Source organism: Sinohyriopsis cumingii, chromosome 9 (assembly GCF_028554795.1).
Source record: "Sinohyriopsis cumingii isolate HCF-2022 chromosome 9, ASM2855479v2, whole genome shotgun sequence".
NCBI lineage: Eukaryota > Metazoa > Mollusca > Bivalvia > Unionida > Unionidae > Sinohyriopsis > Sinohyriopsis cumingii.
In genome coordinates, this window is record NC_142969.1 from 112,503,690 (window position 1) to 112,564,637 (window position 60,948).

At 37.1% G+C, this 60,948-nt stretch overlaps 1 protein-coding gene across 1 annotated transcript; it reads left to right on the plus strand.

Annotated features, from left to right (window-relative positions):
* Nucleotides 1-18,612: 18,612 nt before the first annotated feature.
* On the plus strand, nucleotides 18,613-48,216 carry LOC149792490 (uncharacterized). Its single transcript, XM_089969580.1, has 4 exons — nucleotides 18,613-19,008; nucleotides 35,861-35,961; nucleotides 42,958-43,204; nucleotides 48,104-48,216. The coding sequence occupies exons 1-4, from the start codon at nucleotides 18,642-18,644 to the stop codon at nucleotides 48,214-48,216; spliced, it is 828 nt and encodes a 275-aa protein (XP_089825706.1). The 5' UTR covers nucleotides 18,613-18,641.
* The last annotated feature ends 12,732 nt before the right edge of the window (nucleotides 48,217-60,948 follow it).

Here is a 60,948-nt window from a genome sequence, read left to right on the forward strand (position 1 = left end):
TACCTGTTAACAACAACATCTGAAGACGCAAGGTTCACAGCATAAATGTGCTTGTCAACTCCTGAGATTGTGCCCTACGTGTGGACAAGGCATATGTACCAATGCTGCCAAGGCACACGTATGTCGAGGAAAGAAAAAATGTCACATTTGTCACCACATCGTGGACTTGGAACACCAATGCTACGTGCAAAAATACCAACCCCCACCAGAGAAAGAGGACGGTCACAAGAAGAAAGGCAATTTCATCTTTTTCGATTTCGAATGCATGCAAGAGACTGGCATTCACATTCCTAATTTCTGCGTGGCTCATCGAGCGTGCGAGAAGTGCATTCAAGAACCTATCTTCAGTCATTGCCCTCACTGCAGCAAGATTCCCGGAGGGCGTGAAAAAATCTTTCGAGGACCGAACACGTTAGCCGATTTTGCCCAATGGGTCTTAGACCCCATCGATAAGACGTGGAGCCAAGAGGACATCGAACGTTACGGAGATTGTTATCGTCATGCCACAGTGATGGCTCACAATTTCTCCGGATACGATGGACAGTTTCTTCTCAGATACTATACGGAACATGGCACCGAGCGTCCTAAAGTGACTTTGAACGGAGCCAAAATCATTTTCATGCAAGTGGGACAAGTACAGTTTAAAGATTCGATGAGTTACTTGGCCATGCCTTTGAGTCGAATGCCTAAAACGTTTGGAATGACAGAAATGGCTAAAGGGTACTTTCCACACTTTTTCAATACGGAAGCCAATCAACACGCCGTTCTACCCCATTTACCTGAGGCTCACTATTACGACCCCGACAACATGCGTACCGAACAACGAGAAGCTTTCTACGCTTGGTACCAGGCTTACGCCTCGGACCCTTTCGACTTTCAGGAAGAAATGCTAAAGTATTGTCGTTCCGACGTGGACATTTTACGGCGTTGCTGTGGAAAATTTCGAGAACTGTTCATGGAACACGGAGGGGTCGATCCTTTGAAAGAAGCTTGCACCATTGCCAAAGCGTGTTCCTTAGTGTACCGGCAACGATTCCTGCCTGAAAACACCGTGGCTGTCATCAGCCCTCAAACGACCCACTATGTCAAACGTCAATACTCGGTCAAAGCCCTACGTTGGTTACATTACTTGTGCGACAAGGAAGACAAGTGGATTCAGCATGCCCGCAACGGAGGGGGTGAAAAGACCATCGGAACGTATTCGGTCGATGGCTGGGACTTAGAAAACCCCAAGATCGTGTACGAGTTTAACGGTTGCTTATTTCACGGATGTCCCGTCTGTTACCCTGATCGTAGCACTAAAAATCAGTTTTTGCAACGAACCATAGAAGACTTGTACCAGGACACTTGTCAGCGACGCCTAAAGTTAGAACAGGAAGGATACCAAGTGGTGGAAATGTGGGAACACGAGTACAATCACCGTATGAAAACCGATCCCGAATTTAAACGCCTCGTGGAAAGTTACCAGTTCATGGACCCGCTGAACCCGAGGGATAGTTTGTACGGAGGAAGGACCAATGCCACCTGTTTGCTGTACCAAGCCGACGAAGAGAAAGGAGAAGAAATCAAATACTTGGACGTGTGTTCGCTGTATCCCTACGTGTGCAAATATTGTCGCTTTCCTGTAGGGCACCCGCAATTGTTAACGGAACACATCGACCTGAAAAACATTCGACAATACGAAGGCTTGATCAAGTGTAAAGTTTTGCCGCCCACGAACCTATACCATCCCGTCTTACCTCACCATTGTCAAGGCAAACTGATGTTTCCATTGTGCCGTACTTGTGCCGAAACGTGCAACCAAGACCAACCTTGTCAGCACACCCAGGAAGAACGGGCCTTGACGGGAACCTGGGTCAGCGTAGAATTGTTCAAAGCTCTGGACATGGGATACCAACTGTGAGAAGTGTACGAAATTTGCCACTTTCCCAAGATACAACAATACCACAAGTGTGATCCCAGTCAGAAAGGCATTTTCGCTGACTACGTGGATGCCTTTTTGAAACTGAAACAAGAAGCCAGCGGCTATCCTTCCTGGTGTCACACTCCCGAAGACCAAATACAATTCAAAGAGATATACTATGAACAAGAAGGCATCTCTTTAGACCACATCGAGAAAAACGAAGGCAGGCGATCGTTTGCCAAAGTGATGTTAAATTGCTTGTGGGGTAAAATGGCACAACGACAGTGTTTACCCAAGACGGAATATTTGACAGAACCTTCCCGCTACTTCCAGATGATTCACGACAAAACCAAATACATGAAACACGTGGACGTCGTTCGAGAGAATTTGATCTTGGTCAATTACGAAGAAGATCTGGACTTTGTACAAGACGACCCTTTTGGAAATGTCATCATTGCGGCTTACGTGACAGCTCATGCTCGCTTAAAATTGTACGAAGCTTTAGAACTGTTAGGGGAACGCGTCCTGTACTTTGACACGGACAGTTGCATTTACATCCATCACCCGAGTCAACAGCACCCTGACATCGAAGGAGACCGTTTAGGAGCCTGGACAGACGAGCATCCCGACGACAAGATTCTAAGTTTCGTCAGTGGCGGTCCCAAAAATTACGGCTACGAATACCGTGACAAACAAGGAGAAGTGCACACGACGTGCAAAGTGAAAGGACTGACTCTGAATTATCGTACCAGTCGTGTGGTCAACTTTGGGGTATTGAAAGAAGCCTTGCAATCGGGAGAGGATGAGCACTTTAAAGTGACCACCTATCAACCGAACAAGATTGTACGTTTACCCACTCACCACATCGTCAGTCGGCCCTTGGAAAAAGTCTATCAAATCGTGTACCAGAAGCGAGTGCGACTTCCCAATCATTTCACCTTACCCTATGGACACGTCGGTATTGGTCTGTATATAAAAAGGAACCCTAGGCAAGATCGATAGTTCATTGGGACTACCAAGACCGAGCGAACAAGATGAATACTTTCAGAGAAACACAAAACAAGTTGTTTAGAAAGGCACAATTCAAGTGTGGGGCTTCTGAAGTGGAATGCGATTGTGAGCCTTGCGATGGGTACGATGCTGTACGTTGTGACCTTAGCGATGCCGTAAAGCATCATGGGAACTTTAGTGTCACTACCCTATCATGGAAAGGGATGCTGTTCGTGTCAAACCTGAGGGATGCGAAAGTGATGCCGCTCGTCCTCTTGGACATTTTACTGGGTTTCGTTTTAAAGGGGAATGTTCACCTTCACGTCTACCCCCCCTACGGATGTCATCCAGCCCTGAGCAAACTCCTGTTCATGTCACCCAACCCTCATCGAAACGAACCAGTGAACGACGAATATTCGTTTCCTGTGCGTTTGTCGGAATACTGCGACTTTGAAAATCGTCTTCAATCGTTCAAAGGAAAATGGCCTAAGTATCTGGGAGGACCGACCCCCGAAGAATTAGCCAGAGTCGGATTTTTCTACTTGAGCGAAGGAGATAAAGTCAAGTGCTTCAGTTGCAGTGTGTCACTTCATTACTGGGAACCGCAAGATTCGGCCTACGTAGAACATGCTCGATGGTCACCGAATTGTCATTACTTACCCTTAGTGGGACCGAAACATTGAAGTAACTTACCATGTCGTTGACGAAGAAGAAACCAGTTTGGCTAGGAGTCAAATGTTGGACATCACCGAGACCAGTATTTAAACTTCATTTCAAAAACGATATTGAATCATTACCTAAAGAACTGCAAGAGAAGATTTACAAGGAGGTTTGGCAGGGACTTGCCAGAGTGAAATCTCAATGGGTGACTGTAGAACTTTTGTGCCGAGAAATTCACAAGAGGAAAGTGAAAAAAGTCAACCAGTGTGTTAGATTTCTTTGGGTCAAGTGTGCATTCGTCCTATTGTATTACTCTAGACCGTTTACATCAAAAGAGTTCAGTGACATTCTTGGACGTTATCCTGCATGGCAGTGGTCAGAAATTACTCACTATGTGGATTACTTTTGCTCTAGGAGAAGATTGTGAATTGTACGGACTGACCTATTCATGGATACTTTGCTAGAGAACATTCGTGCCTTGCCTGTTTAGTTGAGAGAACGCATTTACCGAGAACTGATCAAAATACAAGTGAAACGCAAACGCAAAGTTATTCAACCGTTTTTAAATTATGCTCTGTTCCAAAGTATAAGAAGACTGATTATGAGTGGATATTACATCAGGCACAAAGGTAAACGAGGCTATTGGCCACCACCCAAGGATTCCAAAAACAGTGTATATACTTATGGATACTTTACAAGAGAACATTTTGGGCTTGCCTGACGAGTTGAGAGAAAGGATTTACCGAGAGCTGGTCAAAATACAAGTCAAACGTAAGAACAACTGCATCCGTTACGTCACCAGATCTTTAACCACTGGTACCTGAATGGTATAAGAGGACTGATTCGTCAGAAATTGTTTCAGTGGTCAGACCTTGTTAGTGAGTTAGTGAATGAACGAAATGTTCATCATTTTGGTTACTTCGAGATTCACCTAGAGCAACGCATTGAGGAAGACGAGTTAAAGGATTACCAACATGTTACATGGAATCTACTTAGTGGAAGAGAAAACTTCTAATCGAAGTTTGAACTGTAGGTTACAGTATTCTACATTTCCTTCTGGAGAACGAAGATGTCTGGGTAGAATGTACGTGTATTGCTTCCGAAAAAAAGAGAGTACAAAAACAGGAATCCATGCCACGGCTTATGTCACAAGTGATTGAACAGATTCCGTGGAAGGAACTCAATGACCATATTCAAACCGTGGATCATTACCATCGATTATTACAAGAACTGTATCCATTCAATTTGGGTCGACAAGTGGTGTGTGTCTTAGTGACTTGTTCTCTGGGATTTCGTTTACCAGACGATTCTTTGTGGACTCTTTACGATCAGTACTTACCACCTCAATGGCCTTAAATGGTCACGAAAAACTCCTTTTGCTCAAAGCCTTGCGTTTTCATCTGGATACTTCTCGATCTCAACAGGAAAAAAAGATTCGTCAACTTTTAGCTACCCAAGACGTGTATGACGATGTGTGTGTAGCTTGTGACTTACATCCCCATTGGACAGATGTCCGTGCCTGGAAAGAATGGGATTTTGAGGCTTGGACCCAAGAAGTGGCCCAGTATGCACGAGAGTTGTTCAAGGAAAAAAGTTACTTTTCAACCCGTGTTAGTGACGGTGCTAGAAGAACCCGTCACCCAGGACGGGACTGTCGTGGACAGGCCTGAAAGACCCTTTCGGGAGGACACTTGTGTGACCTTACCCCCTACTATAGAACTGGTCAGAACTTTACCCAAAACATGTTGTACAGACACTTGTGTTTATTCCACGTTAATGGTTATCATGTGCCTTTTATCCTTGTACTTAAGCCTTTGGCTTTTATGTATTTTTGTCTTTCGTATTCATGTTTGAAACATTCAATAAACGTGTTCTGAAAAAAGTATATAAACTCTTGTCTTGTTTGTTTTCGTGTCACAAGTGACATTTCTCACACTATGGCTGCCTCTGCTGTCTCTGCTCCCTCTTCCTCTACTGTCAAAGTCATCGACGAACATTTAGATCGTGCCAGTTGGGAGGCTTTGTATCTTCGCCATCCCTTTAACATGCTCATTGCTGGACCTAGCGGTTCAGGCAAAACCGAATTCGTCAAACGTTTGATCGAACATAAACATCATTTGATCGATCGGCCACCTCAACGGATCGTGTGGTGTTACAAAGAGTGGCAATCGGCGTACAGCCTCTTGCGAGAAAGTCAAGGCGATTCCATCGTGTTTGTGGAAGGCATTCCTAAAGAAGACGACGGCATCGTCTCTGACTCCCGTCAAAGACATTTGGTCATTTTTGACGACATGTTAGGAGAAGACGAAGAAGAAATTAAACTGTGGTTCACACGCAAAGGGCATCACCGTAATGCCAGTGTCGTTTACATCACCCAAAATTTGTTTCAACAAAGTAAAGCCCATCGCACCATCAGTCTCAATGCTCATTACGTGGTCTTGTTTAAAAGCCCTCGAGATAAATCGCAAGTGCAAGTCTTAGCCAAACAGTTAGGAACGCCTTGGCTGACTCAGGTGTACGACGATGCCACTCAAAAGCCACACGCCTATTCACTCGTCGATTTGAAACCGACAACCCCCGATGATTTCCGATTTCGTACCCACTTGTTTCACCACTGGTGCCAAGACGGAGGGCCTGTCCTGCACACGTCTCCGTCCTCGACTTAACATCACTTCACAAAAAAATCTATAAAAACCTCAGACCCTTTTCGTCTGTCTCACACACAGTTTGAATATGACGTCCCTTCAGTCGCATCTTCCCGTCAAATTGATTCGTGCCTTGTATGGCATCAGTCGAGGAAAAAATCCACAAATACGAGCTCGTGTCTTAGAAGCTAGTCTCAAAGAAGTCTTACGATGGTTCACGGTGACGGCACGTCAAATACTCCAAGGAATCATTCAGATTCCTCATCAAACCAAACGCTTTTTCGATCGAAACAAAGTCGCTTTGGTCCAACTGGCCGATCTCCGCATCGACACTCAAACCAAAAAACAAATCATTTTGAAACCTGGAGGGAGCGGTACTCTAGGAGAGGTCATCATTCACTCTCTCTTAAGATGGGATCCTAATGCCCCCAAAGTTATCCCCAAGAAAAAAGTCCAACGAAGCCCCAAGAAGAAAAAGAAAAAGACCACGTCCCCAAGAAGAAGAACTTCTCCAGTGGCGGGACCCTCCTCTTATCAGAAACCACCCCGGAAAAAGAAAAGAAGCCCCCAGAAAAAGAAAAGTCCACAAAAGAAAACTAGTCGCAAGAGAGGCACTTCGGCCAGGACGCAACCTTACACTCGCAAACCACGACCTGCCACGGCGGTTACTGCGTCTCCGGCAGCCTCACGTTCATCCACTTCTCCATTAATGACACCAAGAACTGAAGAGTACTTGGAGACGTTGATCACACCAAGAACTTCTCCGTTAATGACCCCAAAAAGAACTTCCCCAGTGGCAGGACCCTCCAATTTAGTGGCAGTGGCTGCTGCTCACAAAGTACCTTCTCCCAAAATCAAAGTCCATGAAAGATCGGGCATGTTACAAAGTTTACTGGATTTGTCCAAGCAAGAACTGGCTCGATTTAGTCCGTTGCGTACCGCTGCACGACGTGTGATGCCTGTCCTCAAACTGACACGACGTAAAGACAATCAGTGGCGACGCGTTCCAGTATAAAAAAGGCCTGTGACCAAGTCGGGGGTATCAGTGTTTTTTTGGTGCTCCTGAAGACTCAAAGATGTCACCCTCCAGAAAACCCCAAGGAAAGAAAAGAAAAGGACTACCACCACGTTTAGTCAAACATGGGGACATGTTATCTGTCCTGTCCAAAGCTTCTCCACCTCTACGAAAAAAACTCATTCAATCAGCCTCCAAAGAGGTCATCGATACCGTGTGCGAATGTTGTTTGAACGTTTTGAAAGGCACGATCCCTTTGTCCAAACACCAGAAACAATGCTTAAGCAAGCATCGTCACGTTCTTCGCCAAATGGTTCAAAAGAAAATTCCCATTCGTCAAAAGAAGAAGATGTTGGTCCAACGTGGAGGCATTTTGCATCTTTTGTTAGGCCCCATACTGAAAGGAGTCTTGGGAACCATGTTGGGAGGACTGGTGGGAGCAAGATAAAAAGGCCTTCGGAAGTCCCAAGATCTCAGAATCGACCCCTGACAACCCCATGGAAGGACAAAAACTAGCTTTAGTACCTTACAAACGATGGATGGAATACCATCGGTGGCAAGAACAACGCACCCCGCATTTACCTCCCAATCCCAATTTGAGCGAGATGTCCCAGTTACAACACGAATTGCAGTCCTTGATGGATCGCCAAAATTTGTCCGAAACAGAAAAATCGCAAAAGTACGGTCAACTCTTGCAACGACTGCAACTCTTTCACCAGAAAGCTTTAGACGAAACAGCTCTACCCACTCTGAAGGATTTTAAGACCTTGATGAAAAGTCCAGCACCATCACCAGTACCAGTACCAGTACCACCACTACCCGTGACCAAGACAGAAAAAGGAGAAGAAGAAGAGGAAGGGTTTCAAACTCCACCAGAAAAAGTACACAAGTTAACAACACCACCTACCTCCAGAATTGGATGGATTAAAAAGATGATGGCCACCCCTTCTTCATCACAAGAGAAAAAGAAAGTGAAGACAGAAGTGAAGACAGAAGTGAAACAAGAACCGATATCCCCCGCTCAGACATCCTCCTCCTCTTCAACACCTATTGCCGGCCGCACACGCAAAGCATTGCAATCCAAGAAAGTACCCCAAGAGAAAAAGAGTAGCATCCTCCAAGAGTGGGTGTCTTATTAACACAAAAAATAAAAATGGAAAAAGTCTTAGCCAGCATTTACTACGATCCCTCCCATCCTGCAGGTTACGCAGGAGTTCAAAAATTGTATCGTGCTGCCAAAACGCGACTGAAAAGTCTCCGTTTACCTCAAGTGCAACGATGGTTACAAGAACAAGCTACCTACACTTTACACAAACCCATTCGACGCAAGTTTGCCAGAAGTCGCACCCGAGTGGAAGGCATCGATCATCAATGGCAAGCCGATTTAGCCGATGTCTCTCGTTTGGCCAGCTACAATCGTGGCTACAAATATTTGTTTTGTGTCATCGACGTCTTTTCCAAATTTGCCTGGGTCGTACCCTTGACTTCCAAATCGAGCAGCGAGTTAGTGCGAGCCCTGCAACGAGTGTTGAAACAAAGCGGTCGTCACCCTCTTCGATGGCAAACGGACAAAGGTACCGAATTTCTGAACCAAGCTTTCCAAAAAGAATTAAAGAAACGTGAAATTCATTTTTTTACCACCGAGAATCCCGAAACCAAAGCCAGCATCGTGGAACGTTTTCAACGCACTTTGAAAAAACGCATGTGGAAATATTTTACGCATCACCACACTCTGAAGTACATCGACATCTTACCACACCTGGTGCAAGCGTACAACCAATCTTACCATCGAAGCATCGGACGTGCCCCGCAAGACGTGACTCCCGACAACGAACTGTTGGTGTTTGAGCGTCTGTTTGGTACGTCCCCGACGAGGGCTGTCCCCGAGAAAAGTGGAGAGTTGGCCGTAGGAGATTGGGTGCGCATTGGCAAAACCAAACGCACTTTCGACAAAGGTTACTTACCTAACTGGACGACCGAATTGTTTCGCGTCACTGGACGAGTGCATGGCCGTCATCCTGCCGTCTATAAATTGGAAGACATGAACGGAGAAGTGCTCAAAGGAACGTTTTATTTGCCCGAGTTAAAACGTGTCAGCAAAAAAGAAGACGACGTGTACGACATCGAAAGCATTCACGAACGCAGAACCCGTAAAGTGGGCAAACGACGTGTCAAAGAAGTCAAAGTACGTTGGAAAGGATATCCACCCAGTTTTGATTCTTGGATCGACGCTTCGCAAATCATCGACTATAAAAAGAAGTGACCATCATGCCCTTTCACACAGCAGACGCAGCTACGTCGACCACTCCTCCTTCACCTAGTTCTTCTGTGCAAGATTTACAAAAACAACCCTTGTGGGTGTGGTGTGGAGAACGTGTGCCTAAAACGCAAATCGTCTTTTTCTGCCAAATCTTCGTGGTGTATTGTGTCATCGGGGCAGCCATCGCCAATTTGAGTTTGCAACAAGGAGACAAACAATTGTGGACCATTTTATTGAGCAGTTGCATCGGTTACCTGCTTCCTAATCCCTCCTTGAAATTCACCTCGAACGGGAACCCCGGGAACCTTGTGTCCAGTGCCAGTGCCAGTCACCACTTCAATCACAACCAGAACCCCATTTTAGACGGAGACACGCCTCTGACGTCCACTAACCCCTCGGACAGCCACAGAACTCTGGAATTATGAGTCACCAAAACCAATTTTACTTAACTTTACCCAGTGACAGTTCCATGGAGGTGTTTCCCAAGAACACGTTGTGCTGTTACACGGCCAAATTACCTCAGGCCATCCAGTTAGATCACGAAGCCCATTGGGAAGTGGCTTTAGTAGAAATGATTCACCCGACCCAAGTCCTCAATGTCCTTCCCAATCAAAATTTTTTTGATGTGGAAGTTCATGACGAGCAAATGCAACAGTGGATGGATAGCAATGTCAAATATGACAAGAAAACCCGTACACAAAAGTACACCACCTATCACTTGTTCATTCCCCCAGGCTATTATTTTAGTGGTCAACATTTGGTCAGCACCATAACCTCCAGGTTTAATGTCGTGTTTCTGAAAGCTTTGGAGCATGTCAACAAAAATGTCACCATGGAGTACCACAAAGCAGCTCGTCGCTTCTTGATGAAATTTGAACGAAGTAAAATCCTGTCCATTTTATTTTGTCCTGAATTGTTTGACATTTTGGGCGGAGACATGAACATGAGAAAGACCATGATCAAGAAAAACGAATTACCCATCGTTTACGACAACGAGTCTTTTAGCAAGTTATTTCGTGCCCCGGTAGAACTGAACCAAGGACTGAATTTGATGTTCGTGTATTCCGATGTGGTGGAGTACAACGTGGTGGGACACACCTCCGTACCGTTACTGCGTATCATTCCTTTCAAAGTAGATTCTGCCACGAACGCTGACGAGGAAGGTGGAAACACTTACCACGTCCACCGCGAATTTGTCCATCCTCACCATTTGCCGGTCAGCAAGTCGTATTTGGACACGGTCAACATTGCTATAAAAGGAGATTTGGGACAAAATATTCCATTCACCAAAGGAAAAGTCACGGTGAAACTCCATTTTCGAAAACGGTTCTCTCACGACTCTTAAGTCATGTATCCAGTGTACCGAGGGGTTGCTCGACAGCGAGGACACGGCTTGGGAGATATGTTAAAATCGGCCTTTCGTTCGGTGGCCCCGGTGTTGAAACCGATGGTGACACGCGGATTGCACGCCTTGAAAGATGCGGCACTGACGCAAGGCAAAGAATTTCTCCAAAATGTCATCATCGACAAACAAAACCCTAAAGAAGCCTTCATGAGGGCAGGCAAAAATGTCTTGCTGCAAACGGGCAAAGACATTTTAGGCCAACGAGAAACACCTATAAATGCTCTGCACGCTACCGAGTCAGGCATTCAGCAAGGACAAGGCAGAAAGAGACGACGAAGAAAACACCCTTTCACCAGACTTCAAGCGAGAAAGGCCAAGAAAAGAAGAACCGTTCGAGACTTAGACGTTTTCGATTATTGAGAAAAGAGACAAAAAAAATGATGCACCGAGAATCTTGCGCTTGTTCCAAGACGGAACTGGATCTGTTTGCCATGCCCCCCACGATGATGACGATGCAAGAATCCCAGTGGGTGAAATTTCACCCCGTCTCCTCACTGACCGATTCCGCTCCCATCGAGTTTGAAATTAAAGGACAGCCCGAAGATTACATCGATCTGAATATCAGTTACTTGTACCTGAAAGTCAAAATTCTAGATAAGACTGGAGGTGCTATAGACGATGAAGCAGTAGCTCCCGTCAACAATTTCATGCATTCCTTGTTCAGTGGAGTGGACTTGTACTTGAATAACAAACTGGTCAGTAGCAGCATGGATACTTACCCTTATCGTGCCTACCTGGAAAATCTCTTGACGTACGGAATAGATGCCAAGAACACTCATCTCAATGCCTGTGTGGTATGGGAAGCTGACGAACCTACCAAGTTTGAAATATTGGAAACTGATGAAAAGAAAGACAACAATGATGGATTTCTAGAACGAAGAAAGAGAATCACGGGAGCCGACACAAGTTTAGAACTGATGGATCGTTTGCATTTGGACATGTGGTTGCAAGAAAAGTATTTGCTGAACGGGGTGGATGTCCGCCTGAGACTGAATCGTAGCAGTGCCGCTTTCCATTTGATGGCTGATAGTGACGGTTACAAAACCAAAATCCTAGAAGCCAGACTCTACGTACGCCGTGTGGAAGTGTTACCTAAAGTGGGAAACGACATCAGTCAGACGTTGAGCAGAACGATTGCCAAGTATCCCATACGACGCGTGGAAGTGAAAACCTTCACCATTCCCAAGGGACAGCGATCCATGATCGAAGATCATCTGTTCCAAGGACAGTTACCCAAACGTTTGATCGTTGGTATCGTCGAGAATACAGCCTTCAACGGAGCTGCCGAAAAAAATCCTTTCTACTTTCAACACTTTGGCGTGTCCAAAATCGAAGTCAGTCGCGATGGCAAGACCTTGTGAACCCGACCTTTCGAACCTGACTTTACCAAGAAGAATTACTTGAGATCGTACTTGTCCCTGTACGAAGCCACCGGACAGTTAGGAACCAATACCAGTCACGGTATTACGTACGAGGATTATGCAGGAGGCTACGCTTTGTGGGCTTTCGATTTCACTCCAGACCAAGGCAGCGACGAGGGACATTTCCACCCTATAAAATCCGGCCAGATTCGTGTGGAAATTCAGTTTAAAGACCGAGACCCTGATGAAACGGTGAACGTCATCCTGTATGCAGAATTCGATAATACCATAGAAATCAACAGTTTGAGAGAAGTCATCCTAGATTACTAGAAACCATGGAAGACTGTTATCCCTCTTTACCTAGTGGAGAAACTTTTAGTGTTGGATTATTGTTAAAAAATGTTAGAGTTGTTGTTGTTTGGTGTTAAGTGATTTTTGAATAAAAAATGTTGTGTTTTGAAAAAATTGTTTGATGTTATATTGTTGGATTATTGTTAAAAATGTTAGAGTTGTTGTTTAGTGTTAAGTGATTTTTGAATAAAAAATGTTGTGTTTTGAAAAAAATGCCTTTGTCTTTTGTTTAGCTATAAGAATGTTGGATTGATGCTCTTTCATTTCTTACTATCCCTCTCATGACACTCACTAAACGTTGCGACTCAAAAACCGTGTGGGGGATGTTTTCCTTCACGTCCGCGCTTTGACTTTAAGAACCGGGGTTGTTTCCAGTCTAACCATCCATTGTCGACTCATCCTCCTACGAAGATGTGCTCCAAACTAGCTAAGCTCAACGAAGCCTACGTGAATTTGCATAGGGTCAGACACAGTCTGATACCGAAGCCAGAAGAAATAGAGAATGTGAGAATGTTAAAAATCACTTAAGACCTGATAGAAGAGCTCTTCAGAGAAGAAATGAACAGGGAAAAAGAAGAATGGACAGAGAAGTACAGACTTCAGAGACAGCAGCAACAGCAGCAACAACAACAACAGCAGCAGCAACCTGAAGCTGACAGAGGCTTTGTCGATTGTCGTATCGACACCAAAGAGTTCTTCTTCTCTTTTCGAAGAAGCAGACCTATCGCCAGAAGTCTATCCTCAGAGGACATCGCATTCTTAGAAACTAAAAAAGAATGCCATAGCAAACAAAAAAACAGCCCTTTTCAGGGCTACCCAATACTCTAGAAAAGAAATAACAATCCATTTGCCAATGTGTGTAGGTAGAGTAGTGTGAAAATAAACACTAACTCTTTTTTAAAAAAATGTGAGGGTATGTGTTTGTAAGTGGTTAAGTAAGTTGGTATGGATAGTAGATTAAAATGATGTCTTTATTTGGTGTTTGAGGTGTAAATTTGGGGTTAGATTGGATTGCTTTGCGTATGTGGATAGTCTACTGAAGTGATTTATAAAAAATTTTAAAATAGTGATGGGTAGCATAAAAAGTGAGTGAGTGTTTCTTTTAGGTCCGCGCGTTGTTGTTTTTTGGTCATGATCTAGGTAAGATCAATTTTATGTTTTTAGGGGATGTTTTCCTTCACGTCCGCGCTTTCACTATAAATTGAAACTCGCTGGGCAGTCTAGCTACCCTTGTTGATTGATCAACACAAGAATGAATAGCAGAATAAGCAAACTTCTTGAACTCCAGATACATCTGGAATATGTCAGGCGCCTGTTAAATGAACTGGCCGCGGAGGCTATAGTAGAAGAGGAAAGAATGAAGAACGAAGAGGAGGAGAGAAGACAGAGGGAAGAGGAGGAAAAGAAACTAGAAGAGAGGATGTCGTACAATATTCCCGAGACAGAGGATTGGGGTGTTGAAGCGAATCATCCTCCCTCTGCGCTCCCCAGAAGAAAGGTGAAAGGAGAATGGGGAAGAAGATGCGTGTGTGGCGCCAGGCCAGGAAGGTGCAACCATTAGATAGGTGCATCTGGAGTTAAAAAAAAAAACAGCCCTTTTAAGGGCTACCCAATACTCTAGAAAAGAAATAACTATCGATTTGCCAATGTGTGTGTGTGTGTGTGTGTGTGTGTGTGTGTGTAGGTAGAGTAGTGTGATTATAAACACTAACTCTTTTTTCATAGTGCGAGGGTATGTGTTTGTGTGTTTGTGTTTGTAACTGCTCACGTACGATTGTGTGGATAGTAGATTATGGATTTTGTTTATTGTTTCTTAGCGTATGTGGAGAGTATAGTTTGGGTTTTGTAACCGATCACGTACGATTGTGTGGATAGTAGATTATGGATTTTGTTTATTGTTTCTTAGCGTATGTGGAGAGTATAGTTTGGGTTTTGTAACCGATCACGTACGATTGTGTGGATAGTAGATTATGGATTTTGTTTATTGTTTCTTAGCGTATGTGGAGAGTATAGTTTGGGTTTTATTATATGAAATGAGAAAAGTAGGGGGATGTTTTCCTTCTCGTCCGCGCGTTGCTGTTTCTTTGGTCATGATCTAGGTAAGATCAATTTTATGTTTTAAGGGGGATGTTTTCCATCACGTCCGCGCTTTCACTATAAGAACCCACAGTATTCGTCGTTCAAACCATTCTACAAAGAAGATGGCTTCGAACCAAATGGACAAGATGCAAACATTGCAAGACGTTTTAGACAGTTTAGGAATGATGGAGCAGATGTTAATAAGACTCGTTGAAGACCACTATTCCTATAGTCCCCATCGTGTAAAGATGGAAATTAATAACTTGAGAAAGGTAAAGGACAAGATAAGTGGTGTAATGAAAGAGATAAAGGAGGAGAAGGAGGATGAAGAGGAAAGGATAAGGATGAGAGCATGGAATGAAAAAATTGAAAAAGAAGAAGAAAATGAAAAGAGGAAGAAAGAAGAGGAGGAAGAGAAGAAGAAAGAAGAGGAGGATAAAAAAAGAAAGAAAAGAAGAGAAAGAGTGTTGGAGATAAAATAAGAAGTTGGTGGAGAAAAAGAAGTAATTAGAAGCAGAAGAAGAAGAAAACCCAAAGGCCCTTTTCAGGGCCAGCCATATTTCTCGAAAAGAGATAGCCTTTCCATTGCCTACCCTTTTTTAAATTTAAATTTAAATTTAAATTTAAAAAAACATTTTTAAAAAAAAATCCCATATTCAATTCCCCTTGTCCCTAGACAAACCCAAACTCTATTCCCATGTTCAGTTCCCCTTGTCCCTAGACAAGCCCAAACTCTATGTTAAATTCCCATTGTCCCTAGAGTGGCCCAGCGTTTTTCTCCATGTTAAATTTCCATTGTCCCTAGAGTGGCCCAGGGGTGTTTTTAATGCTAAGTCCCATTGTCCCTAGGGTGGCCCCATTCACTACTTGTAAAGATGGAAATTAATAACTTAAGAAAGGTAAAGGATATGATAAGTGGTGTCATGAAAGAGATAAAGGAGGAGAAGGAGGATGAAGAGGAAAGGATGAGAATACGCAAATGGAACGAAAAAATTGAAAAAGAAGAAGAAAATGAGAAGAGGAAGAAAGAAGAGGAGGAAGAGAAGAAGAAAGAAGAGGAGGAAGAGAAGAAAGAAGAGGAGAAAAAAAAAGAAGAGAAAGAGTGTAGGAGAGAAAATAAGAAGTTGGTTGAGAAAAGAAGAAATTAGAAGCAGAAGAAGAAAAACCAAAGACCCTTTTCAGGGCCAGCCATATTTCTCGAAAAGAGAATGACTTTTCAATTGCCTACCCCTTTTTTAAATTTAAATTTAAATTTAAATTTAAAAAAATTTTTAAAAAAAAAAAAATCCCCTTGTCCCTAAACAAGTCCAAACTCTATTCCCCATGTTAAATTCCCTTTGTACGTATATTGACCCACGATTTATTCCCATGTTAATTCCCCTTGTACGTAATCTAACCCACGATTTTTCGCCATGTTAAATTTCCATTGTACGTAATCTAACCCAGAGGTCTCTGTAATGCTAATTCCTATTGTACGTAGGGTGCCCCCCCCCCTTACTACTAACAATCAGGATAACCCAAGAGAATATTCTTTTTTATTGCTGGGGCTTATTGGACATTATTGATCCTTTAGATATAATTATAAATATAATGTATTAATTAAGTAGGGAGGTCATGACCATTACTGAGTGGAGGTTGAAACTCCTGCAATATACTCTAGATCACATGTGGAGAAGAAAAGAAAGAAGAAAAAAAACGGGCGAATTGAGAAATGGCCATGATAGGTGTGGCGCTAAGTCCTGAATATAGATATACATTAAAATGTGTTCATGAAGCAAAAACTGCTCACCACTGTGCCAAAAAACCCTGACCTAAACAAAAAACGTACTGTGACCAACATACAAGTTAATAAGTCTTTGTCGTGACCACATTTGTGGCGGCTCTGCTCGTTTTCTGCGATCCTAAATTTATTTTTTCTTCTGAGTCGGATTGAAAAGTAAATCCATGTTTCATCGTCAGTGACAATCCCATTAAAAATGTTCAGGTAGCTCTTATCATCTTTGTAAGTATCTGTGGTGAGTTTAATCCGATTCTGTTTTTGATCAGCCGTCAACAATTGCGGGACTCATCTTGCAGTAAATATTCTGAGCTTCAAATGATTCAATATATTAAAAACAGCTGACGAATTAATGTCTGTTATAATGAAATTGTTCTATTGTGTATCGAGCATCTTCAGCAAATCCCCCGTTCACAGCAGCCACTTCTCACGCACGAAGTGCAGACAATGGTCATCCAGTGCATCGTGATACTCCACATCGCGATGTTGCCATCCAAATTGTTCAGTTTAACCGATTTTACCAAAATTTCAGATAGCACAATCCACTTTATTTATTCACTGAATCGTCAATGTCAAATATTAAAGTGTAATTATCGAAATTATTTAGTGGTTTGTATATAAAATAATAAAAAATTCTGTGTAGCATTAAAAAAAAAAGTTTCTCAATGTCCAAAAGTTGCACGACAAAAATAATGTAAACTGTTATTTTTAAATCTGAAGTCAATTATTTATTTATCTAAGGTTCTATTTCGTAACCCGGATATATGCACTGACTAATAATGGTATTGCCATTATCAAATACTTGATACATATGGAATTAGAATAACAAAGGTGCTACCCGTTATTAGAAGATATATGGCACTGCTTAACATTTCTTATTTTCCATTTGCGTCATTGTAGGTCAAATGATGAACATTAAATTGATATATATGACAGGGTACCTACTGTTATTCCATAGTCCCTTTTTTCTAGCACAGGTATGTATTGACCATATTGGGGGAGGGGGTGAGGGGCTAACTGGAAGCTTATTTTTCATATTGTACAGGATAACAATTTAATTTATTTCAAGATATTTGTTTCAACTAATATAATTAATATAATCAGTTTTTATTCCTGAATCAAGAGTTTATCTTTCATTTTCTTCCACAATTCCAAAGGTATCTTCACCCTCCTCTCAAATAAAAAATACCAATCAAACGATCGGTCCCTTACTGGTTTATCAGGTCGGGGGGGGGGGGGGCGGGTTCTGGACTCCAGACCCTAGCTTGAAAAAACATTAACCAAAACTGCACACAAACGTACACTTTTCGACTGAAATGTGACCATCATTTTACTCTTGCGCACGTTTATTGGGTATTATGCACACTTTGAGTAAACAATGACTTTTGCTTTGTTGCCCTTTCTAGAAAATTCGGGGCCCTTTTTAAAGTTTTTACTCTTCCCAACATTTGATCAGATCGGGCCCTGTTTACCTTATCTACCGATCAAATGAGGAGGTGACATAAAGAAAAAGAATACTGATCTATAACAGTTATATTGTGTTAGAGTTCAGAAACATATACACCTTAATCTTATACATCTTTCCTAGTTAATGTGTTTTGCGTTCCGCTACGGATCACTGCCATCTCACCTCTGTCTGCGTGGGTTCGAGTCTAGGATTCGGCCAATGTGGGTATGTGAGAAAGCTTTGCCAGTAGCTTCTTGTGGGTCGGTGATTCTTCCCGGTGGTTCCCCAGGTTCTTCCTCGACCATTAATACTGACCGCCATGCATAGCCCATCGTGTGCTGAAAAATGGCGTTAAACCCCATAACAACAATAACCGTTGTTTTAGATTAATCAATATGCAAAATGTCTGCGTATAAACATGATAGAGTACTATTTGTAACAAAAAACGCATGTTATCTGCGGTTACTAAATGAACAAGAATGTCACATTTCCAAAATGGAACGACGTTCAAACATCTGCTTCATCAGCTCCTAATTGCCACTGGAACCACATTAAGTTTTGAAAAAATCGCGGTTAAGCTCAAAGCGCATGGATTGTCAGAAATAGCCAATCAAACATGTTGTTATAAAACAAACCAATGAATGAAAGTTTAACATCTTAGTACGCACGCGCAGTTTGCTGAACTACAGCAGACGATGTCCGCCATGTTGTCTTCAATTTCAACCTCACGTTTATAAACATCGCTAACATGTCACAGACGAGAAGAAAAATTTTAATGCCAGAAGAAATAGTAACTGATATGCAGAATTCATCTCACGTATCTCGTTTTGATGGGATTTCACATGCGGTTGGGCATCAGTTCCATGGGAGAATTGTGTGTGATTCTAAAACCGGGGACAAGCACCTGTTAAAGGGAAATAAATTTGGACAATTAAACTTGGCAGAGGGACACTTAAGATTCAGCGAACAAAGTTGTCAGAGTGGAAGACATACTTGTTATAAATCCACGAAGAAAGAAAAGTGCGTTTTTCGAAAGAAAGCTAAACGTAAGAAATGGAGGAAGAAACGGTGGACGTTGCCAACAGAAATAAGCGATGACAGTGATGTGGAAAGCAGTAAATATTCAGTTATTATTGTCCCATTTACTTAAACACGCTTATGGGGTATGATTAAACCATATGCCTCTATTTTTGTATCAGGTTTACGCATATTTCTTTGCCATTTTCAATCTGCAGTGAAATATCGACATCGAAAAGCAGTTAAATTGCACCAAACAAGAAATCATCGATATCGCATAAAGACCCCACGTGACCAAGTGGTCTTTAGGCGCTCTCCTTTACCGATCACTGCCATCTCACCTCTTTGGGGGTTTGAGACTTGGGCTTCGCCAATATAATTATATGGTAATGCGAGAAAGCTTTCCAGTAGCTCACAAGGGTCGGTGGTTCTTCCTGGTTATTTTCCTTGGTTGATCTTACTTCATTTTGTTGCCATGTAGAGCCTATAGCCTATCATTTAGTGAAGAAGAAAAAATGTCATTAAACACACAAACAATATTCTATAAATTTATGTAAACTTGCATGGCTTTTGAAAGGAATTAAAGACAGCATTGAAGTTACTAAAGGCAGTAAGAGATTCTTGTGGAGGTGTGGTGGGCTATGTTCACATATGCCGACTTTTCTGGGACAAACTTGGGTCCATTCTTCAGTCTAGGAGATTGGGTCCAAATGGGGGGGGGATTAGTGTAACAACATGTTTGTCATAAATTTAAGTGTGAAGTGCACATTGTACCAACACGAAGTAAATTAAATACAATGAATAATATTTATTCAGTTTTATTAATTTTCTTATGTTATTTTCACTATGCTTCACACATTCATCTATCCAAGCACTATTGGTGTTGCAAACATTTGTTTTTTCAGTGGTGTATTTTCCTTTGAATAGTTAGCATACATTTCAACATGGTACCAAAATTATTATATTTCCAAAGAGTTTAAAAACTGTTTTATATTTCTTAGGTTGCCTGCAAACTTATGTCCATGACACTTTACTCAGTATAGAAATGTTGAGCCATAAAACAACTTGCATATGTACAGTAAATGCATTAAGCATGTGTCAAGAGATGTGATTTGATTTGTTGTTAGGTCGATAAGAACTTGAATGATAGATGACAAAAGTCATAAACAGTTATAAACTGTCTGTTGAATGTTTTAGCTGAAAATACGTGTGCATGTTTGTCATTTTCTGGAGTTTTTGTTGGCAGATCAATAGATCAAAAGATTAGGCCAGTATTAAATGATACCGGACAGTTTGGAAGACTTGGCATGTATGTAGCTTTTGTGAAATGCAGTTAGATGAATTATTCTGTGACATCCTTGCTTGTGTACCATGTATACTCACATATAAGCTGAATAATTTACAAGAATATAAAGGCCTGGAACAAGGCGGGGGGTCGGCTTATCCACGGGCCAATGTGTTAATATAGGTCGTTTTGTTGACTACTGTAATGGCTGTACATCTTTGGACACAAAACAGTTGTTGTTGCCGTGTCCTAAGACATAGGCATGTGGAAAAAAACAAAAAACTTTTGGTGACCCAAGAATTTTTAAACTGTTCAGGGATGGTCCTGGCTTTTAAAAAGCTGTTGCCAAAAAATCGCCAACCTCTATTATTTTGTCGCCAATTTTCAAAAAGTGTTGCCAGAACAAGTAGTGTACATTTTTTCAAGTGTTAATTTAGTCTATTAATGTAACAGGCAATGAAAATTACAAAAGATGGGTTAGTTAATACTCTAATTACAATAAGCATTAACAAAATGTTACAAAGTGTTATATGAAGATCCGTCGCGATTTTAGGGCTGCCCACTTGTTGAATGCAGTTTCAAAGTCTAATTTTTCACATCTGTACATGCTGATTCTCATTAAATTCTCGAGAGATGAGATGCAGAGTTTATTTCTGATGTCAGTTTTTATGAGGTTCATCTTACTGAATCCACGTTCACAGTCTACAGCGCTGACAGGTGACACCAGTAGTCTCTCAGCAGCGCCCCCTACCCCTTATGGCTAGCTTCACAAAGCTTGTAGTGAATTGCTTCCTAAATCCCAAGAATGATCACTGAATGCTGTATAAATTTTCTCGACAAGCAAAATAGATCTCCATTCCCACGAATGAAACTTACATGAGTCAACACCTGGCAATATTGGACCGTATATATAAGCATAAATTCACACCCAATTAGGGATTCTTTCATTCCCGTATTTTGAGAAATAAATAATTATTGTTAATTATGCAAAACTGTTTTTTTTTTGTGCTATTTCTTGTTGCGGAGTTTAAGTCTCTGCAGCTGTAACACGGATTGATGGCAAAAGGAAAAGATCAATGAGTAAAATGCTGCACTAGCGACAGATATAATTGTGATTGAGATTTTTTCCATTTGCTTTGTATTATTTATACACAGTAGTCAGTACTTCAAAGGTTATCAGTTTTCTATGAAGGTTCAGCAAAACTATTGTATTGGTATATGTAAAAAAAAAACAACCCAAAAAAACCAGAAGGATTAGCCATTCAATTAATTGTATCTGTTCTATTCGCGTCTTCAGAAGTCGGTCAGTTGTAGGTATAGTTCGGTAGCATGATTGACTGTATCACAGCATACAGTACTCAGTACTCAGCCCAGATGTCAGCATAAGCAGATTATGATGTAACAATACACTCTAAAGATGGGGTTGTCAGTAAGAACAAAAGATCGTTTGTGTAACAGATTGATTCCAATGCATTGCTTAGTCAAGTTTGTGGCTTCCGTTCATTCGCCCTTTTAATTTATCCAGTCCAAATCCATGATTGTATGTACAAATTAAATAACCAAAAAGTCTGTCGCCCAAAAAATCGCCAGATGGGATGTTTTTGTCGCCAATAAGGAAAAAAAAATCGCAATTTGCGACATTGGCGAAGCCCAGGACGATCCCTGCTGTTATAAAGTACTGTGATTAATTTTGCTATTATTTTGCATGTGCATATTTTCTGATTTCTCTAACATGAAATTAAATAAAAGTAAATACAGATTTCATAATTTGTGGGCTGGTTGAGTTTACCTGGGAGACCAGGCTGAACTATAATGTACAGTACTTACACAGTACTAGATTGTCTATTTTCTTAAATCATTGGGCAAATATATTCAGAAAAAATATACAAATCATTGAAAGCAAAGCCTAGGTATTTTTTTTAAATAAAGATTTAACTTTAAAAGGCAAATTATTTAGGTCAGAAACTTATGAGACAATGCTATGTTGTGGAATTTGCGAGATGCGCTTTATGGTCTAAGCTGTTTTCTGACTTGACACGTATTTGCGAAAATACGGAAAAAACCCAGCAAATAAGATACTATTTAACCATTGCTTAAAATTACTACAAACACGTAGACAAATAAATAAACCATAAATTTGTGATCCTGTCAATGGACTGTTGTAATGAAGCTATATTACAGTGAGTGATTACATTACAAAAACCTCTCCATCTAAAAATGTATGCACTCACGTCTGTGTTAATTCTGTAGGAAAGAAGGGACTGCAACTTTTGATGGTGGGACTCCTATTTTTACCAAAATGGGAGTCCTGTACTCCTAGTTTTAAAATCCTAGCGAGACATCTGTCCATAATATTAGCACAATTGTAAGGTATACCTATGAACTTTTCAGAAGCCAAGTAGGGAGACTGAATGAAAAAATAGAGATTGGGACCTAAAATCGGGAGGTTTTTCATGGCATTTTTAAAGCCTTGTTTTCACTAAATATTGATCAATCTTACTGGTCCAATGTGCATGAAATCCCGTACAGAAATTTCTCATGGATTATGTATGGAATTTGTATGGAAGAGATATGGATTGAAAAACTTATGGAATCAGACAATTTATTCCATATCAATTCCATATGTACTTCACAACAAGTGAAAATTCCATATGGAATAAAGTTGCAACTTTAATCCATAAGCACTTAATCCATATGGAAAGCAGGCTCATGTAATATAGCATCATGGAAAATACTCTCTGAAAAATTAATAGCCTAAACTATATGATTAAAATAGAAATATTGGTGGAAGTTAGAGTACATGTATATGTCAATGTAGCTGATGTGGAAGGATGAATATATACTCATATAAATTTGAAGAAACACATGTATGTCAATTTTCTTTTAAGTTATTTCCACATGTTTAAAAACAAAGACATGACCAAAAAAGTAGAGAAAATGTAAACATGATCAGAAAATTAATATATGGTAATACAAGCATAGATGAATCTTTGGACTTAAAAAATTTGGTGTAAGGTGGATTTTGGGCTTGATCTAATGTTTATTCTGAAAAGTAATTTTGTTGGCTTCCTATTAAAATATGCTCTACAAAAATCATACTCTAGTAAGAATGTGACTTAAATTTCAGCAAAATCAATGAACATTTCTTGACATTCACTCAAATGTCCTTTTTCACTAAAAATATGGTATTTTAGAAGATTTTACCAAAATTTCTGAAAATATTGGTGAAATTTTGTGATTAAAAATTTCAATGACTGCCGACATTTCTGAAAATATCAGTGGGAATTTGTGATTGAAATTTCACTGAGAGTTTGTCAAAAATTCTAAAAATATAGTGATATTTTGTGATTGTAATATCAGTGACATTTTAGTAAAAAAATATCAAGATGTAATGAAATTTATTTTTGTTTCTTGTATAATTTGATTGATTTTCAGCAGCATTTCTTAGCAACCCCAGTCTAACATGGTCAAGACGCCAGTTTACCTGGAAATCTGATGAAACTGTTGACCAAGTGTAGAACTTTCATGGCATCATCAATACATGCCATTTGATTGCAACACATTTTATATATTGTAAAAGCTAATAAAATTATCTATAATGGGCTTGTTTTTTTTTTATATATTTGATGGTATATTAATGGAATTATTACTCCATAATCATCGAAAATTACCGATTTCATGTGTCATTGGAAAAAGCATTGATCATGCCGCGATCGCGTGACTCTACTCTTCTTTGTAGCAAAATGCAGGTTATTAAAACTTCATGAATATTCATGAAATTTTCAATCCAATCAGAGGAGATGTCAACAATTCGGTCAGTGGTTGTAGCACGTTTCTATGATATTCCTACACAAAGAAATAATCCCTCAAACTTTACGCAGATTTGACCATAAGTTTGACAATTTAAATAAATGCAACATACATCGTCAAAATCGGCATATTCCAAACTTTATTTTGATACCAAATTTATATATCGGAAACGTTTTTAAACCACCCACAACGAGCATCGAATTTGTAAAATATTTGAATCTCCCCGTGTTGACATTGTCCGCCATATTTGAATTTTCTAACAGCTGATGACGATGTCAACTTTTCCACAACCGATGTTCCAACAAACCTTATTATTAATTACGTACAAATTGGTGTGCCAGAAGAACATGGTAAGATATTTTTATAGTTTTTATCGCATAAATGCTTGTTGTACGGTTTAGACAGTATGCAGTCACAAAATGAACACACAAAGAGTAGATTTTCGTCCGCTATAAATAGGCTGAAGTTCGATGCTGTAAATATCTCAACTAACAAACTTTAATCGGTTTTAAAATATGTTCAACCTGATATTCATTATGCATTTGTTTAAATTTTGTAATGGGACACTATTTGATAAAATTATGAGAATAAAATTGCATCACTATCAGACAAATGCAAAGTTTTGGTATGATTTTTTTTTTTTTTTTTTACTTTGACAAACGTAGCAAATTAATTACACGCACACTTCATATGGGATCTTAAATTCAAAATGCATTGATAACATTTGATAGAATCAATAATGTTTTCAAAATAGAATAAAAAATACAAAGTCTGAAAGTGATAATTTATTTTGCAGGTATATGATATTGAAACATTCTAAGTGAAAGATGGCTGCATTCCTTCGTCCATTCTACAAGGAGCTAAATATAACATCACAGGACTTAGAAGATGAAACTAACTTGAATCCTATTCAGGAGCTAACAAATGGACTTGTACTTGAAATAAATTCATACATTGAACACCGTGGCAAAAACTTGTATGCCTTGTTCAATATTATTTCAAAGTTGAACTCCAACTTGGAATGTGTGAATGTGAAATCTCTTAAAACAAAAGTTAGTAGAGTATGTGAACAGAAAAAAAAGCTTGTTGTTGATATGATCTAAGAAAGACAACTGTTACTCTCTATTCTGTAGTGGTCTTGAAGGAGTTACCTTCGTGTGTGTTGATTAAACACGTGACTTGTGTTTTCGTCTACGAGCTATTCTTTTGAAGATATCACCACTTATGATGATACAAGCATGCTATCAACATGGTGGCAGCGGTGAACGCATATCCTGATAACGTCTGCAACGTTGATTTTCGCTGGATAAACGCACAGAGTTGAAGAAACTCCGAAAATTTGACCAAGCCAGGTCGCGAAAATAGATCACATTTAATTGAACATTCGTCCCGATTTGATTCGTTCGACATGGCGGACTCGTTAAAGCCACCTGGGACTTTAGATATTACTGAAGGAAACATAAGTGAAAACTTCAAGAGATGGAAGCGACAGATAGAAATATATTTGACCGCTAGTGGTTCTCAAAACAAAGACAAGACAGTTCGAACCAGCATCATTTTACACTGTGCAGGACCGAAGGTAATTGACATTTATGACCAGTTTGTATGGGCAAATCAAGATGACAAAAACGATCCAAAGTTCTGCAACAGATTGAAGCCTACTGTAATCCACGGAGGAATGAAGTTCTTGAAACCCACAGGTTCTGGTGTGTGAAATATGATGACTTTACATCGTTCGAACATTTCCTTACCGAAGTTAGGAGAAGAGCAGAGTCGTGCAATTTCAAAGAAAAAGACAGAATGATAAGAGATAAAATTGTACTCAGCACAAGTGGTAAGCTCCAAGAATTGTTGTTGAGAGAAGAAAAACTTGAACTTGACAAGTGCCTTCAAACTTGCCGAGCATTTGAACAGTCAAATAGACATGTGCAAGAAATCAGACAAGACAAAGTACATGATTCGGTGAACAAAGTTGATAACGCGAAACCACGATCACAAGCAGGTGTATCTGGTACTGGATTGGTAAGACCGAAACTTAAGTGCGGTTTCTGTGGACTGTTTCATGAACGAAGCAAAGGAAAATGTCCAGCCTGGGGAAAGAGATGTAACAACTGTGGTGTAAAGAACCATTTCAAATCATGCTGCAAGAAAGTGCAAACAGTTGACCAAAATGACAAGCCCGAAGAAGCTACAGAAGAAGAATTCTGGCTTAACTACATTGACAGTTCGATCAATTCAAAGGCAAAAGCCAAAATGATTGTAAATGACTGTGATGTAACATTTCACATTGACACTGGGGCCCAGGTAAATACAATCCAACAGAGATTTGTCCGAAAATCTCAGAGAATACAGAAAGTGTCACATCTCAGAATGTGGAACAAGTCAACAGCGAAATCCTTAGGGGAGGCAACTCTGACAGTGACAAACCCAGTGAACAATGAAACTTATAACGTAACTTTTGTAATTGTGCCAAATGAGCTAGATTGCTTGCTAGGTTTGAAAGCGGTTCAAGAACTGAAACTGGTCACAATTAACACCGATAATTTTATCGGAAGCGTCAAACGCCACCTCGGAGATCTTGGTGAAGTGAACCTCAGACTCACAGATGATGCAAAACCCAGGGCATTGCCAGCTCGCAACATACCGCTGGCAGTGAGAACTGAGGTGAAAGAACAAATTGACCTACTGACAGAACGCGGCATTTTAATACCAGTTACAGAACCAACTGAATGGGTTAGCCAGATGGCAATTACAAAGAAGAGCAATGGATCGTGGAGGATATGTTTAGATCCTCAACCGCTGAACAAAGTGTTAGTGAGAGAACGATATAGACTTCCAACTTTTGATGACGTAGTTCCAGGATTACATAATGCCAAAGTATTCACGAAACTCGATGTGCAAGAAGCATATTGGCATATTAGACTTGATGAAAAATCCAGTCTACTTACTACTATGATAACACCATTTGGAAGATACAGATGGGCTCGACTACCGTTCGGACTGAATGTATCCAGTGAAATATTTCAGCGGAAACTGAATGAAGCTCTTAGCGACCTTGAAGGCATATTTACAATTGCGGATGATATTATCATCGTTGGTTGTGGTGATAATGAAATAGCAGCTCAGAAAGACAATGATGAAAAGCTGGCAAAGCTTTACAAACGCTGTGAAGAGAGGCACATTGTTTTGAATGAAGGAAAGAAGGATATGGGCCCTGAAATCACTTTCCATGGACACAGAATCACGCCACAAGGTATCAAGCCAGATAACGATAAAATCAAAGCTGTTCTTGAAATGAATGCTCCGACGGACGTTACTGAAATCAAACGATTTTGTGGATTGGTACAGTATATGGCTAAATTTGTGCCAAATCTGTCTGAGACTCTTGAACCATTGAGAAACCTGACTAGAAAGAACACACCGTGGAAATGGACAAAACAATGCACGGAAGCTTTTGAAAGAGTGAAACAACTGTTAAAGCAAACAGATGTGTTAGCAATCTATGATTCAAATAAGGACTTGGTACTACAAGTTGATAGTAGTAAAGATGGCCTAGGAGCTGCTCTGCTGCAAGATGGACACCCACTTGAGTTTGCATCAAGATCTTTGAAACCAGCTGAAAGGAACTGGGCACAAATAGAAAAAGAAGCGCTTGCAGTATTGTATGGGCTAGAGAGGTTCGATCAGTACACATATGGTCGCCCAGTGATTGTTGAAAACGACCATAAACCTCTGGAAACCATCCTGAAGAAACCACTCAGTCAAGCACCAAAGCGGCTACAAGACATTCTAATGAAGATGTTTAGATACAATGTTACGTTTCGGTACGTCAAAGGATCTGAATTAATCATTGCGGACACACTAAGTCGTGCTTATAGTTTGTCAGATGACACTGAACTGACTAGGCTGAAAGTATGTGAGGTCGAAATGTTTGATAAAATTCCGGATGCGCGAATTACAGAAATCAGGAGAGAAACTGCCAAAGACACAACTTGTCAGTTGTTGATTGACCGTATTATAGAAGGATGGCCCAAAAACAAAAATGACCTAAAGCCTGAAGTGAGACCTTATTTCTCTATCAGAGACACACTGAGCTTTTATGACGGTATAATACTGAAAGGGGAAGCTGTTTTAATTCCAAAAGCTTGGAGAGGACAAATTAAAGAACGTTTACATAGTGCCCACCTTGGCTTTGACAGTATGGTTAGGAGAGCACGAGGAACCGTTTTCTGGCTGGGAATGAATCAAGAAATAAGACAATTAGCAGACAATTGTGAACACTGCATGGAGAGAAAGCCAAAACTCCAGAAAGAGCCCCTGCGGCAACATGATGACGGCAACTACCCATGGGAGAAAATTGGGTTAGACTTGTTTGAAATACAGGGTAGAAACTATTTGCTGGCGATTGATTATTACTCAAATTTTATAGACGTTGATTTACTCACCACAACATCATCAAGTCAAGTCATTATCAAACTCAAGAAGCAGTTTGCGCAATTTGGAATACCTAGAATAATCATCAGCGATGGTGGACCACAATTTACGTCTGACGAATTCAGTCAGTTCACGAAACAGTGGGGCATTCAACATCACGTGACTTCTCCTCATCACCCAAAGTCAAATGGCAAAGCCGAAGCCGGTGTGAAGATTATAAAAGGCATGATGGTTAAATGCCTGAACTCTAGGACTGATCAGTACGAAGCACTGCTAGAACTAAGGAATACTCCAAGACAGGACACTGGTCTAAGTCCGGCCCAAATGATGTTTGGGAGAGAAACAAGATCAATGCTACCTTTGGTTCAAAAGAAGTCGCCCAGAAACAAGAAGCGAGATGCTAGGAAGGACTGTATCAAGAAAAGTTATGACCGCAGTGCTAGAATTAAACTAAAACTTGAAAACAGTCAGCCTGTATATTTCCGACACAAACCAGATAAACCCTTGAGAAAAGGTGTTATTACAGAATCAAACGACCGAAACTGTATTGTAACTTCAACGGATGGTGTTCAATACAAGAGAAATAGTGAACACATAAGACCGACATCAATCCCAGTACAAATCCGCGATAAATCACCGGAAAGAACAACTGTACAGGAGCAAACGGCTGACACGCATGTAAAGGAACCTGATCAGAGGCGTCCCGTACCAGAGTCGACATGCCTGGAATCAGCGACTACACCAGTTATAAGACCCAGGCGCGAAGTGAAGACGCCAACCTATCTCAAAGACTATGTGAGGTTTTGAGTCAGTTTTATGCAGTTGTGAGGGACATAATAATCCCCTGTAGTGATCTAGAAATGTTTTCAAGTGTTACAGTTATTGTTAGCTAAATTAGTTGAATTTATTTGCATTGCATTTTGATGACTGCATAGTATGAAATCCTGTCTTCTTTAAATCATTTTCAGTTAAAGTCTAGTCAATAATTTTTATCTAAGTCAAAAAATCCAAAGCCAGTACTTTTTGTAACTGTAAATTTTATAACCTGTTAACTTGTTCATAAATTGATGTTTTGTTTAGATCTCAATTAGTTTTGTTAGAGAAAAAGGGATGTTGATATGATCTAAGAAAGACAACTGTTACTCTCTATTCTGTAGTGGTCTTGAAGGAGTTACCTTCGTGTGTGTTGATTAAACACGTGACTTGTGTTTTCGTCTACGAGCTATTCTTTTGAAGATATCACCACTTATGATGATACAAGCATGCTATCAACACTTGTTGCCAAAAAGAAAATTTCTGGGTTTAAAAATGTAAAGGAGCTAATGAATGCCACATTCAGCCCATATTTGACCACGAAAAAAAATGAACAGTGTTTTGTGATGAAGCAGTTACAAAGGAAACTATTCAGCAGATAGAAAATGACAATTTAAGCGAAAATAAATTTTGCACTAAGAAAAAGCCCACTGATGTTCAGGAAAGTGGTAATCTTGTTGACAGTGGTGACAATGATAATGATGATGAAACTCTGAAAAAAGAAACTAACTTGGTTAAGTATTCAAATAAGAAACAGTTTAAACAGTGCTCAAAACTTCAGAAGAAAATTGCCAAAAATACTGAGAAGTTAGAAAACATTAAAAACAGGATTGGTCACTATTCTGTGCGGTATGTAAATAAAAGAGAGGAAACCTCAAAGAAACACTTGCATGCATTGCGTGGCTTGAAACGATTAGTAGGCAGGCAAGAGAACCAAATAAAGATGATGACTGAAAAATTGAAAGAAAGTGAACTAAAGCTTGCAACTGTGACTAATGAGAACCAAGCATCAGCTGACAAAATTACTGTATTGACAGAGCAAGTAGGAGTTATTTCTGAGAAAAGAAATAGTGAGAAATCAAAGATCTTGTCCCTTCAGAAAAGCAACAGTTATTTAAGAACTGAAATTGAAAGTCTCCGCTTGAAATTGAAACAGAGAGACTCTTTAGTACCTGATGATGCTGAAAGATGTAATGCCAAATGTGACAACTGTGAAATGATAGATCTCAAATGCTAGACAAGGAGAACAAAGTAGCAGAACTTGAAGAACATGTTGATGAAATTATAAATGATATTGTTTAACATCACAGTATGCTTTAAATTAGGTCTTGCAACATTGTTTCAATCACAGTTATGAATAAACATTGCATTTTTGTTGATTTCGAAGTTGTTTTACTTGCATATGAACTCTTGCTAATGTGATATATTTGTATTAAGTTAACTGTCATAAAAGTTGTGAAATTTTTATATGATTTTCAGTTGTAAATGAAAATATTGAAGTCAGACAGCATATTTAATGAGAGTAATGAATTCAGCAGGAAAAATGCAATCAGAGTATCAAATTTCATAATAATATCTCAACAAATAAGAAAGTTATAACATTTTTATAGAAATCAAATTTTACTTCGGTTCCATGACTGCCACATAATCTGAATACATTTACATAAGACACAAATTCTAGAAATTTGTAAATATTTTGGAACTTAAAAGTTGCATAACTTTTTTTCTAATAGAGATATTTTAAAACAATGAACTGTTTTGGAATGCTGTTAAATAGACCTATATGAAGAAAGCAAGTGTTTGCAGTTATTTCAATATCAAAAAAATGACTGGGGTTGCTACATTTATATTCCCTGTTTCTGATAGCTGTAATTGTATTGTTTATTTTGGGAACAGTAACTTCTTTCCACATCTTTCTGTATTATATTTCTTTATCAAATTTTGTTATTGTTGTTGTATTTTTTTTTAACTTAAACTGGATTTAACTGCCCTCAAACAAGTTTTCTTGTTTTCTGTTTTGAGTCAGAATTTCGCTTTTCTTCTGACCTGAATCTGATTTTCCTCGATACAGACCCTTTTTTAATATCATCTCCGAAACTTTTTTTTATATAAATAATGTTCTATCCAGTCCCATTCCGCAACAGGCTTTCTAATAAGTATTTGTTCCGTTTATTATTTAAAGGATGATCGTTGTAAAGAGCTTTCTGATTGGTCAAAACTTTGTTCTTACCCAATGAATTGTTGCATAACGGAAACTGATGGGAATGCTAAACATGGTGATTCGAGCGGGATACGAGTTTGAATAACCATTTGAAAAATGTGCGGCAAAGAGAATAGCTTGAATGCAAAGTCAGTGTGAGCGTAATTAGTCAGTCTGTATGAAAACTGAACGCCAGGACTAGCATTTTGCTTTTTGTGCTATAAACAGCTCTACAGTAGCGGCTAACGTGCTAAATAGGACAAAGAATTGAACCAGGATGATTTCGATAACTCAAAACTGATTAACTTCCAGGATGAATTTAAGGAGGACAATGTATAGATCACTGGTGGGAATTCTTGCGAAATACCCATGTCTATCAAAGATCGTCATATCTTTACGGAATTTTCTTGGCCAACACGTATAATCATCGTGAGGCATTATTGTGTATATTATCAAAATATTCTAGGTGTGTTGGAATTCAGTGTAAAATAAGAGTACTTGTATCATGATAAACGTTTGTGCTGCTTATGGAACAAGGACTAATTCAAGAGACCACAACAGCATCATATATTGTACATTAATCAAAAATCAAGTTGCAGTACAAGTGACATGGCAGGCTTTTAGCATTTCTTCTTTTCATGTCTCAAATGAATGCTTTTCTGTAATTTTGCATTTTTTTTCACAGTTGAATTTTTCAATGCAGATTAATATTTTATATATGTTTATGTGTTCACAGATGCCTGTGCATGTGTTCCAGGCTTGATACTTTGATTTTTAAAATCACTTAATTATTTTAGTGTCAAGCCAGATTCTTCACATCATGTTGTATATACTGTAAATATTGTACATAAAAGATAGAAGGCCTCAAGGTAGATTAGTTCTGTAATTAATTAAGTTACCTTCTCTAAATAAAGTTTATGATTATTATTATTACTAACTCTCATATATCTTGCCTTGAATGTCCTATAATTACAACATCTGTATAAAAAAAAATCATGCAAACTTAATATCACCATGGTTAATACTGTCCTGTTTAAGTCATATTCATTATTAATCTGAAACCTTCTGAAATGTGTGAAAAACTTCTGAAACTTCAGTAAAATACTATATAATGATCAAAATTGTAGTGAAATCTCACAAAAGTTTTTGTCAAATATTTGTGAAATCTCACCAGACTTTTCAGTTAAATGAAAAAGACAGTGATGCCATCATGGATTAGGCTTTGTATGCGAGAAAGAAAATGAGGACAAGAGAAACCTAAATTTTTTTGATAATGTCTGTCAAAATAAAATTTATGATCCATTTTAAAAATTATGGTGAATATTCATCATTGATTCCCAATAATGTCTAAGAATCATCAGGCTGTTTAATAGAAATCTGAAGCAGATTTTTTTATGGTTTAGACAGAAAGCGCATAAAAACCCCGTCTGAAATCCGCCTTAAGGTTGCCTGGAAAATTTCATACGGGATGAACTATTAGCAAATTCCATATGAACTATTTACAAATTCCATATGGTGTATTTGCCAATTCCATATGGACTATTCACAAATTCCATATGGAGTATTTCCAAATTCCATATGGATTATTCACAAATTCCATATGGATTATTGCCAAACTCCATATGGAATTTTAATTTTATTCCATATGGACAACCTACAAATCAAATGGACTAATTAGCATATTCCATGAGATTTTCCATACGGAGTATGTACGGAGTCCATAACATTTCCATATGGATACACTGAAATCCATAAGAGTGCTTCAACTATAGAATAGAAATGCCCATATGGATATTTCTGTAAATGGATTCCATATCCATTCCATGTGGAAAATTTCGTACAGGATTCTCAAAAAGGCTGTTAATCCCTGTGACGTGCCCTATTTCCCTTCCCTCCCCCCCCACCAGGACATGCCCTATTTTCATATTCTGTTTTGGTCAGCTGTGGTCAGTCGTTTTCACAAAATGGTTGCGTCGATAAGGATTAACATTGAATTACTCACACTGGCTTTCTTGCTTGTTTTTTTTTTAAGAGTAATCTTTAGCCATTGTGCAGTAGCTAAAGATTTAAATAAACAAGCGAGAAAGCCAATGCAACTAATTCAATGTTAATCCTTATCGACGCAACTATTTTGTGAAAACGACTGGCCCTCAGACATGATTGAAAGAAACCACATTCTACACTATTGGTGTAATGCAAGCACCAGCAATTGCTGGGCAAATAAAGTATTCCCAATTTTTGTTTAACTAAAGGTACCTAAATAAGCAGCCTTGTGGTATTTTCCCTCATATATCCAACCTTTTCCTTATTGTCAACTCGTAAAGCATTTGGTATTGTTTACTATAAAACATGTAGTCTGAATTATTTTTTTGAGGACACATTTGCTGTGTGGTATTTATTTTCAATCTTTCTTTTAATTTAGCAACGGTATATTCAGTTAAAAAATGCCAGGTGTTCACTCGTGTAAATTTCTTTCCTGGGAATGACACTATAGCATATGGAGTTTACAGCAGCCGTAGTGATCATTCTTAGGATAGAAATTACATGTGAATGTTATTCTGGTTTATTTTATTATTTTTTTTGTATTGTAGAGGTTTAAAAAAATCGTTAATTTACGTGAATGTTCAAACTTAACATTCTGTTTAGTTACGAAGCGAATTCTTTTTGTAATGTAATTATTTTGTCACAACAATAATTCACATGTGATACTAACGAACATGTAGAACTTATTTTGTTTAGAAGAAATGAAAGTTGAAGACATAATGTGATAATTGGGAATTCTTTCCAAAAAATCAGAAGATATGAAATCAGGAGGTGTGTGTGGAGCGACCCCAAAATCGGGATTTTATTTCCTCCTGGCGTGAAAATTGACAGATATGGTATAAGGTTGCTTACATCAAAGCAAACTGCAACTCAGCTTTTATGGTATTCCTGTAGGAAATTTTCCACATGGATATGGAATCCATACATACTTTTACAGAAATATCCATATAGACATTTTTATTCTATAGTTGAAGCAATCTTATGGATTTCAGTGTATCCATATGGAAATGTTATTGATTCCGTACGTACTCCATATGGAATATGCTAATTAGTCCTTGAGATCTGTAGGTTGTCCATAAGGAATAAAATTCAAATTCCATATGGAATTTGGCAATAGTCCATCTGGAATTGGCAAATATACCATATGGAATTTGTAAATGGTCCATATGGAATTTGGTAATAGTACATCCCGTATGAAATTTTCCAGGCATACTTAAGGCGGATTTCAGATGGGGTTTTTAAGCGCTTTCTGTCTAAACCATAAAAAAATCTGCTTCAGATTTCTATTAACCCTTTCTTCACTATGGACCGGTTTTCCGGTCCAGGGGAAGAAAGTCCGTAAACACTATGGACCACTTTACCGGTCTGGGGCAGTGTTCTTCTCTAACGTAATAGTACTCGACTATATAAATTTTGGGATACCTCTAATAACTTCCTACTTGTAATGTAGATATTTGGATTATCTCGTGAATTTAGGTTGTATACAACTAGAAATCTTGAACAAAGTAGGCATTTTTAACGAGTTTTCCGAATGGTGAAAATTTTTATAGAAAATGGCGGAGTTCGAAAATAGTGAGTGAAGTGTTAGATTTTGAATTATCAGAGGATTTTACTAATTTCAACCTAGTCAAGTTGGATGAAAATGAGAGAAGGCGTCTGGAGAGGCAATGGAATACGCTTGTGGGTGACAGTGATGACGATGAAGAGGACTTTGAAGGTTTTGAACCGGAGGAAGTGTACACTCCACGTAATTTTGTTTGGACGAAGTTGGAAAACCAGAGAGATTTGTTTAAGTTTGCTGAGAGTGTTGGACCCACCTGAGTGTTAGATGGCTCCAGGAGAGCTTTGGAATATTTTCAAATATTCTATTCAAATGAAGTTTTTGGAAACATTGTCCGTCTAACAAATTTGAATGCAACGATCAAACGTGTCAGAGGCGATACAGGTCTGTGGACTGATCTCACCTTGGATGAAATCATGGAATTTTAATTTCTAACTGTCATATACCTGAAAGAAAGACTTGTATTGCTACTGGAGTTATTCATGAGAACATTTCGGGTCAATTGAACAAGTTTTGGTAAAATTCTAAGTTTTCTAAGAAGTAAATAGATAACTAATTGTATTTTACCTGTTTGCACCTGTATTTAAACAGTTGTAATAGATATGCACATTTTAGTCACTAGTAAAATTTGATTTTGACACCTAATCCAGCCAGATATCTTTAAAATTGGCAAAGTTATGTTATTTCAGAATCCACAAATGTTACTTAATGTTGAGGACTCTATGCCACCAAAGTTACTTAGTGATGAAAGGGCTAAGCTGTATTGGGCAGTTGTATAGCAACACTTGACATTTTTTAATGCAGATGCTGCTTCATGTCCACAGGAAACATGGGAGCAGATGGAGGCAAGGAGGAGGGACATCAAAAGAAAGTTATTAACAAGGCAAGAACATTTGCTGACGAAGGTAAAATATACTTAGTATTATTTTGCAGTAAGATTTTGAATACACTATCATTCATAATGGCATCTGTTATTTTACATTTTGTTATTCTTGATTTCCTTAAAATGGGACACCTGTTCCATTGAAAACAATTAAAAAACATGCAGATTTCCCAAATTTTACAACCTCCAGAAAGCTATTCCAAATAAGACTTGTTTTTTTTTTTAATAATAAAAAATAATGAACAAACAATGGCCAGATTACCCAAGTTTTACAACCTACATTCCAGTTTAAAAAAAAAAAGTAAACAGTAGAATCAGGCTTGGTTCTCACAAAAAAATGATCAAGTTATCTTAAAGAAGTGGTCACTTTGAGTCATATTACAAAATGTTTCATGTCTTTATTCATCATTCACAGGAGTGGACTTGCTCATTTCTCTAGTCTTTAAAAGACATGAAGCATGAAAAATCTTGTGTAAAGTTCATATTCCTGTTCTAGAAAATAGGCATTCACTGTAATGCTGTCATTTGTAAATAAAAATTCTTAGCAAGAGAAAATCGTCAATTTTGTGCCATCAGAAGACCATAGGAGTCATATTACTGTGATCAGGAGTCTCAAACTTGAACCATCTGAGGGCCACATGAGGGCATATTTGATGGTCCAAGGACAGCACCCCCTTTGTTATCTCTCATGACTCTAAGAATATGGCATAGTAGGCTGCATGCGGCCCATGGGCCATGTGTTTGAGACCCCTGCTGTGGATCATAGTTTCCCAAAGTGTGGTACTCGTACAAATGGTGGTACAGGAAAGGGTTTCATTGGGTGCATGGCAAAAAACAAATCACTAAAATTCGCACACAAAAATTGGTACTTGGAAAAGGTGTATGCTGTTAAGACCGATGTCCCAAAAGGAGTATGTGAATGTTGATAGTTTGGGAAACACTATTGTAAATATTGATAATTATGTTCCTGTTTTCTACCCTTTGAAAGTACTGTTGTAAAATTGCACTTTTAATCCAGTTTCTTTCAGACCAGTTAAATTCCAGCTAAATAGCAGTTAAACTAACATTTGTTATAACAGTAGTTTTAGCAGTTTTCAGTCAGACTGCAGTTAAAATGCAGTTAAACTAATATTTGTTACAACAGTAGTTTTAGCAGTTTTCAGTCAGACTGCAGTTAAAATGGAGTGACAAGGCTGTTATAAAACACTGAAATATGTAAATGAGGTAACCAGTTTTATGATGCCACAAAACTACAGAAAACTGATTGGATTATTATTCCATGTAATTTTATAATCTGGTAGGTAAACCTCTTGTTGATAGTTGAAGACATGGCATCAATAACTGTAGTTTGGCAAGCACAGGATCATGATCTGCAGAGTTATTTCAATGATTTTGAGAAGCAAAACTTACAAAGTCATTTCATTTTGATGTATTTAAATTGTAAACTACAGGAATGGACATCATGCAGCCACCAAACTGCAGTCCTGTAAATAGCAAATGCAACACTTTTAATTTTACTCACCACCATGATAACTCTGTGATTTTAAATTCTGTTCCTGCACAAATATTGGTACTGCTTGCGATGAATTTTCAAAAATTAAGGAGCTAAATTATGACAGTTCAATCTTGAAAATGGAGTGCGTTTCAAACCACAGCCATGCTAATTCTGTGTATACACCGTTCATGATTTGTTATCCAGTCTCAGAACTGAAAACAAGGGAAGTAGTAGCCTTCGACATCTCATTTTGAGTTTAGCCTCTATCGTGGAAATCCACATTTCATCATGCATATTTGTATTATATGAGTTCTTTTTTTTCTCCAGAAAAGTGACATTTATGAAGCTTAATTCTTTATAGAATTTTGCCAGAATGTGATTCCCCCCTTCAACCTGCCCTCCCCCCCCCATAATTATATGCATTTTAAAGTGTTTATTAGAATGATAAGAAATTCCAATTGTTTGTTTCTTCTGGCTGCAGATAATAATACTGCTACTAATAATAACAATCATCATAATTGCTATTCACAACATTTATAACAACAGGGGACAGGTATGATATGCATGATGATAGACCAAAGCTTCAGAACAATGGAATTTTATCCATAATAGGTGATTTACCCCCATTTTTGGGGAAGAAAGTACTCATTACTTAAGCATTGATATTGTATGGAAATGTTTAGCAACAGGAAATAAAATTAGATTCATTTATTTATGTCTATAAATAATGGAGTTTATTATTATTATTACTTAGATATTTAACACATTAAAAACTGTATAAATCTGTTTAATATTAAGTATCATAACAAAAATGTAATTGCTGGAAATTAAATATTCTTCAATTTAACTGAGGGCATCTTTAGCATACAATTATATTTTTTGTACATTTGTTATTTGAAATTGTTTAAAAATTCTTTAAGAAACTGGGTCTGCAAATATATGGAAGCTTGGGTTTTTCATATGCTTGCAAGTAGTTCAAGCTTGCCAGTGCTGGTAAGAAAATTGTCAGAAAAAATAGTGCCATGCTTGTGCAGGTTTGCACAAGTTTACAAATATTCATTGACATTGATAATACAGACATGCCACAACCTTGTGGAAAGCTAACAACAAGGATGCATTTTATAGGGTTTTTGTTTTGGGGCTTGTCATTTTTTCTTATTTTAGATTCCAATCAGTTAAATAATAAATATCAGCAACATATATTACAAATAGATGGAGAGATTTACAATTACTCATTGATAGGATTGCCAATTTTAAAAAATGGTTTTATTATTTTTTATTTACATGTAGTAATGTCAGGCATTGGTTAATTATATTATTGCTTTGTTGCTTTCTTTCCCCCAGTATTTTCACAAAAATGAGTGGTTAGAAAACAACTTTTACCTGATAGCACTTCTCAAATTCCACAACTTAGCTTTGTTCCATACATTTCTGACCTACATTTAAAGTGCATTTTTAGGCTAAATTTTCAATAGTATAATATTTAGACTTTTCTTTCTATGAATTGAATAATTTTTGTAATAATTAGCCTAATTGTTTATGAGAACATGGTCTACTAAAGTCGTATATCCGAGACACATCAATGTCCAACATTATTTTCTCATGAAAGGTTTACTTAAGTTTAAAACTAAATTTTATGAAGAAAATAATGCACATGGTAGTTAAAATCTTCAGATCACAGATATATATAGATTGCAACTAAAGCTGTCAAAATTTTAGAAAACTCCTACCTAATGATCAGTTACTAGGTACCCAATCAAAAGGAAACTCTATTAAATGTGTACAGACCTGATGTTAGGTCACATCTTTAAATTCACAATATTACTACCTATTTGTCATCTGGTGTAGAGTCCAAGAACTCGTCCTCATTGTCTGATAAAAGTTTGAAATCCTCCATCATCTAGTAAATTGTCATAGTCTTATGTCATCATAGGTTTCGTCTGACTCCCTTTCCTTGGCCTGACTGTCATATGTGGATGCTTATTTAGAGACTGAGATTGAGCTTTGTAACACTTTGGCAATTTGTGAAATCTATTCAAGGTTGCAACTGAACACATTAGATTCAAGGCAAGATAAAATAACCAACCCCTCTGTTGCCTGCCACTGTACCACACTCACGGCTCAGTCAAAGAGGATTGTCAACTTGAAAACAAATTGAGTGTTGCCTTTACATGCAATGGCTCATTTTATTCCATAGGTTATTATCAACGGGTGGGGACTGACTCAAGTACCTGCATACCAGTTGGCATCTTTATTTGTAAAAGTGATAACCTGAGCCTGATTGCTACTGCATTTTGTTGTAATCATAGACCGGTATTGACAAGCACAGGTCTAACACTGCATCATTTAATTTTTTAAAATTAAAATTGGGGATGGAGGTGGCGTAATAATGGGCACATTAATTTGGGAATATACAGCATCTACATTTGTATTGGGCTGTACGTCATTATCATCTTATTTACAGTGTAAAAGGCAGTGTATCCCCCCCGGGGTGTAAAATTGAGGGTTTGAAAAAAACCTGAGGGCCATAAATGTACTGACAAATTTTCGTATGACTCGTACTTTTTCAGCTTGAAATAGGATATTGCAACTTGCACAACATTCTCTCTAAACATACAAATAAATCAGCATGCACAATTCACAAACAAATGCATTGTCCATTCAGAGAATAATTTTATTAGTTCAATTTTCTTTTAAAGTCGTACTTTTAACAGTCTCCTTATTATCAATATGAAGCAATATTATAGCCCAAACACAGTACATACAAGCCTATACAAAAAGCCAATAAATCTTTTTAACAAAATGGCAGACTAATTACTATCATCGGTTTCATTGTACTTCGTCCTAGAACATATTTATCCAAATATCAAGAAGGATAATGATTCATCTTCTTTCTAATAAGTTAAACTTGAACTTTAAGATCTTTTATTGCAGCAAAGTTAAAAACCAACAAAATCTGCAATGACCCGCTGACTTTGTAATAAAAAAAAACACATTTACCTCTGCAAGTTTACTTATTTCTTTATTGTGAAAGAATGTTTTGGGTTATAATGTGTTCTCCAGATATCTAGTGGTGAATGAGGTCGTTGGATTTTTTAAAATTCTAAAACCCTGTCAAGAAAGAATATTCACTTTTGCAGTCTTCGCAATCACGCGATCATAAGTCACACCGGTTTTCCTGATGTATGAATACCGTATTCCAGTCAAGGACATTATTTTCTCCATTTTTCATTAAGTTAGATCCACAGTTACTCTTTTGTGTTCTGCTTCTTTCACTTTCTTCGCTAATGATTTTTAGTGCATGGCGTTTTAATCTGGAGATCACTTCTAGTGCAACAAGCATTGAGATTAAACATCTAGATGACAGTTTGCTGAGCTCGATGGAAATCGCGTGAGAGCTTACGAGATTAGCGGAAGCTACTCCGTCATGACATTGCCTGTGCTAGTCTGGTTCATTGTTTCAAATGTTCCCTGTGTTGCACTCTGCTATATGAATAGAGGAGCGCAAGGCAAGGAACAAACAAAGCGGGGAACCAGTCAATGCCTATGCTCGAAGTATATATGATGCCATCCATCGTCCAATGCATTGGGTATTATATAAATCTTGATCACGTTATGAAAATCCTTTGCGTCCAAAAAACGCACGGCAACAAAATGTGTGCGTCAATTTTCTCCAGCAGTGTCCCTGACACACAAATGTGCGTAAAGGGAAACTTTGAAAAGGAAGATGTTCTTTACTTCATGATTCTCCAGTCAAGCTGTAAGCTGGTGTCCAGGTACTTGGGTACTTCCCCTTTCATAATTAACAAGGTAATAAAATTAGCTATAGGGTACCTATTTAGTTTATGTAAAGAAACAAAGAAACCCAGCATGTGTTCAGGCTCAAATCAAAGATTATAGCTGTAATGTCAAAGATTATATCTGCAGTGTCAGGAATGAGTGAAACACAGAAAAATGAGTACAGTTCGAGGTTCGTGTCATGTGACTATTGCTACTTTGCATTTATCTACTGGCATCCGATTTTTACAGGTAGTCCGCTATAGTTAAAGCTTAAGCTAAATCAAGATTTATTTAGAGTTTTAGATTACAACTTCTACAAGAATTGGTGTATAGTTTTTATGCTAATATAACAATGAGAGTTTGTATTTATGCCAAGGTTTATAACTTTAGATTTCTTGGTTAAAAATTGGCAATTTTTGTTGATTTGAAAATGACTTAATGTTAACTTGCAACAGATAAACTGTTTTAGCATGATGAAGCTAGGAGAAAATGGGATTTTGAAATCAGGTTCTAAGTTTTAAGTGTCAACATATGTATCCTTTCACTTGTATATACTGTAAGCAAGTGGGTTGCCAACCTAAGAATTTAAAATGGCCACTTGAGAAAAAAGTGTGCTTAATTTAACTGCTTGTATAAACGGTATGAGGATGTACTACCTAAAAAATAGCTTGGACTTTTTAAGAGATTTCAGTTCATACAGCAAATCTTAATTATTTTTTAAGGACTTTGCACATGTGTTACATTTATCAGGGTTTTGTTTATGCACATTTCACAGTATTTTATCTTCTTTACATTTTTTCCTATTATACTATAATTTATGTTTTTTGGGACGGAATGGGTTTTGAATCATTTATTTTTACATTTTGTCAAGTTCGCATTTTTGCTAGCACCACATAGCCACTTTGGTGCATATAGCCTTAAAGTCACTACTGCGTAGATACATACATGCTAAAAAATTTCAAGTATTTGCCTTATGGTTTTGAAAGGTTTAATAGGTTCTTGGAGTGCTGTAATAGTTGGTGTATTTGCTGTTTCTTTTTGCCGGTTTTAAAGTGTTTCTTAAAAACAACCAAAATTGGCAATGATACCATAGAAGTTCCAGGAAATGTGGAAGGTAATTAAATTGGAAACAAATATCATTGGCTATTACAAATAAATCAAGTTCCTGAAAATGTGTGTGTTTGAGGAAGGAGGGAGTTGCTTAAAGCACTTTGATAAACTGGCTGTAAAATTGCATTGAAAGTTGATTTTGTGGAACATAAAGCTGTAGTATGCATTCAGAAAAAAGGAAGCTGTAATTTATGGACAATTCAAAGTTATCTTCAAACTGTTATGACATGATTATTCACTTTTGCTATCTTTTAGAAGTGTAACTGTTAAAATGTAATTCTCTTTCCCTGGACATAGCTAAAAGAATGATCAATTTTGCTCTAGAAGTCAAGCACGCCACTGAAAAGACAATGTTAGGGGTGAAAATGTACATTGTTTTACATGAGTTCAAATAAGTGCATCAAATATTAAATACATGTGAAATAAAAAGAAACAGTAATTGTGTACTTAACCAGTTTTTAACTTTGTGCACTTGATCAGATGAAACTACCATGAATGTTTTCCTAAGACAAAAATGTTGTGCTTTTTTTTCTTCTCCATTTCATTCTGACTGAATGTAACCACATCAAAATAGAATACTAAAGAAATTCATGTGGTATTCTCCAATTATTGTACTTATTAATCCATTAATAGGAGGAAGAAGAAGATATCCATACCAGAGCAGAGAATTTTGCTATAACTGCTTTACCTGACCCCGAATATTACATCCTCATAGAAAATGATTCAATGCCAAGAATCCCAAATTGTGAAAATCGAGATGAAGAGTATCCCACCAGTGGGACAAGGAAAAGACGAAGACGCAGCTATGGCAATTATGACTGTTTTGTGACTTCCCACAACAAAGATCATGTGCTTGATAGTCCAAGATTGCTTCCAATAGGTAACTTTTAAAAAAACATAAAAGACGTTTATAAAGAATACACAAAGGAAAATAATTTTAGAAAACTGCATTGTGGGCTAGTGTTATGACCATAAGCATCAGATTGTATTGCATTATTACCAATTATATTTTTTACATCATTGTGATCCATCACAATATTTTTTTGTATTTTTAGGATACGACATATATACTCGTTTGTAAGTTGAGTCAACTGCAAACAAAATAGACCCATCATCAAGTCCAACTGCAGACAACATAATGCACTGGCAGATAATGGTATATGTTGCATACATGCCGACCCCTAGAGAGGTAAAAGTGTAACTTTTGCTAATATAAGTGGCAGAAAGCTTAATCTAAGCCAAAAATGTGTAAACAATATATTACAAGTACTAATATTAGTAACAGTACTTTGTTGACACTTGCCGCAAGGTTCCAAATACTAGCTTGCATGATATCAGTTTGCGCAAGCTTTTTGCAAGCTTGCATTAGGAGCTTGCGATTTTGGTTTCGGGATACTTTAAACTGCACATATTTTGTGATAAAAAATGTCAGCATGATAAAGATTTTTTTAAACGTATTTTATAAATGGCATTCAGCAAGTGACAGGTCAGGAAGAAAGGGACAGTAACCTCTTAAAAAGTTACAATGAAACAGAATATTTAGATTCTTCAGGGAAAAAACAGGAAGGGAACAGATATGCTTAGTTGACATCGTGTGTTTATTTAAGTATGCCACATGTCGCGAAAGATGAAGAGATTTAATTATTTTTAAGGATTATGTCAAGTTGAGAGATATCAGGAAGCCATTGAGCTCCATAAGGTTTGGAACTGCAGCTGCGAAACTGTACTGGAGGTAATTATGGTTCAAGTAAACTTTTTAAACTTTTGAGTTGAATGTGATGTTTTCCATCACTGCCTAATCCTGAATCACACATCTGGACTTTATAATGTACGTTTTCCATCTTGACAGTTGTCGTACATGATATTTTGTTACACCTTACTGAAACCTGATCCAATTTATGGGGGGAAAATCAATTGCCTGCCTTGGTTTTGTTAGGGCTAGCAGGTCTGCAGGTGATGTAATTAAATTTGTTGTGTCTTTTGTAAAATCAGTTGTATTTCATTGGTCCCGTTTTCTAGAATAAATGGCCACCCACTTTATATGGTCACAATCCTTTGCCACTGACAAGTATCTGTTCAGAATTGCCTTTTCAGGACAGTCACACCATTAAAGTAACTAGTGCAAAATAAAATTGTCAGATTCAGCCTTCATGACCAGCCACCTAATGGGGTTTGAAGATAGAAACTAGTCATATATTTGTTGATTTTGAAATTCAACATATTTACATGTTTTAACATGTGTATAAAATACTTAACTTTAACTGATAAGAAGGAAGTATTCTAGCCATCTCTAGTGCTGTTTCATGGATGTTAGGTCTTGTCACTGATAATTACTGTCTATTATTTCAGTGATAAATTGTCAAGCTGACAAAAGCAAATTTCTGAGATTGTTCCATTAATCAGTGTGACATCTGGATGCCGTAAAGAAACATTGCCAGTGAAGGAATAATTTGTTGTAAAAGGTGTAAAATGTCATCTGATATTTACAGTGTTTGTTTGTTTATGTTGTGTTTTTAAGACTTCTAAGATAGCATTAATAAATTTAGTCATACTGCTGCAGTGTGGCAGTTCACAGTGATGTATGGCACTGGGGATGATGCCGCAGACATATATCATGTCCCACCCAGTCACACTATCCTGACAATTCATACCAACCAGTCCTAACACTAACCTCTTAGTGCTGAGCACCAAGCGAGGCAGCTGTTAGTACTATTTTCATAAGTCTTAATATGACTATTAAAGGGTTTGAACCCCTGACCTCCTGTATCTGAGGCGGAATCTCTAACCACTTAGGCCAATTTGGAGCAAGGAAAAGAGGAAAGGTCTAAAGTTTGATCACTGCTGAGAAATTTAATGTCAGGTTCAAATAAACATTGTGAGTTAAATTATTTTATTATTATGCATACCGTTTTAAGATCATTTTGGGAACTACATTTCAGTGGTATGTATAAGCAAAAATTTGCACGTTTCGTGAGATAATAGTGACATAGTAACCCTATGGTGAAAATTGGTATGCAGACTATCCTGACATCATACCAACCAGTCCTAACACTAACCCCTAAAGGGTCTCCTTTCAGTACATTCTACAGTAGTAGTAGGAAGATGGAAAGGATGGTCAGAGATATTGCACCCAGATGTTTGTACCCAGCCTTTATTGACAAGTTGGTTTTGCACCATGATTGATAATTTTTCATAATTATTTTAAATATTAATATGTTTTATCACATTGATTCCATAACATGCCTGTGCTATTTGAATGAAAATATTAAATACTTAAAACTTAGGTTTTTCGATCATACTTTATATGTAAGGCTGCCTCTTGGATGGCCACTTTCCTGCTGCACATGGGTACCTCATAAGGGACTGCAATATATTTTGCAGTTAAGAAAAGCCATCATTAAAGTTTCCAGTTCTCAAAATGCTGCACTATTTACCCACATTTATTGACATTTGCATGGTTTACAGTAATTGAAACTATACCTTTTAATTGAAACAGAAAATAAACCTTTCCCCTATCGATACCTGTTAGGCTTACAGAACAGCTGGTTGCTCTTTGATGAGTAAGCCATTTCTCACGAAGCTCGTGATTGTTTCATAGAGATACAGTGCAACCCCGCCATAACGTGCCCAGTGATAACGCAAGTTCGGATTTAACGTGGGCGTGGCTCCTGAAATGTTTTATATTCACTGGCACATTAAGAAAAAAAATTCTCTCTAAGTACGTGAAATAGTGTATAAAAAATGTATGATCATTTTGGGGAAGAGATCTCATATAAATTTGAATATAATACGATCGTGGTGTGGTTTCTGAAATTTTAAAAGTGTATTTTTCTCGTACCTGGAATTATTATTTTTTAAGTACTAGAAATAGTGTGTAAAATGTTTGTTATCATTTGGAGAAGACTTCGCATATGAATTTGAATATAATACGATCGTGGCGTAGCTTCTGAAATTTGACAATTTCACCAGGTTCTTGAAGTATTTTGCCAAAATAAACATTATCAGAAATGATGAGTAAAGCTATTAAGTTGTCTTTGTGATTGTTTTCAATTAATTCTGTATACAATCGCTGCTCAAACAATAGCCAACACGTGTTTCTTCTTTAACTGCATACACAAGCAAGCAGCAGATGATGAGGTGCTTGATAAAAGATTATCGCAATTTAATAAACATCAAAAAATTGAAAGCTGCCAACATATTTGCTGGGATTCGTGGTGTTATTACATGCAATCATTATTAATTTTCTATTTTTTCTAAAAATATTTTACCATTATGGAAAAGCAAGTTCACAAATGCAAGTCGTTCTCTGCACTTTGCACAATGATTAGTATAGTAGTTTTCACATGTTTATTTTGATATTCCCAAAATCTGAAGTAAAAGTTATATGCATGCTGAAAGCATGTGTTGTTAACTATTCTTCCTGTAGTCATTCAAACGAATGGACATACAAGCGTTGATTATTGGAAATTTATAAAGGATAATTGTACATGGAAACACATGAGAAAATTTTAGCATTATGAAATTTATACAGACACTGTTCATGGACACTGGAACGTAATGAACTGTACACGTGCTTCGTCTTTCTTAACCTAATTTTGCTGTTAATTTTTCCCATTGAATTCAGACACATAATGATTAGTGACAATATTATTGAATAGTTTAAATATGTAAGCAGGTTTTGCAATGGAATTGCAACATATATTATGAATTAATTGCAGGCCTTGGTGGTACGATATCATACAGCAAGTAAAATGATGTTAATACAGGGTTCACACAGTCTTTGAAGGTCTTTGACAGTTTGCGAAAAATGAGGTAGCATTTTCAAGGCCTTGAAAGTTTGGGAAAATTGAGCAGATGACCCTAAGGTCTTTAAAAGTCTTTGAAAATTGAAATAAACCCAAGCATTTTAATTTCTTTCCATAATCACAGATAAAATTGTCCAAGGTTTTTAGATTCGAATGTAGTCAAGTTTTCCTGGTTTTTTTCTTTTGATGACCCAATCAGTTTCATTTCGTCATTAAACAGTATTGTAGTATTTTGTATTCATTATTTTCTCATATAACATAATGTATACAAAATGTTAGCGAGAATAGGTCTTGGAAATCTGTTTATGGTCTTTAAAAGTTTGGGAAATATCTTTGAATTTATCATTCAGAATTCTGTATGAACCCTGTAATACTCTGTTCAATCTGCATATTGTTGAATTCAGACACAATGATCTGGGACAAAATTATTGAATATTGTAAATCTGTGGGCAATTTTTAAATGAAATTACATGCATTGTGGATGAACTGCATGCCACGATCGCACAGTAGTAAATGGTGTTGAGCATATACATGAGACATGAATACATGTGCATGTGCCAGTGAGTTCTCTGAAGAAAAAAAAGTAACATACTGTAAAACCCCGCATTAAAGTGCCCCTGCTATTATCGTGTTATAGTGTGGTTCCACTGTATAACATTCCTAGGTTTGCTATGATACTGTTTGATACTGCTACATGCATATGCATGTGACTGAACAAAAACTATTTTATTTTGAATTGGTTAAAAATGATGCCCAGAATCTAAGTTCTATTGCTGTTTTACCTGTTGCAAAACAAAACTGAATTATGTTGCTGGATAAGTAATTGTCTAACACCAACACTCTGATTGATTTTCTCTAGATTTATTTGCTTTTAAAATAAGCTGACTTTTGCAACAGACAGGGTTTGAGCTTCTACTCATGAATCTTGTTTTAATGAAAATTTTTTTGATAAGAAAAGGTGTTTTTTCTTCCAGGAACACGATTGCTCAAGCCATCTACAAAACTGGTTGAGTTAGTAGCCAAAGCCATAGATTCAAGTCCAGACAACTTACTTCAAGTCCAGCAGATTTACACATACCTACAGTAAGGCACCATTTGCTGCTAAAACTACAGAAGAAGCAATTGCTAAAATTAATTAAATAACTGCTAGTCCTTAAATTATTTAAATGTTATAACTTTACTGAAGGCCTTATTCATGGTCAGCATTAAAAACTGCATCTCGGATGCTCGTTTATTTCCCATAGATGCATTATTTTGCCCACTGATTACTTAAATCTGTAATTGTCATTGTCCAGTTTGAGTTTATTAGTGTTTTCATGCATTTTGACCATCCATGAAAAATTCCATGTTTTTTAGTGTATTTTTTTGGTAGACACTAGTGAATTGGACCTTTTCTTCGAGTCAGACTGGTTTGCATTTGAAACACATTTCATCTATTGCTGGCTCTTGAAGGAAAACGAAAACCAATCAGTACTCTGTAAGCATGCATGAATAATGAAAAAAAAATATTTTACTGCAGTTTGATTAGCAGATTTTGATGCTGAGATACTTTGCATATTACAGATGAAACAGGAAACTTTGTATCAAAGATTTCTAATAAAAGGCTTTAGTGTGCAATGATTGGTACTGATGGTAATCTTTTAATCATTTTTCTGAGTGGAGACTCTAAAGCTGAATATAATGTAACTTGAATCCTACTTTACAAACCTCTCCTCTGAAAGTTTAATTTTACATATGGTTTGATGGGTAAAAAATTTATTTGCAAACAATTCGTTAGTTTGAATGTGGAAAATGTATTCATAAAGTCACAGCAGCAGTGAGGATTACCTTTTGTGACAGTATGACAGGTATTGTTTGAAATCTTAATTATTTTAATTTAAAAATAAACAAAGTTATTGTGTTGGGAGAGATACAGATTATTCCCATTTCATTAGCTCCAGGTGTTAATACCAATAGCCATGTAAAGGTTTCTTTCATTCCTTAGTTATGACAGGCCTTTTCTTTTGATCTTGATGAGCCGGAGTCCAAATCATCAACCTCCATTCAGAATTTACCTGTGTACAAAACAGAGTTTGGCCTTTTCTTTAAGAGTGGCCATTATTATAGGTTTGATTGTGCATTCATACACACATATATGCATGTACCATCCTGGATTTAAAAAATGAAAACAAAACAACAATGCTTGGTTTTAAAAAAATTGTGTGGATTTTGTTTAGGGCATATTGTAAGAATATGATGAGAATTTTGTTTGTTTTAAGTTCATATGGTTAAAGAAACGAAAATCAGTTAAGAAATTAGCTTTGTTCTTATGACATTCATTGTCTGCGCATACAGGTAAAACCCATAATTATAATGCAATGCTCAGGTCCAAAGAATAACATCGTGTCATAAAGAAGGATTGCATAAAAATAAATGTTCAAAAAACTTACCCCTAGAAAATGTGCATTGCAATTTCAATGTCATCAGTTTTAACTAACCTCTTGATCATATATGATTTGTTTTGTTCGCCGGGTTTCATCAGTCATCAACTATGCCTCAGTTTTGAATTGTATACATGCCAATATGGTGGAAATGGTGTACGGTGAATTTAGATGATGCTGAACACAGTGCTGGGATGAAAAATCTGCTAGTGATACTAATAATCGTCCTTTAGAATGTTAAAAAGATAGGTCACCTTAAATAACAAAATGGGAGCCATGCTGGTAGCTGTAGGATGTTCAAAAGAGAGGTCACCTTAAATTACAAAATGGGAGCCATGCTGCTAACTTCCTGTATGAAAACTTCCACCCTGACTTTAACCAGATTCCAGGTGGAATTTTAAAGCGGATTTCATCTAAAGCCTAGATTCTGCTTATTATAATTAAGTGGATTCAGGGTGGAAAATATATGGCTGAAATATGCAAATTACTCCATCTGTTACTAGGCAGGATTTGTTTATTCCATCTACTATGTAGAATCTGTTTATTCTGCTTATTTAGCCTAGATTCCTCTTATTATCACTTTAAGGCCGATTCAAGGTGGAGTATAGCTCAAAAGATGCAAATTACTCTGTTACTTGGCGGAATCTTTACTTCTGCCTAATTAGATGGAAATACCTGCAGAAACCCCATCCAATAATGAAAATGTCAAGGCGTATTTCAGACGGGTTATTTAAAGCACTTACTGCCTAAACCATAAAAAATATACTTCAGATTTCTATTAAACTGCCTAATGATTCTTAGACATTATTGGGATTCAGTGATAAATATTCACAATTTTTAAAATGGATCATAAATTTTCTTTCGACAGACATTATCAAATAAGATTTAGGTTTTTCTTTTCCTCATTTTCTTTCTGATGCATATATAAAACCTAATCCATGATGGCATCATTTAATTAATTCTTTTTCATTTCACTTTAAAGTTTGGTGAGTTCTAATTTTACTAAAACTTTCATGAGATTTCACTAAAATTTGTATCATTATATAGTATTTTACTGAAGTTTCAGAAGTTTTTCAGATATTTCAGAAGGTTTCAAAGAAATAATTAATATGAATTAAACAGAACTTTATTAACCACGGTGATATTTAAGTGTACATGAAAAAAAATATACAGATGTAATTATATGACATTCAAGGCAAGAGATATGGGAGTTAATAATAATAATAATACTACTAATAGACTTTATTTAGAGAAAGTAACTCAATTAGTTACAGAACTAAGCTACCTTGAGGCCTTCTATCTGTGATTTACAATATATACAGTATATACAACATGAAGAATCTGGCTTGACACTAAATAAGTGATTTTGAAAATCAAAGTATCAATCCTGGAACATATGCACAGGCATCTGTGAACATACAGACATATATAAAATATGAAATATCCGCATTGAAAAATTCAACTATGAAAATAATGCAAAATTACAGAAAAGCATCCATTTGAGACTGATTATGAAAAGAAAAAATGCTACGAACCTGCTTATGTCACTTGTACTTTAGACTTGATGTTTGATTGTACAAAGTATGTTGCTGTTGTGGTCTTTTGAATTAGTCCTTGTTCCATAAGCAGCCGTGACAAATGTTGATCATGCTATTTTACACTGAATTCTAACAACCTAGAATATTTTGATAATGTACACAATAATGCCTCACGATATTGAAAGATGATTCTACTTTTCGGCCAAGAAAATTTTGCAAAGATATGACTATCTTTGATAGACATGGGTATCTGGCAACAATTCCTACCAATGATCTATACGTTGTCCCTCCTTAAATTCTGAATTTTATCAGTTTGGAGTTATATAATTTCAAAATCATCTTGGTTCAATTCCTTGTCCTATTTAGCACATTAGTTCATGACATTTCAGGAACTTCAAAGATATAATAGTTCATCAGTGTATCCTCCAGGGGTGTAAAACTGAGGGTAAAAATAACCCCTTGGTGTCAGAACTGGGGGTCAAATAAAAAATGTAGGAGTCAAAAATGTACTGACAAAATTTTCAGCTTGAAATATGATATTGCAACTTGCACAACATACTTTCTCTCTCTCTAAACATACCAATAAACTAACAACCAAATGTATTGTCCATTCAAAGAATAATTTTCTTAGTTCATTTTTCTTTTAAAGTCGTACTCTCATTATCTTTTTGAAGCAATATTATAGACCAACACATTACATACATGCCAATACAAAAAGCCTAATAAATCTTTTAACCAAATGGCAGTTAATTTACTGCCTGTCATAAAATGTATACTATCATCGATTTCATTGTACTGCGTCCTAGAACAAATTTATCCAAAAATCAAAGAGGCTAATGATCCATCTTCTTTCTAATAAGTTACACTTGAATTTTAAGATCTTTCGTTTATTGCAGCAAAGTTAAAAACCAACAAAATCTGCAATGATCCCCTGACTGTGTAATCCAAATAAACGCATTTGTCTTGGCAAGTTTACTGATTTCTTTGTTATAAAAGAATGTCTTGGGTTATAATGTGTTCTCCAGATATCTTGTGGCGAACGAGGGCAGATTTGTTAAAATTTTTAAACCCTGTCATGAAAGGATTATTCACTTTTGCAGTCTTCGCAATCATGCGATCCGAAGTCATACTGGTAATCCTAATGGATGTGCCGTATTCCAGTCAAGGGAATTATTTTCTCCATTTTTCATTAAAGTTAGATCCATAGTTAGGGCCTACTCTTTTGTATTCTGCTTCTTTCACTTTCTTCGCTAATGATTCTTAGTGCACAACATTTTAATCTGGAGATTACTTTCCAATGCAACAAGCATTGAGGTTAAACATCGAGATGACAGCTTGCTGAGCTCGATGGAAATCATGTGAGAGCTTGCGAGATTAGGGGAAGCTACTCCATCATAACATTGCCTATGCTAGTCTGGTTCCTTATTTTGTATGTTCCTGCGTTGCACTCCACTTTACGAATAGAGGAGCGCAACACAGGGAGTAAACAAAGCAGGGAACCAGTCAATGCCCATGCTCGAAGTATACACAATGACACCCCTCGTCCAATGCATTGGATATTAAATAAATCCTGATTGCATTATGCGAATCCTTTGCATCAAAAAATGCACAGCAACAAAATGTGTGCGTCAATTTTCTCCAGCATGCGTCCCTGACACACAAATGTGCGTAAAGGGAAACACTGGTTCATAAAAGTTCATCAGTGTGTTCATGAACTTCAAGTACATGATTCATCAAAATTCTTGAAGTGTTCATGAACTTAGTTGAGGAACTTTTATGAACATTTGTTCTTGAACTCAAATGATGAACATTCATGAAGTCATGAATTTGTTTTCGTAGGGAAGTGGATATATTGTGTGACTAAGGGAAACAGGAGGGCATCTTGACTGTAAAGCTGATTATGTGGTTATCTTTCTTATGATGTTGATCAGTATTATAACTATTTTGTTTTAGTACAGATCCACCTTTCAAGTCTTTTGTTTGTCAACATTGAAGAATTTAGTGCTGCAAAATCAGAAACTTGTCATGGTTAGTCATGGAAAACTCTTGTGGAGGAAAAAGTTGAGGAACACGGTTTCTGGTCGTTTAGGCATCTGGTTGTTTAGGAAATTGTCATCCCCTGACTATGCAATAATACATTAGCATAATTATTTGGTTGTAAGGCTTATTTACACAAGTGAAAAATCAAAGTAGTGTTTGTTTTTTCTTTTTTCTTCAGGAACAGATATCCTTATTTCAGATACATGGAGGGTGCTTCCATTAATAGTTGGAAGGTAAGAAGTCGGAAACTAATTAGTGTACTCAGATTTATTATGACTGAAATGGGTACAGGGTACTGTCAGTCACAATATTTTACCATCATTGAAGTAAACTTTTAATTATTGTGTATTATTGACATTAGATTTTGGGAATTACCTCTGGGAAAAATTAATTTTTAGTGGTAGTATTTTGCTATCCAATTAAAAGTACCTGTAATTATGACATAGTGACAAAGTGCAGCTCGCTATACATAGAACACAGGTTACCTAGTCGACCGCATACGCATAGCTTGCCTGTGAACTATTAAGTAATGTAGTGTATGTTATGTTTAACAGCAATTTTAACCATTTTACATTTTTGGTACACATTTATTACATGTGGAACAATTTAAGAGTAAAGTCCGATTGTTATAGCTGTGTAATTATTTATCACGGAAGAATTTGTTATGTGCTTTAAAATCTGGAGAGAATTCGTTCACCGTCATGTCAGTGAGGCCGTGTGACCAACCGTAGAGCTGCCATTTCTCATACTCGAAATTTACAAGTTTTTCATCTGTGTCTACATCACTAAGTCATCTAAATTTGATAATTTATAAAAACTAATTGCAGCCTATATCAATATCAGAGCCTTTACCTAGGTTATTGAATCTTTCATAGTTGTGATTCTAATCATGAAAACTTAGTAAGTACTGAACGAAATCCGCGACCGCCATTTTGGAGAGTGGAGATTACGACCCAGTTACTTTAAATAGCAGATATCGACCAGTACATAAACAGTGACCACATGATCTGACGTAATTGTCATTCACAGAAATGAATGTAGTATCTAATAAGGGGTTTTCCCCGAAGGTGGCGCTACGAAAACCAGCTTAAAATGGCTGATGTTTACAGCAGACGTCAAAAGGCGCTTCTATGGGACTTTTGTAGAAGCGTCAAAAGTCGCTTCGATGCGACTTCTGTAGAGGCGTCCAAAGACGGTTGTATGAGGTAAAGGGTTATCATGGAGGAATGGAGTGTGGCTGCTTTATTCAAAAGCTAGGATTATCAAAATACAAATTTCATTTGCATGAATTGCTGTTGAAAAGTTAAAACATTTCTAAACAAACCTGAATCAAAGCATTTAGTCAATATAAGATTTTATTGACTTTTGTGTGAATGTTAGGCATGGAAGAAAACGATGTAGTTTATGTAGTTCTCCAGATCTTCTGGAAAAGGACCAGAGTTTATTAAGTCAAAAGGACTGCACGTCAGTGTTTATTTTTTCCAGATATGTGGCAATGTTTTTGTTTTAAATTTTTATAGTGGAGTATAAGTTTGATTAATTCTGAATCAAGGGGTTGCATCATGTTTTTTTATATAGCATTCAATTTTTGGGACAGAGTTTATTTCCTTTTTATATTTGTAAACTGCATATTTTTGGGAGAGAATATTTTTTTACAGATTACTGAATTAAAAACATTAAACACGAACAGTTAAAGTTTAATGGGTAGTCTGGTTATACGAGACCTTAATGCTGAATTGTTTTGTTTTATGAACAGTGAAATGAAGTTTTTTTTTGTTCAAATACAAGGAAACTGTTCGGTAAAAATAAGACTGAAACTCACTGTGAGAAAATAAATTGAAAGATTTTTTCAATAAAATAAAAAAGGACAAAGCAACAGCAAATGCAAAATAGAAATGATCTCTGTTTTACAATAATTGGGATGCTCGACATCAGCATTTGCACAAAATATTTAAGTCCAAATTGATCAAATGAGAAAATCAAATTTTGAATAAATTTGAAATAAGTATTTAATCAGAATCAAAGTCCAAGTTTCTCACATGATAACTCACATGAGAAATTAGAACTCTGGCTTATTTTCAAACATGGTTATATCTAATGGAAAAGAATAGAATGTTTTCTAAGTTCTACTTTCTCATGTGAAAATTTAGATTCTCACATGAGCAAAGTCTTCACATGTGAAAATCTGGTTAATTTTTCCTTGGCTCACAAGATCTAACAAACTGCACACACAGCTTGAAAAATCTGCCCAATTTGCATACATTTCTAACAAGGTTCTCATGTGCCGCTTTTGAGCAGCTTATGTGAATTGGTTTTTCTGTACAAGGGAATACTAGGAAAATGTAATGGATTCTTTTCTGAACCATTTGAACACTTGTGATCTTATTCATGATCACTCTGGCTTTTGAGAGAATCACTTATGTGAAACCACTTATATCTATGATTGAAAGCATTAGATAATGGAGAAATGATAGGCATCTTTATGGTTGATTTTTGTAAAAAAGCTTTTGATCTTGTTACACAGTGAAAGTTTGCTTGAAGAACTGAAAATCTATCAATGCAATGAAAAATCCCTTAACTGGTTTACTCCTTAAATAACTGATAGATCGTGTCTTTCATTAGTCATCTTTCTGAAAGTAAGACTATTAATTTTGGAGTACCACAGGGCTCTATCCTCAAACCTTTATTATTCGTTCTGTTTATCAACTTCTTAAGAAAGGAACTTTAATTTCTTCCACTGACCTCTTTGCAGTTGATGGCTAAAATCAAAACTGTAATCAAAAATAAAAGATGCTCTTAACAGACTTAAAGTATGGTGTAAGGATGTACGATCATTAAAACAAAAAAAGCCAAAAGCACTACTGGTCACAGCAAAACAGAAATGAGCATCATGTACATGCATCATGGAAAAAATCCTGGCATAAATTCTGCACAAATTACACTGAGAACTGTCAAAACTGAATTCACTAATTCTAAAAGCTTTGGAGATTTTCATTGTTATTGTTAGAAGAAGCACATTTTTGCAATATTTATATGAAAATTTACAAAAGCCATGGCACGGTGAGTTGCTGATTATCCATGTATGGCGATGACTCAGAAATTCACTCTAGGACATATTTAGAAGATCAGGGCTTAATCTTCCATGAAAAAGGAATTGGCACCAAATTTTGTGAATACTTTAGTTACCGAATTTTCCGGCGTATAAGTCAATCCTTTAGTTAATACTGAAGCAGAAGGTATGCACCAGATATGGATGTAACTTGTGGGAGGCTTGGGTTGTTATGTGCATTATATTCAGGCTAGTTTTATTGAAGAACACAATTTAGTATAACAATTTTGTTTCTTCAAATACGTTACTTAACCATAATACATTGAGAGAACAGGTACGAGTTGGAGGGAGATGCATCCCAAAACATCACAAGGGAGGCAACTATTATAACAACAAGTAGCTCAAAAGTGAAGCAACTACATTATAACAAAGTAGCTGAATATGAAAGCTTATCACTCCTTTAGAAATAATTGACACTTCAGCAGATAACGGCGGCATTGAAGAATTTGCATGTAAGCAAACCACCATGTTCCAGCTTGTATTTAATAAAGTTTTGCTCTGTATTAGTACTATTGGTTTTGAAATACATGTGTGTCAAACAAATTGGCAGGTGTGTCCACATTTGAGATGCTTGTATACAAATTCACTATGGTTAGAGATGCTGGTATCATTTTTTATGTTGACTTGAATCAGCTGTAAATAATTTTAAGTGTTTCATATGCAAATTCGGCTTACAGAATGTAGAAATTATTTTGTTTGCTCATTTATCAAATTTATATGAAATGATTACTCCTACAGAATTTAATTGTGATGTTTTCAATGTAATCATTGCAGAGTTCCATCAGGCATGCTCTCTATCAGAAATGGTTTCGAAAGATTCCTTTTGATTTAAGTTACATCAACAGCAAAGGATGTTACTGGGCCATCAACTACAAGCACAGCCCGAAGGAGTGGAGTTTGCCATTTAGTTCGAGTAATGATAGCTTGGGAAATTCAGGTAATTCAGTTAAACCATGTGCATTTGCAGAAAGTTGTGGCAGATGAGGGTATAGAACGTTTTTTAAAACTAAGAATTTTCAAGGAAGTAGATAGACCCTGATTTGCTGGCATGTTATGTCCTGTCTGATTTAGGTCTCCACTGTTTGTATTTGGGCTTGTTTTATATGGGGAAAGATGATGGCTTCCGACTGACCTAATATGAAGATTTTTTCAAAATAATAGAAATTTATTATATTTTGGTATGTAAGACATTTTCCTTTATGCAAAGTTTTCTTGATTTTAGGAAGGTGTGTGTATTCTTTTCCCCAGATCTTACAAGATGATCTTGGAAATTAAGATGCTTACACACTTAATCCTTGTGAAATATTGACTTTGTTGCATTTTAACAGTACATCGTTACAAGCCTTGTTTAAGCAAGAAGGAATGCTTACAAATCTTGAGTACCTGTTCTTTGATAGCTAATTTTAATAAATTAGTTACATATGTTATTGTTTATTTTATTTTTTTTCTGTCATAAAACTGAAAATATACACAGGAGACTGGTAGCTTGTTTATCTATCGTGCTTTTAATACTTCAAAGCAGTGCAAATTATAGCATTATGCAGAGATGCTCCCTGGGTGTGCCATCAAAATTTCAACGAATTCGCGCACATGGAAAGAGATGATGAGTGAGAACTCTCATAACTTTATTTCAGATTGCATTAATGAAAATGTCTTGTGCAATGAGTATTTTTACAAGACTGTTCAAACAAATGATGTCTTCTGCTTGACATCAATGGTTAAACTAAATTTGATTGGAACATTGGTCCCTTAACAAGTATTCAGTCTTTGTTGTAATCTTATGTCAAGAAAGTTTTACAAAGCGCATTTGTAAAACAGACTACAGTAACTCACAATGGCAGATTCTCGATGTGGTTTGTCTCTTGGATGCGGATTTCGTTTACCATATCATAGCTAATCTTAGTAATGAAGTCAATTTATTTTTAAAGTTAGGAAGTATGTTAGATTATTGGAGCTGGGAAAGTATATGAGATAATTGGAGCTGGGAAAGTATGTGAGATTATTGGAGCTGGGAAAGGGTGAGTGATTTTGAACCCAAAAATGGTGTTAAATATTGGATGGATAAAAACAGACAGCATCAACCCCTCATTTCAGTTGTATTTCAAAATGTATTTCATCAGAATACTTCTGTTTGAACAAGTAGACCATGGCATTAATGGACTTAAAATCCTGCTACAGCTCTCAAGTCAGTAGAGTGTTAATTCAAGAGAGTTAAACTTTGGCAAAACTTTTGATAGTGAAAAATCTTGTTAAAACTCCTCATGGATTCCTTGTACAATTCATACCTTAGCCAGGTGGGTTCCTGTTCATGATTTTGTACAGGAGTGATCGTGCTTCATTGGTGTTGTCAGGGTAATCAGTGCCAGCTAAAGTTGTGATATACTAAGCATACAAATAATGCATGGCCTGGGTAAATTTGCGATTTATTTATTTTTCACTGTGAAATAAACTTGGTTATTTGTTTTACTTCTCTTAAATCAAATTATTTGACCCTTCTTTGTGACTGTACGGTGATCAATGCTTCGTCAGTGACTCACCATGGTGTTTCCAAAAATTGATCTTTACTGGCTAAAGCTTTCATGTACCCAACATGTGATGCATTGTTTTTTGGGGGGTAAATTTTAGCATAGATACAGACACATATTTTGGGGGAGTCTTGCTGATCCAAATAGGTATAAATACTGGACCTGAACATTCACATGGAATCTTTTGTTAGATCTTGAATTTGAATAAATTTAGTTGGACAGAATATTAACATGGGTCACATAAGAAACTCCTACATTGAAAGAGACAAACTAACCATTATAGACATGTACAAGTATTAAGCACTGACAGAAAAGATCAGAGAAACAATCTAGCACTCATTTTTTGGGGTAAACCAGTCAAATGCCCTGTAAAAATGATGAACATTGCACAATCCAAAATGGTAGAATGATGATCCACATTGAAAATGGAATGCAGTTTTTGAAATATAGGATATCACTTGCATGATATAAGCTGGGTCAAAAATTGGGGTGCATATTTTACACACCAAAAATGCAGTACTTCCTTGGAATTGTGACAGAAATAGTATCTTTTAAATAGTTCCCTTTCCTCCTGGAATTTAGTTTATTTGGTGAAAACTATGACATTCAGTTGTGTGGAAAAGGTCTTTTCATTAACTTTCTGTGGAGGAGGAGTGAAAAGAGGAGTTCCAAGATTTTTGCCATGGTAGTCATGTTGGATGTCCGATCAACATGATTTTTGTTTAGGTCCAGCTAGATATCACAAAAGATCGTTTGGAGAAAACCCCATGTTGATATGACCATCCATGTTATAGCAGTAACAAGATGTTCGGGATGGCCATATTGAAGGTCAGATCAGCGCCATTTAATCTGGGACCAACTAGACATTTTAAGAGGTCTTTCCCTGAAACTCCACATCAGTATGATTTCTGTTCAAGGTGAGTAGCAATTACAAGAATTTGAAGATGACTGATGCAACCATATTGGGCAGCAGATTTACACCATTGTCATTTAGGATCATCTAAACATCATAAGAAGTCTTCCAGTGAAAACTCATTCTTGATATGACCATCCATTCATTAGAAGTGGCAATAGCAAGATTTTCAAAATTGTAGCTGTGCCAGCCATATTGAATGTCGGAGCTGCACCATTGTCATTTAGGACATCATAAGAAGTCTTCCATTGAAGACCCCATGTTGATATGACTTTCTTATCAGGAGGAGTAGTGTTAGTAAGATTTTTAAGATGGCTGCCATGGTTGCCATTTTGGATGAAAGATTGGCACAAACTTAGTTTACAACCAAGTGTTGCAGTGAAAACCCCATCTCGATGTGACTTCCCATTTAGGAGTAGTAGCTTCAAGATTTTCAAAGATGGCTGCCATAGTGGCTGTATTTATTGTGAGATGGGCATAATTTTCATATAGGACCAATATCTGGCATATGAAGTCTTTCCATGTTGATATGTCCTTCCATTGAGGAGGATTCAAGCTATATCTAGATTTTCTGAATGGCCACTTTGGTGGTCATATTGGATGTCTCAGCAGAAGCATTTTATTTGTGACCGACTAGATCATGGGATTAGATGTGGAAAGTTATATGGCAATCCTCCAAGTAGTTTGGAAGGAGTAGTGATAGTAAACTTTTATTAACAGAAAAACAATGCACAACAGGCCATCTCTTAAGCCAGGTGAGTCCCGCCCATGGTCTTTTGCCCAGTCCTTCATATGTTGTGGTCATGTATGCAGTCCTTTTAAAAATAAGCATTTTTAATTAATATGCATAATTAGTGATAAAGAAATGATCTTGCTCATATAGCCCTTGACCTAAAGCACCTGTTTTTCTCCCTAACCAAAACAAGTTGGGCACCCTTTGCCTTAAGCCCTTCTGGTCTGTGACTTGTTTAAAAACTGGGAGGGCCGGAGGTTTCCATGTCTGTTTGTAACAATTCAGTAACCTGTTTTTGAATAATGCTAAAACATTCCTTAGTTTATGTTCAAACTTTATTTTTACTTGGAATTTTATGTGCTGTTGAAAATTACTGCAAATTATGAAAACAGTATTTCCTGATAGTCGGAGGATCTCGATGTTTAGATTAATGAAAAAGGTATTTTGTTGTCTACAGAAGATGAGTTCCCTGAAGATTTTGACATTGATCCCGACACCCATGAGGCTGTTTGTGCTCTTTTACGAGAAGAAGAGCAAGAGG

Coding starts and splice junctions, on each gene's coding strand:
- LOC149792490 (XM_089969580.1), top strand. CDS start 18,642: ATGTCACAGACGAGAAGAAAAATTTTAATGCCAGAAGAAATAGTAACT. Junction 35,962..42,957: donor AAGAACATTTGCTGACGAAG/GTAAAATATACT, acceptor ATCCATTAATAG/GAGGAAGAAGAAGATATCCA. Junction 43,205..48,103: donor TCCAAGATTGCTTCCAATAG/GTAACTTTTAAA, acceptor TTTTTCTTCCAG/GAACACGATTGCTCAAGCCA.